General features: G+C 41.3%; 1 protein-coding gene across 4 annotated transcripts; it reads left to right on the forward strand.

Moving 5' to 3' along the window:
- The first annotated feature begins 9847 nt into the window (after positions 1-9847).
- On the forward strand, positions 9848-59088 carry CDC42 (cell division cycle 42). 4 transcript variants are annotated; one of them, XM_044914414.1, is made up of 6 exons: positions 9848-9919; positions 42675-42829; positions 45524-45596; positions 53595-53704; positions 54049-54246; positions 57421-57608. In XM_044914414.1, exons 2-6 carry the CDS (start codon positions 42725-42727, stop codon positions 57508-57510), a joined length of 576 nt encoding a protein of 191 aa, XP_044770349.1. In that variant the 5' UTR covers positions 9848-9919; positions 42675-42724; the 3' UTR covers positions 57511-57608. The 4 variants fall into 4 exon arrangements, with proteins under 4 accessions (XP_044770349.1, XP_044770346.1, XP_044770347.1 ...); XM_044914411.1 differs by lacking the exon at positions 57421-57608 and adding an exon at positions 58899-59088 and having other exon boundaries at positions 9849-9919; XM_044914412.1 differs by lacking the exons at positions 9848-9919; positions 57421-57608 and adding exons at positions 10764-10856; positions 58899-59088.
- Positions 59089-71661: the final 12573 nt, after the last annotated feature.

Below are 71661 nucleotides of genomic sequence, written 5' to 3' on the forward strand. Positions count from 1 at the left end.
CCCAGCACTGTCTCCTGGCAACCCTGTGGTCCCAGCTCTTTCCCATGGAAGTGAATTTACAGATGAAGTTCCTTGCCCCAAACAAACCCGGTAAGAGGCGAGGCTGGAGTCCATCTCCATTTCATCTGGCTCCAGCCCCATGCCCTTGCCCTGAGGTCACACCACCTGGGTATCAAAGAGCAGACCAAGTCCAGAGTTTCAAGGGCTCCGGGAATTTGAGAGGACAGTAATTCCCTATCTCTGTTGACACCTCCCGAGAGGATTCCTGTGCTTTCTCTTTGTAGTCGGCATGACCCAGCTGCCACAAATGTCTGTCATTGTCATTTCTTGAGTCCATCTAGAGCCTAGTTCTAAAGAACCCTAAACGCTTTTAATTCTGTGAGACGGAGGAGGAGGAAAATGCAGAACAGCCCGAGGGAAGTCCTTCTCAACTGTCCCGTGTTGGATTTTCCCTCTGTGATTATTTTGACCCCCAAGTTCTGCAAAAGAATAATTTCATCTAGTTATTGAAAAATGCGCCTGCCAGATGGCTACTGGTGAAAACCAGTGTTGGGACACAAGGTAATACGAGATTCCTAGCAACTGGCTGGGGCCATGGAAAAATCTGTCATCTATTGGGCAGCTACTCCCTGAGCAGTGAGTGGGTGCCAGGGCCTGGCTGCCGGGGAGGAGGCCAGCTCTGCGGGGTGTGGGGGCCATGAGGAGTCCACTGTGATGGCGGTGGTGGTTGGAGCACTCAAATGTAACTGGCCCTTCCAGGAGCATCGTGTGTGGTCACTTTTCACAGGCAGCTCAGGGCAATGCTCTTGACAATGGCTTGACTATTTTGCTAAGCATTTTCCACCCACTGTCAGGCATTTATTGGACTTTTTCCCTTGGCCTGGAATGCCTCTCCCCCATGCCTCCCCCAGTCTTTGCCAGCCTACTCCTCCTCATTCTTTATGACGCAGATAGGCATGGTCACCTTCATGAAGCTGCCTTTGATTTGTGGCTCGAATTGGCATCAGAAGCCCCCCTGTGAGCTCCTCTAACACCTTAGCTTTCGGTACAGTCCCTGTTCATTCAGCAAATGTATGTGGTGTCCCCGATATGCCACGCCCTGTTCTGGGGGTCACTGTGGCACAGCGTCCAGGCTGTGTCCCCAGGCAGATTGTGGGCTCCGTCAAGAGGGAACCTCTATGTGCTCGGCCTCCAACGCAGGGCCTGCCCGTGGTGGATACTCAAGGAACAGTTTGATTTTTGTAGGAGACACCTGATCGCTGCCTGGTTGAAGGCTCTTCCTTCTAGCAAACACAAACAACTAGAATTCATGGGAGACAATGGGAGGGGGCCTGTGGGAGGGCTGAGGATGGAGGTAAACAAAACAAAAAAAAAAAAGGAAAGGCTTCACTTAGGTGGCTGGCTTCCCTCTCTGTTCTGCACCTGACCTTGCAATGAGGTGAAGTTAACTGCCCTTGGCTGGCTCTGCTTGAAAAGTCAAGGGGCCCCCGGGTGCCTAGCAACAACCTGACTGCCCAGAATGGTGATTTAGAAGCTGGGTGTGTCTCCTGGGCAGGAAGCCACCCACACCACCAAAGCGGCCAGGGCCTCCCCTTCGCTTCCTCTGAGCCCAAACTCCGCCTCCAAGTGGGGCCTGTCTTGGCACAAATTGGAGGTTCTGCCAAAGATAACTCCAGCGGTTATGAAGTGTGTGATCTCAGACCAAGTCGTGTCACCTCCCTGAGCTTCAGCTCCCACACCTGTCTTGTTCCTGTCTTATTCCCAGTGAGGGTCACCCTCCCGCAGCACCGGAAGCACAGAAACATCCAGTAGATGCTAATGTAGCTGAATCTGCCCAGTTAGGGGAAGATTCAGTTAGTGATTCTTTCTCAGGTGACCCTTTGATCTTGTTCTTTTCTTCTGAGCCCCTCTCTTGAACTCTCCATCTTCCCATTTCTAATTTCTACACATTAAATCCTGTTCTTAGCTTCTCATTTCTTCCATCCCATTTCTCTGCTTTTTTCTTTTTAAGATCTTATTTTTTTTTCTACACCCAACGTGGGGCTCGAACTCCCAACCCCGAGATCAAGAGTGGCACGTTCCACCGACTGAGCCAGCCAACTGCCCCTCTTTGCTTTTCTTATCCTCAGCCATTAAAGCTCACCATCAAGACTCACAAATACTCTACACCTCTTCAAAAATCACAAGTGTTTTGGTTTTTAGGCTAATACTATTGCTAAGGTGACCTTTAATTTTTAAGTTTAAGTACAACATGCATCTTGGAAATTGTATGAGTGGATGAATTTGTACAAAGTGAACATATCCCCATAACCACAGTCCAGATGAAGGTACAGAGTATAGCCAGCATCCCAGGAGTCTCCCTCAGGCCCTTTCCTAGTCTTCAATCTCCTGAAAGGTAAGCTATTGTGTTTTCTACTACCATAGAGTAGTGTTGCCTGTTTCCGAACCAAATGGAATCACACAGTGTATAACCTCTTCGTGTTTGTTTTCTTGTGTTCAACATTATGTCGATGAGATTCATCTACCTCTTGAGCCTCCTGCTTTTCCATGCCTGCGTACCTGGACATGCCTGTTCTTTCTGCCAGTGGTCAGCACGCCCCAACCTGGCCTGGCCAGCCTGTGCCGGTTCTCTAGATTTAGATCAGACCTCACTCCTTTGGGAAACCGTTCCTTATCGGCTCTGGGTTTGAATTTCAGCTCTTCCACCTGCCAGCTATATGACTTTAGGCAAGTGGTACTAACCTCTTCATGCCTCATTTTTGTTGAAGGTAATAATTTCTATGTTCCAGAATTCTTGTGAATTTCAAGTGAGATGATACATATTAAATACTTAGAACAATGCCTGGAGCATAGGAAGCACTTAGTAAACATTAACTTTTTTTTTTTTTTAAGATTTTATTTATTTATTTGACAGGTAGAGACATAGTGAGAGAGGGAACACAAGTAGGGGGAGTGGGAGAGGGAGAGGCAGCCTTCCCGCCAAGCAGGGAGCCCGATATGGGGCTCGATCCCCGAACTCTGGGACCATGACCTGAGCCAAAGGCAGATGCTTAATGACTGAGCTACCCAGGCGTCCCAAACATTAAGTATAACTCTTATGAACAGTCTGCTTTTCTTTGATTCTCCTAGATACTTGTACAAACCCTTGTCCTAGCACTTGTTTTGATTATTGTTTGTCTCACCATGAGACCTTAGCTCCTTGAGTAGAGATTATGTCTTCATTCATTGTATTTCTTCAACAGGTAATTATTAAGTATATACTACATTCTAGCACTGAGGGTACAGTGGTGAAAGAAGCCCTTGAATTTACTGAGTCTGGGGAGAGACAGTAAGAATACTAAAGGGTGAGATCATTTTGGAGAATGATAAGGCTATGAAAGAAAGAAAACAGCGTGGTATGGTAGTGGGTTGGAACTGCTACTCTAAGCTGGGTGGGGAGGAGATCTTCTTAAAGAGTTGCTATTTGAGCAAAGACGTGCAGGATGAAAAGGAGCAGGCTCACGCAGAGCAGGAGCGCTCAGGGCAGCAAGTGCAAAGGCCCTGAGGCAGGCACAGTAAGCTCAGTTCTGTCTGAGGAATGACAAAGAAGGCAGCATGACTGGAGTCCAGTGAGTGAGTGCATAGTTCTGAGGACGTTGGAGAGGTGGACAAGAGCCAGGAGAAGCCACTGAAGAGGTTAATCAGGAGGATATCAGTATTTTCGCATCCAAGGTGCCTAGCACGTAATACACTCACTAACTGTTGAATATTGGTCACAACACGCCCATGACCAATTGGTTCACATGAACGAGTCTCAGATCATTTTCAAATTAAAAACTTCATCACCATACCATGTGCCTCTGGGTTCTTACCAAAACCTACCAGTGCAGATGGAGTTGCTCAGTCATTTCTAGACTTTCCTCTCCCCTGTCCTATCTCATGCACCCTTCTTCAGTGACCCAGATTGTCTCCACCAGAGATCGTAACAGAGATGAAGGAGGCAAGCCTGGGCCAGTTAGAGAAAAGGCAGGTAGAAAACAGGTTTGGTCAGTTCCTCTCCCTTCTCTGACTCCAAGAAGGGTCCAGGTCCCTGGACAAGCGTAATGATGTGGCACAAAGTGGAAGAGGGAGGCTGAGCAGCAGGAGGGGCTCAGAGGGACGAGGTCCCTGAGTTGGAGCTGATGGAGTAGAGCTGCAGCTGCAGCAGTCCTAGCCCCTCACGGTGTGACAGGCCACATTGGGAGCACATCTGGAGTCCTAGCAGCAGACTGGGGCTACTGGGATGGCCTGAGCCATGACCATGACCAGCCAGTCGAGGGGAAGACCTAGCTGGTAAATCAGGAGGGAAGGGTAGACTTGCCTCTTAGCGATAGGAATTTACACAACAGCAACCCTTTAGTTACAACAGTGAGACTATTTTTGTTTATTTCCAACCTTTATTTTTGTGAAATATTACACATGAGGAAAAGCACATAAAACAAATATATAGTACAACGAATGATTATAAAGCAGACATCCATGTAATCATCACTGAGGTCATGAAATAGACCACTGCCAACACCCCCCACCCCCAATCTCTTCCAGATTACAAACTCCTTTAGAAGCTACCAGCAGTCGGATTTTTATAATAATCACTTCCTTGCTTTTCTTTATAGTTTTATTGCCTATGAATCACACGGAAAGTCTTTTTTTTTTTTTTTCCACATGGAAAGTCTTAAATTGGAACTTTCTCATGTAAATCCTATGACTGAAGACCACAAAGGAGAGCCTCTTTAATGTGGATCCTCATCTTCTTGAGTAAATCTTGGCAGGTCCTGGGGAAATGGTGGTGGATTTGCGGTCTTCGGCATTTGGCAGAGAATGATGTTTTGAGGCTTCTCTCCCTCAAAATGTTTAAGGCACCTGAAGAGCACTGTGAGGGGTGCAAAAATGTACCCCAAGCTGAGCCCGCCCCTGGGAGCTTACAGTAGGGCCGAGAAAGCATGGATAAACATGACAGAACAGGGTGAGGGCCTGAAGAAATCCTCAGGTGAGGGCGCCTGGGTGGCTCAGTCGTTGGGCGTCTGCCTTCGGCTCAGGTCATGATCCCGGGGTCCTGGGATCGAGTCCCGCATCGGGCTCCCTGCTCTACCAGGAAGCCTGCTTCTCCTTCTCCCACTACCCCTGCTTGTGTTCCTGCTCTCGCTATCTCTCTCTCTGTCAAATAAATAAATAAAATCTTTAAAAAAAAAAAAAGAAATCCTCAGGTGGGAGTTTCGAAGAAGCAGAGATTACTTTAGCAGCAAGAAGCAGAGCAGGCTTTGTGGAAAAAGTGGCAATATGCTCATTCATGCATTATTTAGCAAACATTTTTGAGGGCTGGCAATGTGCTAGGAAATTAGGTAAAAGGATACAAAAATGAATATGATAAGATCCCTGCCTGCTCATGGCTTAATGGTTTAGTTAGCACAGATACAAATGATTTCAATATAGTATGCTTTATTTTTTTTTTTTTTTTTTTTTTTTTTTTATTTTTTATTTTTTTTTTAAAGATTTTATTTATTTATTTGAGACAGAGAGAATGAGAGACAGAGAGCATGAGAGGGAGGAGGGTCAGAGGGAGAAGCAGACTCCCCGCCGAGCAGGGAGCCCGATGCGGGACTCGATCCCGAGACTCCAGGATCATGACCCGAGCTGAAGGCAGTCGCCTAACCGACTGAGCCACGCAGGCGCCCTCAATATAGTATGCTTTAAATACACAGTGTAATAGGAATGATGGGTTGCCTGGGGTTGTCAGGCAAGGCTTAGGAGCTGAGGTCCTCACTAATCCTTGAAGGAGAGAAGAATAGGACTTTGGCAGATAGGGAAGGGAACTGCTGGATCTGCAGAAGCACAGAGGTGGGAAAGGACACAAGGTCAGTGTTGGCAAAAGGTACAGTTTATGGTGAGAAGGAGAGTGGGACTTGATAGGTAGCATGGATGAGCGGGAAAGGTGTTCTAGGCAAGGGGAACAGCATGAGCAGGGACATGGAGGCAAGAAATCATGGTACCTACATGCACGATACTAGGTAATTCAGTCTTGCTGCACCATACACATATAAGATGTGTGATGGAAGGTGTGATGGTTAATTTTAAATGTCAACTTGACTGGGCCACAGGGGCCCAGATACTGGGTTGAACATTATTCTGGGTGTGCCTGTCTGTGAGGGTGTTTTGGGATAAGATTAACATTTGAATTGGTAGACCACATAAAGTAGATTGCACTCCCTAATGTGGTGGGCCTCATCCAAGCAGGAGAAGGCCTGACTAGAACAAAAAAGACTGACCTTCTGTCGAGTAACAGAGATCTTTCCTGGCTTTGGACTCAAACATTGGCTCTTCCAGGGTCTTGAGCCTGCTGACTGTTGGACTGCCACTGAAACATCAGTTCTTGTTCTCAGGCCTGAGGACTTGGACTGGACCCATACCATCAGTCTCGGCTTGTTGACTCACCATATGGATCTTCGAACCTATCAACCTCTATAATTGTGTGAGTCAATTCCTTTGAATCAATCTTTTTAGATTTAAAAATATATATTTATTTGTCAGAGAGAGAGAAGGTGCACAAGCAGGGGGAGCAGCAGGAGAGGGAGAAGCAGGCTCCCCACTGAGCAAGGAGCCCAATGTGGGACTCGATCCCAGGACCCTGGGACCATGACCCGAGCTAAAGGCAGACACTTAACTGACCGAGCCGCCTAGGCATCCCAGAATAAATCTTTTTAGATAGATAGATACAAACCAATACAGATCAATCTCTCTCTCCCATTCCTCCTCCCCCTCCCCCTGTTCCTCCTGTTGCCTCTGTTCCTCTGGACAACCCTGACCAATACAGAAGGGACAGGGAAATAACTTTGGAAAGGCAAGCTGGTGCCAGATCACAGAGGACACAGAATGCCTGGCTAAAGGACTTTGAACTTTATTTTGAAGGCAAAGGAAAAAACACTGGGGTTCCTGAGCCGGAAGGTGACTTAATAGGAGCTGAGATCTAGGAAGGCAAAGGTTGTGCTGTCTAAAATGAATTAAAACAGAGATGATCAAAGGAAGCCTCTAGAAATGGGACATTAACTTTGCAGGTGTGGGACCTCTGATGCAGAAAGGTTGGGAGCCCCTGGATGTACAAGGGTGCAGGGGCCCAAAGCAGATAGAGGCACAGCAGAACCCGAAGCAGGGGGGACCTGGAGATGGCATCAGTGGCGCTGATGGGACTTGTGAGTAACTGGAAATTTGGAAATTTGGTGGTGGGAATAGGAGCTGGAGGAAGTAGAGATTTGGGTATCATCTTGAAGGTGGTGTCAAGTACCACACTAGGGTGCACGTGGAGGGGTGGGGTGGCTGAATCTTGCAGTTGCAAGTGACAGGAACCGACTCAACCTGGCTCAGGAAGGAGAGGGAATTTATCAGCTAATGTGACTGAAAACTGAAGTAAGGGGGCGCCTGGGTGGCTCAGTTGGTTAAGCAACTGCCATCGGCTCAGGTCATGATCCTGGAGTCCCTGGATCGAGTCCCACATCGGGCTCCCTGCTCAGCAAGGAGCCTGCTTCTCCCTCTGACCCTCCCCGCCCTCATGCTCTCTCCCTCTATCTCATTCTCTCCCTCAAATAAATAAATAAAATCTTAAAAAAAAAAAAAAGGAAACTGAAGTAAGACTAGATCCAAGGGCTCGAACAATGCCAGTGGGCCTTGGTTTGACTGTTTCTTTCTCTCTGCTCTCTTTTTGCCCTCTGGTGTGGTCTTCTCAGGCAGTTTCTCTCCTTGCAGTGGGAAGATGGCCGCTGGCAGGGCCATGGTGACATCCAGCCCTCCGCAGAGAGATTCATCAACTGGACAGTTCTTACCAAAGTTCCAGAATTGAATCTCACTGGTTCTCATCGCGTCATATGCCCATCGCTGAAATGCTGCTATAATTCTCTGATTGGCTAAGCCTGGGTCACGTGTCTATCCCTGCACCTAGGGATGGAGCCATTTCCTCTAGAGCCACAGGAATTGAGAATTGGGGGCAGGGGTTGCTGCAGGAATGGAAGTGGTGATATCAGAAGGAGGAATGGACGCCGGGCTGGTAACCACAGGGGAAGGGGAGCTGGAGACCCATGGGCTGTTCCTGCCGTTAGTATGAGGCAGCCGCCAACAGAGGGGCAGTGGGGAGGAGACCCTAGGGAGTCTGGGGTCTAGGCTGGCCGCAAGGGAAGGGGTAGACTGGGGTCTAGTAGTAACGCTCCTGTCTTTTGGGGCTGTGAAAAGGTTGGGGAGGACCATTTTGACAAAAACCTGACAAGAGAAAAGACAAATTGCTAAGTGAGTCCTTGTTCTCAGAATAAAGGCAGGAAAAGCCAAGCGGTTGGGTGGTGACACCCATCAAGATATTGCTGCTCATGGAAAGGGCAGGTATTGTCTGGGGACATTCATGGGATTGTGAGAGGGGATGAAAGAAAGGTCACTGCCAACTGGCCTTGCAGAGGGAGAAAACACAACCATTTTTCCTCAAGTTTAAAAAACCAAGCTGATGCATTTTACAATAGTCAAAAAGTTACAGTAGCCGAAAACAGCCTAAATTCCAATAGTAGATTGATTAGATTGTAATGCCCACACGATAGAATATGACCTTTAAAAACGATGTTTCATTTGAGATGGAAAGATATTCACAATGTAGTTTTGAAAGAGAAAAACAGTACAGTTTTTGTGCAATTAATGTGTATACACCTCTCTCCATTTCTATGTATCTGGAAAGATGTACACCAAAATGTTAATATTTTGTATCAGTAGGGATAGGACCACAGCTGAAGCTTGTCTTCTGATTTCTCTATAATCACCTTCTGGGTAGTATGATCAATTAGAGCCAGCCCCTTGAGTCCAAGTCCCAACTCTGCCACTGCCTGGTTTGGCAACTTTGGGCAAGTTCCTTAACACTTCTGAGCCTCAGTTCATTCACCAATAAATGGTAACGGTTCTTAACTGATAGAGTAGTTGTGAGCATACATTAGCTACTATTACATGCAAAGCTGTTAGCAACATGCTTATAGTAAACACTCAAACATGTAGTTATTCTTCTTGTGCAATTGAAAAACTCAGAAGAAAATATATCAGATGTATTGGAAATAGGTGTCTTTCTTGGCCAAATAGCTGTGGTAGTCACCAATAAATGAAGTATTATTAAGATAAGCGATTTTCCTGTAACACTGGGAAACATCTGAGACTAAGATTGAGAGTTCCTATTCTCCCAAAGCCTGCACACTAGCAGGGAAGACAGATGATAAACAGGTGCTGTGAGGATAGGGTGATCAGGAAGGCAGTGACATTTGAGGGCTGAGAGCCAACCAAAGGCTGCTGAAGAAGAGGAAGCCAGGGGAAACAGTGCGAGGCCTTGTAGCAGGGAGTAAGTCCCGGAACCAAAAGACTGCCGAAGTGACTGGAGCGAGGGACAGTGTGGTGTAGGCAGATGAGAAGCGTGGCGCGCCACGAAGGACCCAATGCAGGCCTGGGAGGGGGGTGGTCTCAGGCAAGTCATTGCCCGCAAGCAAGTCAAAGCCTCCGTCTTTTTTTTTTTTTTTAGCCTCCGTCTTTTTTTGCAAAATAGGGATGATAATACTTTGCCTCAGAAGGTTGAAAGGAACAAAAGCATTGTTAGTGGCAGCGCTTTGCAAATGACTGTAGCAAACACAACCGTCGGAGAAAGAGGTGCAAAGCTTAACACCGAACTAGCGAGCCGAGCCGGTCGGCGCGTGCGCAGTAACCGGCCAGAGCCGGGGCGGGGGATGAACTCGGGCCCCGCCTCCAACCGTTCTGCCTGGACTCGCCCCCGGGCCCCGCCCACTTCCACGGGCACCCAACCCTGCGTCTCCTGCGTGCTGACGTCAGGCGCGTGCCCCTGTCCGGCAGCCGAGGAGACCCCGCGCAGCGCTGCCAACGCCCCGGCGGAGAAGCTGAGGTGAGTGCGGGGCCCGAGGCTCCCCGCGGGAGCGGCTCCCCCACGGTCCCGTCCCCTGCGCGCGGTCCCCGGCCTCTCCCCGTCCGTGGGGACACCCCGCCTCTGGGATCCCGGGAACCCTGGGAGTGCGGGGCGCGGGGAAGGGTGTCCGAGTCGCGCGGCGCCGTCCGGGGAGCGCGGGTCCGGGTTCTGTCGGGGAGCGGAGGGGAGAGGGTGGCGGCGGGGCAGGCGGGGGCGCTCGGCCGCCGAGAGGTGCGCGGCCCCAGCGCGGGGTGCAGACCTGAGGGCGCGGGCGGGGCCGGGCTGTCACCGGGAGCGGCGGAAGGAAGGGGTCACACCCATCCCGGCCGCCTGGGGCCCCCTCCCCCCCGGCCCGGCCCCGCGGGCTCCGAGGACGGGTGGCGGGCCGGGGCACGGAGGGCCGGGGCCGCGGAGCCGCTCGCGGGTGGCTTGGGCTCCCGGGCCGGGTCTGTCCCCTGCGCCCCGGCTTGGACTTCCTGCTTCTCCGGGCGCCGCCGCGGACATTTTGCGGCGGGCGGGGGGAGGGGAGCGGAATCGCTAGCGCGACGGGGAAGTGGCGGCCGGGGAGGGGGCGGCTCGCGGACTGCCCCGGGCTGTGCCTGCGACGCGCTTCCCTCCGCAGCCCCGCGGCCCGGCGCGCGGTCTGGCGGGCCGGGTCGCTGTTTCTCCAGGCTCCTTTATTCCGGCCTTAGATTGAGTTCCTAGCACCATTTCCATTTGCTTCTCCAATTCTCCTTGCTTATTCAGCTGAAGCTTCCCTTTCAGGGAGTTACCTAACCACCTCTCGAAACTGTCGTTCTGCCGCTTGCTTAATTCCTCTTATAAGGGTGAAATTTTCTTTGTTCATTTGTTTTTTCCTCCCCTTTAAGTCCAAGAGAAATGCAGTGTGGAGGATTACGTCATCTCAATATAAGGGGTGAGAGTTTTAACTCCTACAAGTCAGGGACTCACCGAATGAAGACAGCGTTTTGCAGCCTCAGTTGGGCACTCAGTGGCACATCCTGCCTGCTTCCCAACGCATCGTGTTCATAGACGATCCTTTGAAATCTTTTGGCTGTCTCAAAGGCATCTAAAAGCCAGGAAGGTTTAAAATCTCAAGATTAGCTTGTGCCAGGGATAAGACAGCATCTACAGCCACTTGTGTAGGCAGTAACTTTAAAGATCCCGTTGCAGTCCAATGAAGTGATTTGTGAGAGCATTTCTTTGCTCAAAATGACTTTTTCAGACTGTTTAACTTCTCCCTTATGACTTAACTGATGCACGGTACAGACCTAAGCTGGCTCACGTGCGCTTTTTGTGGCAAGGGTGTGGTGGAAAGAGAATCAGTTCATTTTAGGCCTTACCTTTGCTTGCTAGGTAATTTAATTTTGTGATTAAAAACGCCTTTCGGATTTTTAACCAAAAACACTTAAGTAACATTTTCAGACTTTTGGGATCACAGTATTTGTTCCCCAGAATATTACATACATCCCCAATTGTATATCCTTCATTGATTACAGGGTTATAGCACAGAAAAATGTTAGCATTGTAAAGCAAATGAGATCCCATTGTGTAATGGCATTGTAATAAGGGTAGTTCATGTTGGAACAAGTACTTTCTTATTGTTTCTCTTGTGTGTAGAGAGAACATTGCTTGTTAAGAAACACTTAAAAGAAGTGGTAGGTTTAAATCAACTTTTTGTGGTGTGTAAGGTGTTGTAGATGATTGGATAGGTATTGAGCTTGGATCTTCTGAAATACATCTGTCATAATGTGGTATTTTGTTTTAAAAACACTCCCTGCTGCCTTATTTCTTGAGACTTCTACATTTAAGAAGTTTAAATATACATACATCAATTTGCATCTTTCCTTTTAAAATATAGCAGAATGGTTTAAATTTACAGTTTTTTTTTAAAGACTATTTATTTATTTGAGAGAGAGAGAGAATGAGAGAGAGAGAGCATGAGGGGGGGGAGGGTCAGAGGGAGAAGCAGACTTCCTGCTGAGCAGGGAGCCTGATGTGGGACTCGATCCCGGGACTCCAGGATCATGACCTGAGCCGAAGGCAGTCGCTTAACCAACTGAGCCACCCAGGCGCCCAAATTTACAGTTTTTAAACTGAGGCAAGGAGATAAGAGATTGATAGTTAACTGAGTATTAAAAATGAGCTGTTTTCTAGTAATTTCTTCAAGACCCGGAAGGTATCACATCCTCTTAAAATGTCTTCTGATACTAACCAAAACCTGTATTCAGTTAAACTTAAGTTTTTTGTGAATCTAAGGCCCATGTTACAGCAGCGGAGGTCAGCGGGCTTAAATCAAACATCTGTAAAATTCTTAAAGCCCAACGAGACCAAATCTTGACATTTTCTGTAATTTCAAGATTGGTTTTCCTTTATTCAGATACTTTTCCTGCTTAGAAAAGCATTTGGTCTATTAGAAAAGCATTTCTAGTTATTTTTAAGATGGTTACACTAATAAAATGTTTTGATTCAAGAGCTGTCACATTTGGAAAACTTTGAAGTACAATTTATTGTGCCTTTCTGGGAGTAGTATTTATAGGCATTTTGGGGAGTAAAAGTCAGATTGTCCTTTTATTTATAGGTACATTTTAGATGCATTTCTTTAGTGTTTTTAGGGTCTTTTTGAGAGGATAAGGAACACAGTGAGAAGCACTTCAGTCTATAAGGGTTAAGGAGGGATTACTATTTTGTTAACTTATGTCCCATGAATAGTTCCATGTATCCTCCTATATTAAAGGGCTTCATTCTAGGCTTTTATGATAATGCCTTATTCATTGTTCTCTTTCAAAACTATTAGTGTCCTCCACCAGAATGTAAGTGATATGAGGGCGGGACTTTGACCTGGCATGGTCACCCCTGTATCCCTAGCACCTAGAATAGTGCCAGATATATAGTAGGTCTCAAGAAATGTTTGTCAAATGAATGAATTTAATGATGTCTGAGGGTTAACGTTTTCTCTTTCTGCATATTCCATAGGCTTGTTTACTGTGTTTCCTGAGACTTGTGCTTGGTCAGCCACATCCGTATTCAGGCTCATTGAAGTGATGATTACTAATCTACTCTTGCTTGATCTTATCCATCTGTTTAGTCCAGTGTCTTCCATAGCTGTACTGTCTGGACTGTTCACCATCGCTTAGAAAGTTTTTTCTGATGACCAGTTCTTATTTAGACTTTAATGTTTGCTTCTTTCCTCTCTTTCTTTTGTTTGCTATAGCAGCTTATTTTTGCCACTTTTTCCACTTTGCTCAACAGTATCAAATTCCTGGTCATGTTATGCTTTGTCCCTTACCAGTTTCTACTTTTAGTTACTCATCCTTTCAGTCCAAAATATTTTTGTTAAAGCAGTTTTCATTACTTATTATTTCAGTTATGTCTGCTACTGCTTCTGTTATAATTCTTGGATGTTAAAACTCTTCTTCCCTAGTTGCCCCTGGGACATTGGTCTCAGAATGCTTATTGCATGAAGTTAAACCAGGTGTTTGTTGTTTTTAATTTTTTTAGGATTTTATTTTTAAGTAATCTCTACACCCAGTGTGGAGCTCGAACTTACAACCCCAAGATCAAGAGTTGCACGCTCTACCGATTGAGCCAGCCAGGCACCCCATGAAACCAGGTGTTTTCCTCCTTTAAAAAAGTATTGTAGGGGCACCTGGGTGGCTCAGTCGGTTAAGCGTCTGATTCTTGATTTTAGCTCAGATCATGATCTCAGGGTGGTGAGATTGAGCCACATGTGGGGCTCCGCGGTCGGTGCTCAGTCTGCTTCAGATTCTCTCTCCCTCTCTCATGCATGCACGCTCTCTCTCTCAGATAAATAAAATAAAACATTACAAAAAATACTGTAGAGAAATATTTATCACATATTTAGCTATTATTAGCTGAAGTCCAAAATAGTTTCTAATATAGGAAGAAACTGTATATTGTTAAGTCCTGGGATTCACCAATAATTGGCCATCGGTCACCTCTGTTGCTCACTCAGCTCTTTAACTCGTGCATCATTTTCTCCGAAAGTAAGCCATTCTGATTTGCCATTTTATTTTATTTATTTATTTTTAAAGATTATTTATTTATTTATTTGACAGAGAAAGACACAGCGAGAGAGGGAATACAGGCAGGGGGAGTGGGAGAGGGAAATGCGGGCTTCCTGCCGAGCAGGGAGCCTGACGCGGGGCTCGCTCCCAGGACCCTGGGATCATGACCTGAGCCGAAGGCAGACGCTTAACGACTGAGCCACTCAGGCGCCCCGTGATTTGCCATTTTAATTCTGCTCTCTTGGGAGCTGTACTAGTAGTATCGTAATTAAAGGTGTAGACTCTGGAACCAGACTGCCTGGGTTCAAATCCTGCATTTACTATCTATGTGCAGTCTAAGTAATGTCTTTGTGACTCAGGTTTACCTTCTGTAAAACAGGGCCTGCAATAGTCCCTACCTCACAGTGTTGTTATGAGAATCAAATCAGTTAATCTATGTGAAGTATTTAAGACAATTCACTGGCACATACTAAGTGCTCTATAGATGTGTGTTCTTTTTTTTTTTTTTTTTTTTAAGATTTTATTTATTTATTTGAGAGAGAGAGAATGAGAGAGAGCACATGAGAGGGGGGAGGGTCTGAGGGAGAAGCAGACTCCCTGCCGAGCAGGGAGCCCGATGCGGGACTCGATCCAGGGACTCCAGGATCATGACCTGAGCCGAAAGCAGTCGTTTAACCAACTGAGCCACCCAGGCGCCCTAGATGTGTGTTCTTGTTATTATTACAACCTCTCTCAGGCCCTCATGTTTGAGAAGCTGGGTTTCCCCCCCAAATCAAAATTAAAACAAATTTTTTTTCAAATCAAAATTTTAATAACCACCCCTCCCCCAGATTAATCTCATGAAACCATAAAAATTATTAAATGAAGTGGAGATTGTTACCTGCTTTAAGTTTTTGTCTACTATCTTAACGAGTGTTACATAAACGAGGGTGTAAAGTCAAATACAGTGTGTGGACTCTGGACCGGCAGCGTAAGATCACCTTGGAGTTCCATCCCAGTCCCACTGAATCAGAATCTGCATTTTAACAAGACACCCACCTGATTTTTATGCACATTAAAGTTTGAAGCATCCTCTTTAGACTGCTAGAGTGATGTCTTAAGGAATTTCAGAAACAGCAGTTGGGTGCTTTATTTTTATTTTTCCTCCTACTTAAGTATGAACTGGTTTCTTTTAGGCACTGTAGCAGTATGTATTGCAAGGATCCTAATCTGAAAGTGGGTGAAACCGGTTTGGCTTTTAAAGAAGTGAGTTATAGTGTCTTGCGTATTGTGTAGAATCGCCTCATGTCTGTGCTCACTATCAGGAATGCAAAGTTGTTAAAGTACTGTTTACCGCTTAGTACTAACTAATCTTAAGTTCTAGTTTAGAATATCAGTTACACTTTTGAACTCAAATGACATTTTATTGAAAACATTGTTATGAAGGATAATTCCTGTAATTGTTGGTTATGAAAACAGGTGAACTACAAAGCTGGCATTTAGCTGGTGAAATATAACAAATCTTTTCTGTTTTCTTTCCTGAAATAAACCATATTTCTAATCTCAAGGGAAAATATTGATAACTAAAATCTAGTCTTACTTAGCTACCATCCTTTTTTTTAAAGGACTAGATTGAATTTTTTTCTAATAACTTTTCTTTTTTTTTTTTTTTTTTTTAAAGATTTTATTTATTTATTTGACAGAGAGAGACACAGCGAGAGAGGGAACAGAAGCAGGCGGAGTGGGAGAGGGAGAAGCAGGCTCCCTGCAGAGCAGGGAGCCCGACGCGGGACTCGATCCCAGGACCCTGGGATCATGACCCGAGCTGAAGGCAGTCGCTTAACCAACTGAGCCACCCAGGCGCCCTCTAATAACTTTTCCTTGAACTGTTTGGTGTAGGAGAAATCCACCGGTACTATCCTTGTGCAGTATATGCTTTAGAGTAGTGTTTCCTAATCCTTTTCAAATCAAGGCAGATGTGGAAAAGTATTCATATGCCACACTAAAGTGAATGGATGAGACTCCTCTTGGCTGGCTAGACATGTTGCAGACCCCAGGAGAGCTGGGGGAGCAGTGTCTCAGGCACTCTTGTGTCCGTCCATTCTGTTTCAGGTGGCAGTATGAAGCCATCTAGTGTTGGATATTAAGGCACAGCCATCCTTTTCAGCTAAAAAGATTATGACTGCTGCTCCTTGTGGGAACAGAAGAGATTGAGAACAGAACAATGAAGAGAAAATGAAACCGGGGGGAGAGATGGAGGTAGAATACAAGGAGGCTGTTAATTCTTTTTTTTTTTTTTAATTATTTACTTATTTATTTATTCATGAAAGTCAGAGAGAGAGAGAGGCAGAGGCAGAGGGAGAGAAGCAGGCTCCCCGCCTAGCGGGGAGCCCGATGCGGGACTCGATCCCAGGACCCTGGGATCATGACCTGAGCCGAAGGCAGACGCTTAACCGTCTGAGCCACCCAGGCGCCCCGAGGCTGTTAATTCTTGTTAAGGAGTATGAGAAGAAGATTCCTTATAGAAGAAAGCGTAAGTGAGGTTTCAGCCACAATCCATTTGTTTTGTTGATAGGCAGTTTAAGAGTATTTGTATATTTTGGTTTGCTTTGAAATCTGTTTAAAAGCCCATGAAGAGCTGGGGCGCCTGGGTGGCTCATTGGTTAAGTGTCTGCCTTTGGCTCAGGTCATGGTCCCAGCGTTCCAGGGAGCCTGCTTCTCCTTCTCCTCCTGCTTGTGCTCTCTCTCTTTCTGTTGCTCTCTAATAAATGAATAAAATCTTAAAATAAATAAAATCTTAAAAATAAAAACAGATGAAGGGGCGCCTGCGTGGCTCAGTTGATAAGCGTCTGCCTTCGGCTCAGGTCATGATCCCACATCGGGCTCTCTGCTCAGCGGGAAGCCTGCTTTTCCCTCTCCCACTCCTCCTGCTTGTGTTCCCTCTCTCACTGTCTCTCTCTCTCTGTCAAATAAATAAATAAAATCTTTATAAAAAAAAAGCAGATGAAGAGGAATGAGAAGTAATTCAATAAAGTTTCTTAGCAAGTAATTGTTGGTATTTGTGGGATTTTCATTATACAACCTGTTTTTGTAACGACTAGTACTTATTTCACTAGCTGAATGCTACTTGAGAGGAGCTTGATTTTAGAATCTTTTGAAGTGGAATTAAACCATCAATATATTGATTCCCAGAAAACCATATTTTTATTATGGAATTTAAGATTAATGGGTTTTAAATAAGCTAGTAGATTTTATTTATTTATTTATTTATTTATTTATTTATTTATTTATTTTTTTAATTTATTTATTTGACAGAGACACAGCGAGAGAGGGAACACAAGCGGGGGGAGTGGGAGAGGGAGAAGCAGGCTCCCTGCAGAGCAGGGAGCCCGATGCGGGACTCGATCCCAGGACCCTGGGATCATGACCTGAGCCGAGGGCAGTCGCTTAACCGACTGAGCCACCCAGGCGCCCAGATTTTATTTATTTTTAAAATATTTTATTTTTAGGGAGAGAGAGTGCAGCTGACCCTGGGGGGAGGGGCAGAGGCAGAGGGAGAGAGGGAATTTCAAGCAGACTCCATGCTGAGCATGGAGCCTGACGCAGGGCTCAGTCTCACCACCCTGAGATCTTGACCTAAACCAAAACCAACAGTCCAACGCTCAACCAACTGAGCCACCCAGGCACCTCAAACTATTAGATTTTAGAATGTAAATTTTCATTTATCAGTTAACTAGAGAAAAAAAATGAATAGTTCTGTGAATATTAGAGTGCTAGGGTTTAAGTCAATATCTAATGCCCGCATTTGTTTCAGAAAGTGTCCAAATAGAAGAAGTAGTACAAAATATAAGCTGTGGAAATGTTTGAATTATTTTAGGTCAAATTATTTATTTGCTCTGGTCACCACGGGGCCAAAGCGAGTGTTAGATCATTCTGAGGGTTCCTAAACCAGTAGAAATGGGGGTAGGGGATAATTTTAATTTTAAGAGTAATGCCTTTGTTTTTCTAGTGTGTTTCAGAATACCTGAGGGATGTTTCCAGGGGGTGTGGCATCAAGTTGGAAACTGTAGTTATTATATATCTCCATCTTGGAAATTCCTAATCTACGTAAGTTTATTAAAGGTTCAGAAAAGTTAGGAGTCTGTTTAATTCAGTGTTTCTTAAACTTGTTTGTTGGAGTCCTCCCTCCCCTTTTTTTTCCTGCTCCTTTAAAGTTTTGGGAAAATGAACTGGGAGGCATGGTGTCTGGTGGTTTATTAATCTCCATTAGATTCAAGGACTGTTGGTGTGGCCAAACAATGCTTGCTATGGATAGAAAAATGGGAACGATTTTCTCAAGTTCCTGAGGCACGTGAATGGTAGAGACAGAGACTTCAGCAGAGGCCATGGATGATCTGTTCTTGGTTTATTAAGCCCCATTCAAGAGGTGTTGCATAGAAATTGCTAATTTGCAATTTCTTGGGATTGAACCGAGTATGTTATTTATAAAACACATCTTTGGGGTCTCTGGGCAAGTAGCTCCATCTCAACTTAAAACTGGGGCAAGACATTGGAAGGGAGAAGCAGACCAATATTAGGAACTGGAGAAGTGATTGTCCAGTGGCTGCAAGTGAATCCTCTGAAATGGAGGTCACGATCTCCAGTTTCTTCTGTTCTTGGATCAGTGATCCTAGTTAGAGTATTTTACTGTTTTCCAATATTCTGAAAAGCTTGCAGTTATTTCAAAGCCAACATTTTAATGTTCTGATAGTCATAGAATTCATAACTGTTTTATTATTATTTTTAAAAAAGATTTTACTTATTTATTTGAGAGAGACAGACCGAGACAGAGAGCAAGAGCAGGGGGAGGGGCAGAGAGAGGGAGAAGCAGACTCCCCGCCGAGCAGTAGCCGGATGTGGGGCTCGATCCCAGAACCCTGAGATCCTGATCCAAGCTGAAGACAGACGCCTAACTGACTGAGCCACCTAGGCACCCCCTGAAAGTCATAGAATTCATAATTGTTTTATTTGTGATTCAAAGAATTTCTATGATGTTTTTAAAAAATAATTGTTCACATATATGAGAAGTTAAGTTTTTTTAGGAGCTGGTACAGTAATCTATGAAGTCTTTGTATTTTACCATTTGACATTTCTTTTGCTTTCTCTTCCTTGTCACACATACTCCTCATCCCTGCCCCCAAGAAAACTCCTACCTCGGATCCTGTCTTTTAGGTGAATGTTTTTTTTTTTCATGTTGCACCTATTACATGGCAGTGAAGGTATATTCTCCTAAAAACTTGTCCGTGGTTCTAGTTAAATCAGAGTCAGGAAAAATCATTTCACTTACACCAGAGATGGGAGAGAGGGGAAAGAGATAACTAGATATAACTTTATATATCCAGGTCAGGTTTAGATACTTAGGTTGGGCTGTGGTATTTCTTTAAAAAAATTACTATTTTTCAGTAATTTGAGTACATTTTCTTCAGGAGCAAGATTAATTCATGTCCTGGATGTGACCTGTGTTAAAGATACGAAAGTTTGTTTTCTGCTGAAACCAGATTCTTTACCTCTGCTACTTTCATTTGGAAAAATTAATATCATTTTTGCTCTTATAAAATATAAATCTGTCTCTCTTGCTTTCAGTCTCTATTTTTAATATGAAAATGAGATGATTTTTTACAAATATTTAAAAAAACACCAAGTAAAAATTTTTCTAAAAAAAGAAACAATACATAGGAGCACCTTTTAAAATGGATTAATTAATGCTAAAGATTTTTATGAAGACCTAAATCCTAGAGATAATTTTTTGGCAGTTTTGTGATTCCTTAAGTTCATTATACACTTTCAGTTAATTTAAATCTAAGTGAATTGTTCCAAAATTAGACTAGATATATTTTCATTATCTAAAACTACTGAGTGTAAGATGTACATTAACTATTTCACTGTGGTACAGTTGCAGTCACAATGTGATACACCTAATTCTTAGGAATGCTGCTTTTTTAGGAGGTTTTTTTTGTTGTTGTTTTTGGTTTGTTTGTTTGTTTGTTTTTTTGCTAGCTTAAAAGTTGGTAGAATTGGGCATTCCCAGAACAGAGGACAGAGTATTCCCCGACAGTAATACTGGGTGGCTTCAAACACTTGGTGTTAGCTACTCCAGCTGGTTCAGGTTGTGGACTTGCCTTATACCTTAGGAATATGAGTTTTCTCTTCAGAAGGGTAACAATTAAATTTTTGTTTGCTTTTGGTTCTTTATCCAGGTAGTAACAGAAGAGGGTTTAGGAGCCTAGAGGACCCGTTAAAGGGGATATTCTGAATACAAAGAACATGTTTTTTGACCTGCTGCATCATTCACCCATACTATCCTATTAATTTATGAATTCAACAACTCTGAGTGCCTGCTCTGTGTCAGTCACTGTTCCAGGGGTTGGGGATAAAGCAGTGGATGAAATAGGTCCAAACAAATCTGTGCCCTCTTGATTTACGTCATAGTTTGGAGAGAAACGAAGGGGTGGATGATCAGGGAGGGCTGGTGGTAGGGTACAGTGGAGTGCTTCGGGGTTTGATAGAACTTGGGCTGCAGTTTAAAATTAGAGGAGGGCTGCCTGGGTGGCTCAGTGGCTTAAGCATCTGATTTTGCCTCAGGTCATGATCCCGGGGTCCTGGGATCAAGCCCCACATGAGGCATGAGCCAGGAGCCTGCTTCTCCCTCTTCCCGAGTTCTCTATCAAGTAAATAAAAATCTTAAAAAAAAAAAAAAAAAAAGGTAGAGGAGTTCTCCACACTGACATTCAAGCAAAGACCTGTGGGGATGACTGAATGAGCTATCCAGGCAAGAGCATTCTAGAGAGAACAAATGTAACTGCTTTTAATCAGCGACAAGTACTGTTACGCTTAAGTTTATAGGAAATCTTTAAAAATGAACATGAAGCAAGTGTATTTCATAATGCATTTGGAGTACCATTTTAGTAGCTTAGTTTCCCGGTGTATTAACCATAGAAACAATTGATGGTCAAAGTAGAAGTTTGTGCTTTGATGGTGTTGCTTTGGTTTGAAAGTGCTCTTGAAAAGGCAGATTTGTTGCCAACACATATTGGTTATTTTTCAGAGTATTTGCAACTCTTTCTTTGTTGTTTTTGTTTCTCTTGCTCTCTGAGAGTGGATAAAATACACTTAATCTGTGCAACCAAACTGAAACGTCTGCCCTCCTTCCAGGTGTCCTGCATTGACATGGACTTTGGTGTCCTGCATTGACACGGACTTTGGTGCCAGTGTTACAGCTGCTCTTATTATTTTTGTCGAACTATGCCTTGAAGTATATGGTTGAATGCTTCTGTCAAAGTTCACCCCATTAACAATAAATTCTGCATCAAAATTGGTAGACTTTTTTGATTTAGAGCCTTGGTAATCTTGTCTTCTTTTAAAATATGGCTTGTGGTTTGTAAGACAGATTCTATGAGAATCTGAATGAAGGTACCTCTGCCTCATCAGATGTAACAAAGGAAGTCATGGTTAGTTTTGTAGTTGGCATGTCGTAGTTGGTAATTTTTGTTGTAGTTGGTAATTTTTCAAAGGAAACTTTCTCAGCTTGTCATTCATTTTACGGTGTATGTTGTTGCCTTGGGAATATAGTGACTTATTTTTTGCTGCAAATGTATGCTTGTATGTGGGATTTCTGATACAGGCTGGCTCGTGATTTCATCCTTGATAAGACTTCAGACCAAATTACTGTGTACTGATTGTGAAAAGGCTGTTGTGTGTTTTCTTAAAAGAGGGCTTTAAGAACTTATAGCCTGACCTTAAGGTTTCTTCTTCTAACTTCTCCATTTGTGGGTACAAACCAGTCCTCTAATTTCCTAAAATAAAAAAATTCCTCTTAATCTGCCATCTTCCTAAACCCATCCTCCACTCCCAACCCCTCAACTGTTTCTACTCTTTTTCCATGCTTCTACCCTAGTGCATATCCTTCATTATTAAAGTAGTTTCTTAGCTGAGTTACTTTACTTTATCTTGTTACCTTTGACAGTCCACCCTGGGATACAGGTACAAGATTGATAGTCTAAAACAAAGCTGTTCTTCATGAGTTTCCTACCCAGGTTAAATGAAAACTCCTCTGCTAAGCTTTCAGAGTCTATATGACTTGGACTTAGCCAGTTTTTTTTGTTTCTTCCACTTTGCAGGTTAGCACTACTTGTACTCTTTCTGCTCATATTCCATTTAACTAGAGATTTATTCTAACATTCTTCTAGATCACTCTCCCATATTTATCATTACTCTTTTGAAAATCTGTGGCACTTGTAGTTTATAGTGTAATTTTTTAGCAAGACTATTATAACTGTGTTCCCCTGTAATGCTTAAAACCAGTAAAATATATGATGTGATATATGATGTATGTAAAGCTGTTTAGCATAGTGTTTGGCACAGAGTAGGCAGGCATTCAGTAAATTATTGAAATGTATTGAAGGTCTTTGAAGGCAGGGTTTCTGTCTTACCCAATGTAGTGCTATAACAGGACTTAAATATCTTGCTGACTTATAGTTAATAGAGTTGGTTTCTTGGAAGAACAGAAGCCTATTGTAACATGCTCTAAGTCCCAACTTGTGTCCTGATGCAGGGAGGATTGGATAAGATCTGTTAGGTGCTTGGGTCTTGTTCTTTAACTGACCCCCACACACATGCCAACATAGCTACTGTTTAACGCCTTTTGCATTTTTTTTTTTTTTACACATGAGAACTCAAAATTTTAACAATTAGTGATAGTGTATGTTTGTTTTTAAATATTTGGGAGAGCGTGAGAGAGAGAGTATGAGTGGAGGGAGGGGGGCAGAGGGAGAAGCAGGCGCCCCACTGAGCAGGGAGCTTGACATGGGGCTCGATCCCACAGCTCTAGGATCTTGACCTGAGCTGAAGGCAGACGCCTGACCGACTGAGTCACCCAGGTGCCCCAATAATATATGTTTTTAATAATATCGTGTTATCGGGCGCCTGGGTGGCTCAGTTGGTTAAGCGACTGCCTTCGGCTCAGGTCATGATCCTGGAGTCCCGGGATCGAGTCCCACGTCAGGCTCCCTGCTCAGCAGGGAGTCTGCCTCTCTCTCTGACCCTCCCCCCTCTCATGCTCTCTATCTCATTCTCTCTCTCAAATAAATAAATAAAATCTTTAAAAAAAAATAATATCGTGTTATCATGTTGGTAGTCTTCACAACTATTTTTAATATGTATAGCATTTCATCTTGTGTATATTGTTACTTAATCACTTGTCTCTTGCATTAACTATTTTACTGTAAATAGCATTCTGTTTTTTCTTGATAAACTATTTTATTCATTTTGGATAAATTTCTAAAGTGGAATTATTTTTTTAAAGGGGAATACAAATGTAAGAGGGACAGATGGAGAGGGAGAGAGAGAATCCCAAGCGGACTCCCCACCGAGTATGGAGCCTGATGTGGGGCTTGATCCCACAACCCTGAGCCAAAATCAAGAGTCGGATGCTTAACTGACTGAGCCACCCAGATGCCCCATGTACTTTGCATTTTAAAAACTTTTTTTTTTTAAAGATTTTATTTATGTATTTGACAGAGTGAGCACAAGTAGGGGGAGCAGCACGCAGAGGGAGAGGGAGAAGCAGGCTCCTCACTGAGCAGGGGAGCCTGATGCAGGGCTTGATCCCAGGACCCTGGGATCAGGACCTGAGCTGAAGGCAGATGCTAAACAACTGAGTCACCCAGGCGCCCCTGCATTTTAAAAACTTAATACATTTTGGGGGTCTTTCATGTTGGCACTGTTTAGTTTGCTAGGGCTGCCATAACAAAGACTAGATGATTTATTTTTTTTATTTTTTATTTTTTTTTATTTTATTTTATTTTTTTTTTTATTTATTTATTTGAGAGAGAGAATGAGAGAGAGAGAGAGCATGAGAGGGGGAGGGTCAGAGGGAGAAGCAGACTCCCTGCTGAGCAGGGAGCCCGACGTGGGACTCGATCCCGGGACTCCAGGATCATGACCTGAGCTGAAGGCAGTCGCCCAACCAACTGAGCCACCCAGGCGCCCCTAGATGATTTAAATAGTAGAAATTTATTTCCTGACAGTCCTGGAGGTTAGAAGCCCAAGATCAAGGTGTTGACAGGTTTAGTTTCTTCTAAAGGCTTCTCTCTTGGCTTATAGGTAGCTGACATTTATTTATTTAATTTATTTATTTAAAAAAATTTTTTTTTAAAGATTTTATTTAATTGACAGAGCGAGACAGCGAGAGAGGGAACACAAGCAGTGGAAGTGGGAGAGGGAGAAGCAGGCTTCCCATGGAGCAGGGAGCCTGATGCTGAGCCACCCAGGTGCCCCTATAGGTAGCTGACTTAGTGTCTTCATCTGATCTTCCCTCTTTGTTTGTGTACTAATCTCCTTATAAGGATACCAGCCATGTTGGGTTAGGGCCCACCAGTATGACTTCATTTTACCTTAATTACTTCTTTAAAGGCTCTATGTCCAAATACTGTCAGATATTCTGAGGTACTGGGGGTTAGGACTTCAACATAAACATTCTGGGGGGGGGGGCACAGTTTTGTCTATAACAGGCACTGTTGTTCATTCTTTTTAATAGTTGTGTAATATTCCTTTGTGTTATAACTTACCAGTCCTCTGTTAGTTCACATGTAGGTAGTCTTCTGTTTTTGTTCCTGTAAGCAAGGCTGTGGTAAATATCCTTATGCTTACCTCTTTGCATACTTGGAGAAATGGAGTTTCTGGGTCAAAGAATGTACATGTTAAATTTGGTTGGTGTTGGCCCAGATAGGGAAGCCTTGTTTCTTATTTTTCTGTTGATTTGAAAGCAGAAATTTGCCTTGTGTATTACATCCTAATCCAAAACCAGATTTTGTTCTGAAGAGTACATGGTTGGCTTTCACTTAGCACTTTGATGGAGTATAAACACAACCCCCTATACAAGATTGTCTAGATAACCAGATTCTAAATTGATTGCTTATCTGGGTTACTTTACAATGATAAAAAAGAGCTCATATTTGAGTGTTAAGTGCTCTACAGAAGAGTAACTCAGTTAATTCTTACAGCCTATGATGTTAATACTATTTCTGTTTTATGGTTGGAGAAACAAAGTCTTTTTTTTTTTAATTTAATTTTATTTATTTGAGAGAGAGAGAGCACGAGAGGGGTGAGGGGCAGAGGGAGAAGCAGACTCCCCGCAGAGCAGAGAGCCCGACATGGGGCTCTATCCCAGAACCCTGAGATCATGACCTAAGCCGAAGGCTGACGCTCAACCGACTGAGCCACCCAGGCGCCCCTGGAGAAACAAAGTCTTAGAGGGGTTGACTAGCTTGCCCAAAGTTGCACAAGAAGGGGGATATGAGTTCAGGGCTGCTTGACTTGAAAGCCTCTGTGCTTGACAACTACTCTGTGCTAGACAACTAGATTGTCTTCCTTGAGCGTATTAGAGACCCGATAAATACTTATTGTAGAATTAACTTAATGTTAATTTATCTCTTCTTAAAATAGAGTCGGATTACAACCCTTTCTGTAACATTCCGAATCCTCTGACTACACACATGACATTTAGTTTAAACTGTTCAAGATCAGAGTATGGGGATTTTAGAAAGGATTAATTTAGCAAATAAGCCTGTCAAGAAGTGAGGATTTTTCTGAGTTTCCTCTTATTTATAGTGTTTCGATGCTTTCATTTAACAGTTGTAGTTCTCATCTTTATCTTAGGGCCATTTTGGTTTTTGCAAGTTTTAGTTGGGGTTGAGAATGCCATATTAGGTGTTTATTCTGTGCCAAGTGATATATTAGTTGCTTTATATACATCATTTCTCTTTTTTATTATTTTTTAAGATTTTATTTATTTATTGACAGAGACACAGCGAGAGAGGGAACACAAGCAGGGGGGAGTGGCGGGCAGAGGGAGAAGCAGGCTCCCCGCTGAGCAAGGAGCCGGATGTGGGGCTCGATCCCAGGACCCTGGGATCAAGACCTGAGCTGAAGGCAGACGCTTAACAACTGATCCACCCAGGTGCCCCTATACATCCTTTCTCTTTATGGCGGTTTTGTAAGTTAGATGTTACTTCGTAGATTCTGTAAGTTAGATAGATGTTACTTCCTAGATGAGAAACTTACCATGTACAAGTGAAGTAACTTGCTAGGATCACACATACTGAAGTGGAGCTAAGATTTGAACCCATATTTGCCTGTCTTTAGAAATCCCATGCTTTTTTCATGTTATTAACTTTAGCAAGATTTTTAAAAGTTTTTTTTTTTTTAATTAAAAAATTTTTTTTCCCCTTAATATAAGGTCAGTACTGCATTAGGTCCCTTGGGAAGTGCAAGCTTAGTTTTTCAGAGAGCTTAAAATCTATTAGAATAAACACGTGAATAAAACCAGCATGATCCAGTACTGAGTTGTGTGATTCATTTGTTTGGTGAGTGCCTGTTTTGTGTTCAGTATTGAACTGTATTCTGGCAACACAGCAGAGTCCCTACCTTTATAGAGATGTCCTTATTTTTTATGTCTCCTTTACTGCAGTATAACAAACAAGATAATTATAGATTATGACCATACTATAAAGGAAATAAACAGGGTAATATGAGAGAAGTAAGGAGGGAGGAAGCTGGATATTACTGGGGATAGTGTGCTCAGGGGAGGCTTTTCTGAGAAGAGGATGATTTGAGCTGAGATCCGCAGGAGAAGTCAGCAGCTTTAAGAGCAGGGGGAACAGTACTGGCAAGTATAAAGATCTGCAGGAAGGACAGGGCATATTGGAGGAATAGAAAGAAGCCTGTGTAGTTAGAGCATGGGAAGCGAAGAGCGAGTATGAAATGAGATCTAAGGACTAAGAAGGGCCTTGCCATGGGGGTTCAGAGAATTGGGGCAGTTTTAATAGTTAGGGAAGGTGTCTCAGATAAGGTACTGGGGGTGAAAACTAGAATAGAAATAGGAGGAGTTGTAAGGCCAGACATCCAGGGTTTAGAGATGATGTGAATAAAGGCTTAGACTTTGAAATAAGTACAAACCGTATAAGGATAATTTATTTTATTGTTTTTTAATTTAATTTTATTATGTTAGTCACCATACAATACATCATTAGTTTTTGATGTAGTGATCCATGATTGATTGTTTTCGTATAACATCCAGTGCTCCATGCAGTACGTGCCCTCCTTAATACCCATCACTGGGCTAACCCATCCCCCCACCCCTCCCCTCTAAAACCCTCAGTTTGTTTCTCAGAGTCCATAGTCTCTCATGGTTCATCTCTCCCTCCGATTTCCCCCCCTTCATTTTTCCCTTTCTTCTTTTTCCCTTTCTTCTCCCAATGTCCTCCATGCTATTCCTTATGTTCCACAAATAAGTGAAACCATATAATTGACTTTCTCTCCTTGACTTATTTCACTTAGCATAATCTCCTCCAGTCCCATCCATGTTGATGTAAAAGTTGGGTATTCATCCTTTCTGATGCCTGAGTAATATTCCATTGTATATATGGACCACATCTTCTTTATCCATTCATCTGTTGAATGTTTGACATCTGTTGAATGTTTGACATCCCCCACAGCAACTTCTTTCAAGATACATCTCCAAAGGCTAGTGAAACAAAAGCAAAAATGAGCTTTTGGGACGTCATCAAGATAAAAAGCTTCTGCACAGCAAAGGAAACAGTCAACAAAACAAAGAGGCAACCCACAGAATGGGAGAAGATATTTGCAAATGACACTACAGATAAAGGGCTGGTATCCATGATCTATAAAGAACTTCTCAAACTCAACACCCAAAAAACAAATAGTCAAGTCAAAAAATGGGCAGAGGACATGAATAGACACTTCTCCAAAGAAGACATACAAATGGCTAACAGACACATGAAAAAATGTTCATCATCATTAGCCATCAGGGAAATTCAAATCAAAACCACACTGAGATACCACCTTATACCAGTTAGAATGGCAAAAATCGACAAGGCTAGAAACAAATGTTGGAGAGGTTGTGGAGAAAGGGGAACCCTCTTACACTGTTGGTGGGAATGCAAGTTGGTACAGCCACTTTGGAAAACAGTGTGGAGGTGCCTCAGAAAATTAAAAATAGAGCTACACTATGACCCAGCAATTGCACTTCTGGGTATTTACCCCACAGACACAGGTGTAGTGAAAAGAAGGCCCATGTGCACCCCAGTGTTCATAGCAGCAATGTCCGCAATAGCGGAACTGTGGAAAGAGCCGAGATGCCCTTCAGCAGATGAATGGATAATTTAAATAGTACCAGGCAATTGGCAATTGATTAGATGGGCAGAATAAGATGCAGGGAAGCTGGTTGAACAATTGTGGTCCTGTTTTTTCCCTGTTTTTTTCTCTGTCTAGACCTCAGAGCTATGACAAACTCAGATTTGAGATTTGGGATAAACAAAATGCCCTTATCTTCAGTTATCCGTTCTTTTGTTGTTGTTGTGTTTTAAAGATTTTGTTTTTAAGTAATCTCTACACCCAATGTGGGGCTTGAACTCACAATCCTGAGATCAAGAGTTTCATGCTCTACCAATTGAGCCAGCCAGGAGCCCATAGTTATCTGTTCTTTTGCATGAAACTGAGGGGAACTTTGAATGTGTTTAATATTTCCTTGCCCTTTCTTAAGAGCATAGAATGATATTGCCCTTAATTAAGAGACCAGAATGGGAAAATTGCATATGAGGGTGTCAGTATTGTTACAAAGGAAGAGTGTGTGTGTTTGGGGGTGGTGGTGGTGGTGTAGGTGTTACTTACTTGTTTATTGTCTGGATACTCCACTTAAGGCCGTTGCCCCAAGAGGACATGAACTTTGTTCCAGGCACAGGGCGGGATATGGCTATGTATAGGACAATAATGGCATGTATTAGGTGTTTTAAGTGGAGAAGTCCCCTTCTATGTGGAAAAGTAGATCAAGACTGTTAACAAAAGTTTGTGTTATTGCACATGACCTTAGGATCCAAAAAAATTCTTTTGTCAAGTTGTGCCTTTCCTCCTGGAATTGTAAGTTGGACACAGTACTACTAGTACCTGTTTACACTGTGAAGTGGCTCTCGTTACAGAGAACAAACCCAGAGGCTTTCTCACTGTTAAGCAAATAATGCCTTGTGATTGTATGATCTATGGAGCAACTTCTGTAGTTTTACCTGCTGATGCTGTCTGTTTTGTTGGAGAACAAATTTTGGATGTCCCCCTCCTCCCTTCCCAAATTTACAAGTCTTGAATATTTTGAGGGAAAATCTTAGTGTAATTTCAGTTCTCTTCTAATTAAATAGTACTCTTATACGTTATTACATACTCTTCAGTTTTACCAAATTCCTTGGAAATGTTAAATTTAAAAATTATGTATCTTATTTAAATATTTGCTAATTGGATTTTTAAACTTTTTTTTGTCACTATAATATAAAATGATCACTCTGGTTAGTATCCCTTTGTTTTTGCCAGTTTGAGGAAGGAAAACTCAGTATAGTAAAAATAAGGACTTATGTTCTTCTTGGATTAGACATTTTGGAATGAAGTCATTTTCATAAATGAAGCTGACACAACAAACTTCTAGCACTGTGGAAATCATCTTTTACCATGTAGACTCGTAATCTTTTACTTTATGCGGGTTGCTCTCAAGCACTTTTTCTCCTTACAGTGGCTTCATTTTTGTCACCCTGAGGACCCATAGAATCCTTCATTTTTGTCAACCCGAGGACCCATAGAACCCTTTTCTCTTACGTAGTTTGTGATTTCACATGTATCAATTTCTTTCACAAGTGGCAGAAAATGGAGGAATTTGAATAATTGCTTTAGAGTGGTTAATATTTGCCATCTGACACTCTGTATTTATTAATGCCTTTTTTTTTTTTTTGAGAGAGAGAGAGTGTGTGCATGTATGGGGAAGGGGTGGTGGGTAGGAGGTGGAGCAGAGAGAAGGGGACAGCGAGTATCCCAAGCAGGCTCCACACACAGTGTGGAGCCCTATGCAGGGCTCAATCTGATCACAACCTGAGCTGAAATCAAGAGTTGGACCCTTAACCGACTGAACCAGCCAGGTGGCCCTATATTAATGCCTTTATTTGGCACCTGGAGATAATAGGAGTTTCGCAGCCATTCTGTGGGTAAGACCTATGCACAAAGAACTCGAGATGCTATTTGTCAAAAACCCAAAGGTACTTTTGTTTTATGCAAGATCTGAAAAGTACATTTAGGGGAGAAGCCCCAGTATCTTATAGAAGTGAAAAGTTGTAGTAGTGCTGTTACCACTTACATTCTGCCTGGGTCTACTTCTCTGATTTTTTTTTGACAGTTTTTTGGTAAAATATCTACCAATTTAGCATATGCACCAGTCTCGGGTCAAAAATCAAGAGAAAAGCAACAGGGCTTTTGGACACTACCATGAAGACCTTGTCCTTTAGATTTGTGAAATTCTAGACTTACTTCTACGGGTGAATAAGTGGAATTTTTGGGGAAAATAATGTTATTCACAGCTTTTCAAGGAGAGAACAAAATAAGGTATTTTTTTTAAAGTTAAAAATTTTATTAGCCTTATTACTTTAAAGCAAAACAAATTAATAATACATCATTTCCCTCATTTTTATATCCTCACTATGAGGAACCACCTTGCTTACCTTACCCCCTTTCTTGATGGTAGGATTCTGGCCTTTACTAATTTCTTCCTGTTAGACACCTAGAAGATGGAACCATAAACAAACTAAAACATCCTATTTCTAGAGAAGATGTGCTAGCTGGCTTGGGACTGTGGAGGAGAAGGTGGAAAAAAAACTTTAAGATCATTTCAGGAGGATTTTCTGTAAAGAAAAAATTTGAGTAATGAATAAAATATAAGACTGTGTATCTAGTAATTAGTGTAAGAAACTAAGCTATATTACTTACATACAAAACTTAAATTCACAACAAAAGGATGATGTCTCACAAAGCTCAATCAAATAAATAGGTCTGGGATTTTATTTTACTCTCCTTAAAGCTAATATGTTAGCCTGATACTGTTTTATGGATGCTGGCTGAAGACATGAGACTCCTGGGTCAGAGACAAAGAATTTAATTACTGAAGGCACAGCCAGCAGCAGATCAGTGTCTGTATTGCTTCTCTTTGCCCCTAAGACTTCGGTTGGGAGATGCAGTGAGTTTGTGTCACAGCTGAGGAGCTCACGTTGAGCTTGGGGAACCCACTGTTTAATAGCAAGCAGGAAGTAAGCCTGCTCTTTGTCCTAGAGGGAGACATTACTGTAGTTTTCAAGGTCGTTTGCTGCAAACATAACCCTACAGTGTGGCCTGGGTGGGGTGGTCAGGACCTTGTATTTCTTAGCATACCCAGCCAGATGTATAGGAGCATAAGGGACCCACAAGGGACTGTCTTTACCAACATAGGATTGTCTACTTTTGAGTAATTGAAAGATATTTTACAGAATTCTAATTTTATTTTTCAAATGGAATGGATACACTTATTATTGAAAACAGGCATACTGCTGATCATATTAAGCTTCTTCTGGATTTTTTTTTTTAAAGATTTTATTTATTTATTTGACAGAGGGCACAAGTAGGCAGAGCAGCAGGCAGAGGGAGAGGGAGAAGCAGGCTCTCCGCTGAGCAGGGAGCCCGATGTAGGCCTTGATGCCAGGACCCTGGGATCATGACCCGAGCCGAAGGCAGACGCTCAACCGACTGAGGCACCCAGGTGCCCCTTCTTTTGGATTTTTTTTTTAAATTTTTTTATTGTTATGTTAATCCCCATACATTACATCATTAGATTTAGATGTAGTGTTCCATGATTCATTGTTTGTGCGTAACACCCAGTGCTCCATGCAGAACGTGCCCTCCTCAATACCCATCACCAGGCTAACCCAACCTCCCACCCCCCTCCCCTCTAGAACCCTCAGTTTGTTTTTCAGAGTCCATCGTCTCTCATGGTTCGTCTACCCCTCTGAGTTCCCCCCCTTCATTCTTCCCCTCCTGCTACCTTCTTCTTTTTTTTTTTCTCTTAACATATATTGCATTATTTGTTTCAGAGGTACAGATCTGGGATTCAACAGTCTTGCACAATTCACAGCGCTTACCAGAGCACATACCCTCCCCAGTGTCTATCACCCAGTCACCCCATCCCTCCCACCCCACCCCCCACTCCAGCAATTCTTTTGGATTTTTATTAGGGCAAATAACTTTGAGCAGTAGCTGTATTGCTTTGGGTTTTTGAATGAATGCCCAAAGTTTTCTAAGATGATTTGCTGTTTACTAAGGACTCTGAAAACAAGTTATAAAGTTCAAAAAGAACAGTCTTTATGTGGTTTGTTCTTTATTTGCTTGAAGTCTGAAGAGTTGGAAAAATATCAGGATCCATGGGTATTAACAATCTGGCTTTAGGGTAAGTCTTTTGCTTTTAGGCCAGAATATCTGCAAAATGATGGCGTTAAGTTCATTTCTAAAAAAAAACTTATTATTAAACTCATATAATTAATCTCTCTTAAATTTTGTTTGAAGCTTAACATTTATTTCAAGGTTTAAAAACATTCCTTTAATAGTGTATTGTTTGTTTTGCGGGAGAAAGGTAATTATGATGGAGTTGTAATAGGAGAACCAAACAAGATGATGAGTTAGAACACCTGCATACATGTGAATGCATGGGATACATCTCTGTAGTTTGAGTATTTTGTTTTGGGTTACTTAACAATCACATGGGCAGATGTTTTAAAAATTACGCTTTGTGTGTGCTGCTATAATTTACAGCAAAAAGTTATATAAAGTACTCTCTGAAGTGACTGGATTAGATTGAGAGACAAGTGGTGCTGATTTTATTTGTTATGTCTAATCCTGCAGCCACACCATTGGATAGGTAAGGAAGGCTTATGAAATTCAGGGTCACTATTTGTCTTGATTTGTGTAGTGCCTCTTCTTTCCTGTATCCTAGGTATGAAAATGGGTTACTTCGGGGAGAAATGTATTTAGAATGAAAACAGTATTATTTTTGGTGTATTTCACATTCGTGTGAAAACTGTCTTTTTTTCTGATACCACTTCTGTCAGTTCAGTTCTGACACTGACTCTAAGAGTGAGTCCAAACCCCACAGTTTATCCCACAAGACTGCTTATCCCACAAGACTGCCTCCGTTTCAGGCACCAGTTGTGAATGGGGTGCTCAGGCTGTCTACCCTTCTGCCTAGCCTGTTCCCCTGACCCCCCTCAGGTTTGACAGTTCAGTAGAATGACTCACAGAACTCAAGAAAATACATTTACTCATTTATTGTTAAGGATACAGCTCAGTAGTCAAATGGAAGAGATGTATAGGACAAGGGGTGGGGTGGGGGTGGGGCTCAAAGCTTCTGTGTCCTTCCTTGTCATGGTACACTCCTTCCTCCACATGCTTGTGTTCACCAACTTGTGTTCACCAACTTGCTCCAGATCTCTTTGTTCAAGAGTTTTCACAGAGCTCAATCTCCAGTGGGCTTCTCAGTGCCCCTTCCTGAGGTTGGTAAACTTCCAGGCCTTTAATCACTTGGTCTTTCTGGTGAGCAGTCCCTTCCCGAAGCTGCCTGGGGGCCCCACCCTAATGTGGCCGTAAGTTACATTAGCATAAACTCTTCTGTGATGGAAGGGGTCATTATGAAAGACAAAAGACATTCCTATCATCTAGGGAATTCCAGGGGTTTTAGGAGCTCTGTACCAGGAACCCAGGAGAAGACCAGAACTTATTTTTACCACAGTGAAATTACCAAAAAATTTACCTGCTTTTCTTTTTCTTTCTTTTTCTTTCTTTCTTTCCTTCTTTCCTTCCTTCCTTCCTTTCCTTTCCTTTTCTTTTTCTTTCTTTCTCTTTTTCTTTCTTTTATCTTTTTCCCTTTCTTTTTTTTTTTTTTTTTAAAGATTTTATTTATTTATTTGAGAGAGAGAGAATGAGAGACAGAGAGCATGAGAGGGAGGAGGGTCAGAGGGAGAAGCAGACTCCCTGCCGAGCAGGGAGCCCGATGCGGGACTCAATCCTGGGACTCCAAGATCATGACCTGAGCCGAAGGCAGTCGCTTAACCAACTGAGCGACCCAGGCGCCCTCTATCTTTTTCCCTTTTTAAACTTGCTTTTCATTCACTTTGTTTACCATTAATATTTGACATAGTTTTATAATCTGAGAATATACATTTTTTACGAAAGATGCTCGTTATTAGCAAAACTTAATCTTCAAATCTTTTCATGCACTGTTTGTGCCTTGTGCCTAGAATGAACCACTGGGCATGGGGCATCTGTAGCTAGGAGCCTCCTTTTCCCCCATACAGATCTTTTCCCTAGGGACTGGATTGTCTAGTGGAGTTTAGTGGGCAGCCAGCCAGTAATAATGATAATGCAGAAAGGGTTCCATGGCTTCTTTAAATTTAGAGCTCAAGGACTCCAGAAAAGTTATAGGGGCTGTAGTTCTGAGATTCTCAACAGGGAATTGGATCTCTAAAGCATTGAAGAACCTAGGAGACAGGTTTTGGTGTCACTGTGTGGTGGAACTGTGGGTACTGGGAAGGCATGTGGAAGATACATCTTATTTCACAATTTATTTTGCTTATGATTGGCAGACTCGCTTTTTATGCTTAAAGTTGCCCAGCCCCAGTTCTAAGTGCTGGTATGATTGAACTTCAGTATTAGAGAGAGTGTTTAGTTATTGATGTAATTTTCTAGCCACTCTGGATAGCAAAACGGTAATTGGTACTACATAGCCTCTTTGCTGCTATAGTGATTTGACATTTTTTTTTTAAAGATTTTATTTATTTATTTGAGAGAGAGAATGAGAGAGAGAGAGAGCATGAGAGGGGGGAGGGTCAGAGGGAGAAGCAGACTCCCTGCCGAGCAGGGAGCCAGATGCGGGACTCGATGCGGGACTCGATCCTGGGAGTCCAGCATCATGACCTGAGCCGAAGGCAGTCGCTTAACCAACTGAGCCACCCAGGCGCCCAAGTGATTTGACATTTTTTAAAAAAGGAAGCTAACATAGGATACAGACATGTCTGGCCTAGTTATTTCCATGTTGCTGAAGCTGGCATTGTATGTATTGCAAAGCCAAAGTCTTTTCCCTGGTTGCCTGCTCCCTCCCCATCTGTGGGTCATCTGCTGACTTTTTTTTTTTCTTTTCAAAGATTTTATTTATTCATTTGAGACACAGAGATACAGAGGGAGCATGAGCAGGGGGGGAGACAGAGGGAGAGGGAGAAGCAGGCTCCCTGCTGAGCCAGGAGCCCGACGTGGGGCTCGATCCCAGGACCCTGGAATCATGACCTGAGCCGAAGGCAGATGCTTAACCATTTGAGCCACCCAGGCGCCCCATCTGCTGACTTTTTAATACATGTCAAATGCTTTGTAGAATAGTCTTAATTAAATTGCAGCTCGACTACCTTTGTAGTTACAGCTAAATTTGACTACATTTGTAGTAAGAACAATGAGTACTATAATTATTTTGGAAATAAAAAAATTTACGTGCTCTTTTCTAAGTGGGTTGGAATCGTTGATGTTTTAAAATTTATATTGACTTAAAAGTGCCTTTAATCATTCAAGAGTTATAGCTAACATTTAGTAAGCATTTACTGTATGCCAGGCACTGTTCTGAATTCCTTACATGTATTAATCAATGTACTCTATGAAGAAGGTCTATTTCATTTTTAGAGAAGGGAAAACAACCACAGAGAAGTTATGTAACTTGCCTAAAGTCACATAGATAGAGTGGTAGACCCAGTCTGACTCTTGAACCAATGCTTTTTTTTTTTTAAATTAACATATAATGTATTATTTGTTCATGGGTACAGGTCTGTGATTCATCAGTCTTACACAGTTCACAGAGCTCACCATGGCACATACCCTCCCCAATGTCCATCGCCCAGCCACCCCATCCCTCCCACCCCGCTCCACTCCAGCAACCCTCAGTTTGTTTCCTGAGATTAAGAGCCTCTTGTGGTTTGTCTCCCTCTCTGGTTTTGTCTTGTTTCATTTTCCCCTTCCTTCCCCTATGATCCTCTGCCTTGTTTCTCAAATTCCACATACCAGTGAGATCATATGATAATTGTCTTTCGCTGTTTGATTTTTTTTGCTTAGCATAATACCCTCCAGTTCCATCCACATCGTTGCAAATGGCAAGATTTCATTTTTTGGTGGCTGCATAATATTCCATTGTGTGTATGTATATATATATATATATATATATATATACATACACACCACATCTTCTTCATCCATTCATCTGTTGGTGGACATCAGGCTCTTTCCATATTGTGGCTATTGTGGACATTGCTGCTATAAACATTGGGGTGCACATGCCCCTTTGGATCACTACATTTGTATCTTTGGGGTAATTGCTGTGTCGTAGGGTAGCTCTGTTTTCAACTTTTTGAGGAACCTCCATACTGTTTTCCAGAGTGGCTGCACCAGCTTACATTCTCACCAACAGTGTAGAAGGGTTCCCCTTTCTCCGCATCCTCGCCAACATCTGTCGGTTCCTGACTTGTTGAACCAATGCTTTTAACAGGGGACCCAAAACCAGTTTCTGACAGATTGCTGAGCTTAGGTCAGGAAGCCTGAGAAATGAAAGATTTATGGGACTATAGAAAGGGGAAGAGCAAACTCTGTCTTACTAATTCTTCTTCCCTTCTCCCAATAAAATCTAGTAGTTGTCTGCAGGGTGAAGAAATAGGAAATGAACTTAGCTCCTGTTTCTTGCTTCCTCCTCTCCCTTCCTCTTTCCAGTGCTGGCAGCTGTCATAGGTACATACTTGCCACTCCATTTGCACTGATCATGTTTGTTTTTAATCACTGTCACTTCTCAGGAGAGGTAGTGAGAGGAGAGGTAGTGACTAGTATAGTGTTTTAGAGCAGGGGCTTGGCAGTCATACCGCTCGGGTTTAAATTCATTAACTGGCTGAGTAATCTTGGCCTGCTTAACTTTAACTGAGCCTCACTTTTCTTACCTGCAAGATAGGGATAATATAGTACATACCTCGTAGGGTTGTTGGGAGGATGAAATGTATAAAAATGTGTAATATGGGGCGCCTGGGTGGCTCAGTTGGTTAAGCGACTGCCTTCGGCTCAGGTCATGATCCCAGGGTCCTGGGATCGAGTCCCACATCGGGCTCCCGGCTCAGCGGGGAGCCTGCTTGTCCCTCTGACCCTCTCCTCTCTCATGCTGTTTCTCTCTCGCTCGCTCTCTAATAAATAAATAAATAAATAAAATCTTTAAAAAATGTGTAATATGTTTAGAACAGTATATAGCACATAGTAAGTGCTATGTAAGTATTTGCTCCTATTCTTATTTGAGAACACTTAGGTTAAACTAGTAATTGAAGCACCTCTGAAGTGTCTTGGTTCATGCTCTTTCAATATCTAACATGAGTTTTTCATTACTAAATACGTAAAATGCCTGGTTGATACAGTTATTTCATGTTGGTAATTTTGATTCTACTTTAAGAAATTCACTTCTAGGTGGTCTAAAATGCCAATAATGTTTATCTTAGCTTAGATTCTTGTGTTAACTGGTATTCCTTGTCTTGCGATCATGTAAGATAGTAGTTCTCAAGCTTCATTTTACATTAGGATTATGTAGAGAGTGTTGAGTTCTGATTTATTAGATTTGGGGTGAGGGTCTGGGAATCTGAATTGTTAACAAACCCATTCCAGGTAATTTTGGGGGTCTGATAATTTTGGAATTGCTGATTTAGAGGCTAAATTCAAACATGTAGGCAGTGATGATTTGTAAACTAAAAACATTTAATTCGTCATTTAACAATAGTGATCGGCTCTGTTCTCGTACTAAATTATTTTGTTAACACCTGTTAGGTTACTTATTTTTAGGAACTATGTAAAATACAGAAATAAGATACAGGAACTATAAAAAGAATACAGAAGTCTTCAGGTGAAGAAATATTTGGGTTTCTTGTTTCATTTATTTTTGTGTGTGTGTCATTAGCTAAATAGCAAACATATTCAGTTAATTTTAACTTAGTTTTTGGCATACCTATTATGTGCAGAGTGTGAAAAGTTTTGATTAGGTAATAATCCACCAGTGTAAGTTTTGACCCAGTTGGATGAAAATAGGTGTGAAGTAGGATCGATTTAACTAGCACACTTGGTAGATGAATTTATGTATATTGAGTATGTGCTGTGAGCTGTGAGGTCCTTTTATGTTATTTAATCTTTATAACAACTGTGCAAGGTTGACATAATTAGTTCTGTTTTACAAATGAGAACATTAAGGCAAAAAGAGGTTAAGAACCTTGCCCAGGTCACTAGTAAGTGCTGAGCAGGATTAAAACCCAGTTTTCCTGACTTCAAAGTTAAGAAAATTACTATTACTTATAAATGAAGTTTATGTATTTTGGATATTCTTTCCAACTTTTTAGGCAGGTCACACAAAGAAGGGCCCAGTTGGCTTGGGGGCTGTTTCTTCTGCTGGTACAGGAGAAGATACAGACTTCTAAAAGTTCTCAAAGTAGTAATGTTTGTTCCGTGATCTAGCCAAACTATATGCAGAGCACATCTCTGTTACACGAATCTATTACCTTCCTTTGGAAAATCTTAAAGATTGCCCTCAGAAAGTTTGTCATTTAGTTTTAATGAATTTGTGCTTAAGAATGCAGAGAGAGGAGACACCTGGGTGATTCAGTTGGTTATGTGTCTGACTCTTGATCTAGGCTTGGGTCTTGATCTCAGGGTCGTGAGTTTAAGCCCTGGATATGCTGGGAGTGGAGCCTACTTAAAAAAAAAGAATGCTGAGAGATTTATGAGCCCATTTGAAATAGTGTTACCTTTTTTCCTAAACTTACATTGTAGATTTTTCTAGTACAAATTGTGTTGTATCCATATGTTTTACTTTACAGTTGGAAGTTTCCTGGTGGCCAGAATGATCTCTCTCTCTCTTTTTTTTAAAGATTTATTTATTTGAGAGAGAGAGAGAAAGACAGGGGGATGAGGCAGAAGGAGAGAATCTTCAAGCAGACTTAGGATCCCAACTTAGGGCTCGATTTCACAATCCATGAGATCATGACCTGAGCGGAAACCAAGAGTTGGGCACTTAACCGACTGAGCCACCCAGGCACCCCAAGAATGATCTCATTAACATTTCCTTATTCTTGCTGGTATCAGAGAGAGGTACTGCATTTAAGGTTTCCACAGAAAGAACCAGGTTCTAAGACTGCTATTTGTGAATGGGCTGCTGAAGACAGCTAATTTTGGTGGAATTTCCAAATATATTTATAATATATAAAAAAGGGAATTTAGTGTGAATCAGATTTAAATTATTCTTTTTAAATACAGTTATTAATGAAAGCTCTTCTTTGGAATGTTTTAGACTAGCTCCAGCCTTGTCCACATCTTGTCATAGTTGTTATTTTGCACATGAGGCAGTCATATTCATAGCTCTGATCATGGGAATTTTTTGTTCTCAGTTTCTTCTTATTCCCTAGGGAATCTTAATGAAAATTTGGAGAAACCGTGGCTCTTCCTCCACTAGAAGTTTCAGGCTTTAAGTGGGCTGTTGATTTTGTATTAGCTTGTTTGTATGGGTTGTAAGTCTTAAAAGTGAGTACCAGATATAGAATGAAGATAAGGAGCTTCATAGTTAGGGATGACAATTAATTTGATTTCAACCACAATTAAAATTTAGAAGGAACCTTTATCTTAGATGTTTCTGAGACAGTCTCAAAAGTGGTCAGCTTTACTTTAAAGTTATTTGATAAATCCAGATATTACTAGAATTTCAATGATTCTAAGACACTTTTCTCCTACATTTAAGACTTCTAAATTTAGGATGTATTTAAAAATCATTGGCCTCCTAGAGTCTATGAAATACAGTAATTAGGATATCAGTTCTACTGCTGTAACAGCGAAATCCAAAATACTAGGGACTTTAATGAAAGAGAAGTTTCTTTCTTGTGTAAGAGTCCTGGAGGCAATCCAGGGCTGGCCCTTCCTATTGTGTTACTCATCCTTAACATGTAATTTGCGTCTTGTGGTTCAGTATGACTGCTTCAGCTCTCATCATCACGTCTGCATTCCAGCCTACAGGTTGGAACAGGGAGACTGTTGCCCTTGCTTTTAAGGCTAGTCCTGAAAGTTGCATCCATCATTTCCACTCCATTAATCACAGTGGTAACAATCCAGCTGCAGAGGACTTTAGGAAATGCAGTCTGTCTTTACTGGGGACCATGTGCTTAAGTGAAAATTCTATTACTAAAGAAGAAAGGAAGAATTGGCAGACCACTAGCAGTCTCTGCCACAGTGGTCAACCATTACTTTCTGCCCAGTATTTATGATTAAACTCTACATAAAATCACCTGGTAATAATAATCAGGAGAAATAGAAGGTGTAAGAACTGAACTTGAAATAGATTTGTAGGCACCTGGAAAATATTCTGTAGAATGATCAGAACTTTCTGCTTACCTTTCTTTTTTTTTTTTTTTAAAGATTTTTTATTTATTTATTTGACAGAGAGAGACACAGCGAGAGAGGGAACACAAGCAGGGGGAGTGGGAGAGGGAGGAGCAGGGAGCCCGATGCAGGGCTCGATGCGGGGCTTGATCCCAGGACCCTGGGATCATGACCTGAGCCGAAGGCAGACGCTTAACGACTGAGCCACCCAGGCGCCCCTCTGCTTACCTTTCTTTTCTTCACTGTGAATTGAAAAGAAATTCTACAGAAGACATTATTTTTTTCCTAGAACATTATGCTTTTTTTCAGCGGTAGATTCAGGAACCCTGAGAAGAAAGCTTTTCCTCTTTCCTCTTCTTTATTATTATGTAAAAGACATTCTTTAGGAGTAATTCTCTATAATTAGTACTCAGTGTGCTTAATTATTTTGATAAATAATTTTGATTTAGTTTAGGGATTAAGATCTTTAACCTTTAATGCTGTATTAGTATGAGTGCTTCTTTAGTGCATTATAAGGAAAAGGGAAGGAACAAGATAAAAGGAGGTTAAATAAAGAGAAATACAATCAGGATGATTTTGATGCGGAATGGGAGAGTGTATATTTCCTAAGTCACTCCTAATATATGTACAGAGATGTTAACAGGCATTTATAACTCATTATGATTAAGAGTTGTGATGGGTACTGTAGGACGAAGTAGGCATGGCATCCAGCCGAGTTAGGTGGTTCTGACATTTTTATGTTTAATAAGGTGGCGGCTCTAGCCAACAAGAAATTGCAACCCCTTCAGGATTCTAATTGAAATAGGACTTTATCTTAAAATGTAGGTATACAGGGCATGATGTTTCTTTTTTATTCTTCCAGAAAAACTTTTCTGGAAAAAGTTTTCATTGATGGCTCAGTTGGTTGGGCTCTGGCTCTTGGTTTCAGCTCAGGTCATGATTTCAGGGTCCTGGGATTGAGCCCTGTGTTGGGCTCCATGCTCAGTGGGGAGTCTGCTTGAGGAATCTCTCCCTCTTCCTCTGCCTCTCCCCTGTGAGCACACTCTCACTCTCTAAGATAAATAAATCTTTTTAAAAAAAGTTTTCATTGATTCTAAGATGCCGTTTATCCTGATTTCTTAGACGTCAAAAGGTGGGGAAAAAATGACTGCTAATGATTTTAAGAATCCTGCGGTAAAGACATGTTCTGATTTTAGAGAAGTTTGTTTATTTATAAAAGATTTTATTTATTGGGGGGGGCACACGTTAGGGAAGATGGGCTGAGGGAGAGGGAGAAGCAGACTCCCGCAGAGCAGGGAGCCCAACGTGGGGCTCCATCCCAGGATCCTGGAATCATGACCTGAGCCAAAGGCAGAGGCTTAACCAACTGAGTCACTTAGGCGTCCTGATTTTAGAGATGTTTAAATGTGAAAGCAAGCATCTCTGAACTGATGAAATATAATAAATCTTTGGTGCGTTTGTAGTCAATAGTTTCTTAGAGTGGAGGACTATAGTAAGAGAAACTAATTATATCTGCTTATAAGGCAGTGTGCTTTAGAGTGATCTCTTTATTATAAAAATGTAGGTTTTGGCCTCTCCATGCCATGAATATTGAGTTAGTAACTAGGCAACCTGGTGTCAGAATAGCTGCTGAGACCAGGGATCACCCTGATCTTTGTCCAATTCCTCATATTGCTCTTTTGTTACAAGGTGTTGGTGGTGGTGCTCTGTAGCTGTAACCAACCTGATTAATTATACCTCTAAGATTGGATAAATGGACATTTCTTTAAATCAGTGACCTCTGTATTGCAGTCTAGGACACATACAACAGGTGTGTACACATGTGTGCACATACAACTGAAGGAGAAGTTTCACACAGTCATACTTGGCACACTACATGGGATTCATTCTGAAATAGCCTCTTCTTTTTTTATTTTTAATTTTTTTTATTAGAGCACATGTGCAGTGGGGGAGGGGCAGAGAGAGAGAGGGAGAGAGCATCCCAAGCAGGCTGCACACCCAGCCCAGAGCCTGACACAGGGCTTGATCTCACAACTTTGAGATCATGACCTGAGCCCAAATCAAGAGTCAGACACATTTTTAACTGACTGAACTACCCAGGTGCCCCCCCCCTCTCATTATAGAAATACACTACTTTGGACTTTTAAAAAAACACGTTGAAAACAGCCAGGGATCAGAAACTTAGAAAATTGACTCTTATTTGTTATTTTGACTTTGAGCTAGTCACTATTTCTCTTTTTAGGTTCTTGCAACCACAGTAGTTATGGTGCTAGTTCTGTTCTTGCTCTGAATGAGTGAATCTCTTGCTAGTAGAAGAAAAAAAAATAAATATATCACTACAAATGAAACAAATATCCTTCATCTTTTTGTAGGTCATCATCGAATTTGAAATATTTAAAGTGGATACAAAACTGTTTCAGCAATGCAGACAATTAAGTGTGTTGTTGTGGGCGATGGTGCCGTTGGTAAAACATGTCTTCTGATATCCTACACAACAAACAAATTTCCATCTGAGTATGTACCGACTGTAAGTATAAAGGCTTCCATCTGTTAGTGAAATGTATTCTATTTGGAAATCTTTTGAAAACTATGTGTGTACTAAAATTTTTCTGTTGTTTGCCTTTGTGTCCTGTTTTTAAAGATCTTCTCATGGGTAAATTATATACACTTTAAAATTAACAGCTGAAGAATCAGTGAAGAGTCAGAAGGGTGATACAAGGGTATGCAAGAAGTGCTGGGAGACCAAACTCCAATAGACAAGATTCTAAAGAGTGGTGGTCTCTGGAGAAGTATGCTCTATGGCTTGGAATGAGGTGACCTTTTTTTTGATAACTTGGCCAATGAGTCATCAGTGCTTGGAGGTCTGGGATGCTTTTTGGGGTCTTGTAACTTTAGAGAAATTAGTATGTGTTTCCACTTACTCTCCTTAGGGGATAGAAGAGGATCTCATAGAGCTGTTGTCTTAGCAGTAATGGAGCTCCAAATTGGTTAAGGGCAGAGACCCGTTTTTGTTACGAGAACATTAGCAGAAGCCTTTGGGTATCCTCTCCCACAAATGCTTTTTATCAGCTCCTTAGAAGAGTAGAGGGAAAATGGGAATAATAAAGATAATGAAGTGAGAGAGAAGAGTTAGAGTAACACTCACTTGTGAAAGAATGTGTTTGGGGATCCACTGTTTGTCCCAAGTTGGGTGATCCAACCCAGTGGTATAATTACGTTAAACACAGATGTTCTTTCAGTGATGCAGGCCGAGCTAGGGTTGGCCTGGCTTGCAGTGACCGCCTCTTTTGAGTTAGTTTAGGAGTTATGAAGAACCTATATATGATTAATATGGGATTAGTATTGTTTGGAAGTAAAAAGGAAGAAAATGTCTGAATACTTTAGGTTAATCTTTTTTTTTTTTTTTAATTTTATTTATTTATTTGACAGAGAGAGACACAGTGAGAGAGGGAACACAAGCAGGGGGAGTGGGAGAGGGAGAAGCAGGCTTCCCGCGGAGCAGGGAGCCTGATGCGGGGCTCGATCCCAGGACCCTGGGATCATGACCTGAGCCGAAGGCAGACACTCAATGACTGAGCCACCCAGGCGCCCCTACTTTAGGTTAATCTTAAGAGACATGAACATTGTTAAGAGGGTGAACACAGGTTAAGGGTTTGGTGATTATGTTTAATTAGAATTGACAATCTGTAATAACCCAAAGCAGACTAAGTGATTGAGGTAGGCCAAGGCTGTAGGAAGCGGGAAGGTTAGGTTTCTTAGAGGGGGAGAATTTGAAGGTATAATTAAATCTGTTGGCCCATTTGGGGACATGGTAAGTGAAAAGCTCTGAGGTTGTGAGGGACTTTTAGGGGACTTTCAGAGATACATGAATCTTGTTTCAGAGGACAGCTATCGGAATTTTGGCATTTCAGTCTTCATTAAAATTATTTTCTTGTAAACATGATTTGAGTCTGTGTTATGACTTTGGTCATGAGGTGTTCTATTTAAGGGGGGCTCGCGGGTGTTTCATATATGTGTTTGTATGTGGGTCTCTGAAAGAGGGTTAGGTATGACTTAAAAAAGTAATCTGTGTGTTTGAGAGCTTAACCACATTCATTATAATTTTCCTTGTTTTTGTTTTTTTTTTTTTAATATTTATTTGAGATAGATAGAGCATGAGCAGGGGGCAGAGGGGGAGAGGGAGACGCAGACTCCCTGCTGAGCAGGGAGCGGGTCTCGATCCCAGAACCCCGGGATCATAACCTGAACCGAAGGCAGATGCTTAACGGACTGAGCCACCCAGGTGTCCCTTCCTTGTTCTTGTTATCAGGAACGGACTTTCCTTTAACAACCCCATGCCCTTGCTTCCACTCTTGTTTACATTTAAACAATCCATTAAGCCTGAGCCAGAAAGTTAGATGAAGCTGGGCTGATCTGAAAATGTAACATTCTTCTAGTTGGAAAGATTGCTTTTCATTTTCAATTCAGAGGAATCCATGAATTAGTGTTGGGTCTTTTTCCATTTAGCGCCATTACCTCCCATTTTCACAAATAATTTAGCACAACCAGTATTAGTATACTGAGTTCGTCATGGGTTTTACAGTATTCGCAAATAAAAGCATCTAGTCACAGAAGATCTCTTCGGTCATGTGATTTGTATCCAGTAACGTAAGTTTTATTCGTGAAATCTCAACAAATAATCTCCCAACCTTGTCTTGGACACCTCCTTGACCTTGAGGGTTCCCTTTATTTCTCTCTAATGGGCTTGTTTGTAACAAGGCGCTTCTTGTCTTGAACCCTGAAAGGAAGAAGATTATCATCGATCTAGGATATTTAAATTCTAGATTAAAATGAAATGGTCTGTGAAGAATTAATTTCTTAGAAATCAGATTGAGCATTAAGGTAAACTATAAACTTAACTGTCTCAAAGTTTTAAACTTGAAGAGGATCGTTTTGTATAGCTCGGGGACTCTGCTTCTGTGACACCTCTAGCTTTTTTGTGGCTTTTAATCCAGGCTGCTGGGGTAGAGCGGACCTCCCAGAATACATCTCCTGTCACTTTTTCTCAAGAATCATTTAGTTCATGCAAGGGTTTAGTTGGCAAGGTTGGTTATATAAGAACCATATGGACTAAGAGAGGATTAAGTTTTAGGGAAGAAATATTACCTTTACTTAAGAGTTGTTGTAGCCCATTTTGACCATCCCCTTGCACACTAACGATGTTGTATTTTTATGTTTTTAGGTTTTTGACAACTATGCAGTCACAGTTATGATTGGTGGAGAGCCATATACTCTTGGACTTTTTGATACTGCAGGTGAAAACTTGACGTCTTTCGGGTTTTAGTCTATAACTATTAAAGTTGCTGGTTGTCTGTCTTTTTTTGTGGACATTTTGGGAAACTAGCATATTAGCAAACCACTTGCCTTTTGTTAATACTTAGTAGGATCGTATATTATGATGGCTGATGCTTGACTCAAGAGGCAGTCCCAGACCTGGAATCGCAATAGGAGTTTGGAGTTCCTTGGGTGGATAGTGTGGAAGGAAATAAAGTAGGGTGAGAGCAGAGTATATTAGGCCAGCTGTATTATCACCCTTTGAAATTTGAAAGCTTATTTAGGATTTGTGTCTATATAATATATGCTTCTTATAGACATAGTTTGTTATTTTATACTACATCTGAAAATGCTTTGAACATGAACCAATACCTAGCTCACACTGACATTTGTGGTCAGCTTTTGAAATTAAAGGAATAAATTGCTTTCTTCCTTAAGTATACCTAATTCCTCAGTGTTATTTCCTCGTTGTTTTAACAGTGGCTGCGCATCTTAATTTCTGACTTCTCTCTCTGCAGTCTCTGTTATTATCAGCTTAACTAGCCAAAGGAAAATTTCAGAAAGGTAACCTTTTCGTATTTAGGAATTTTAAGTGCTTCACTTTTTATGAGTTACTCTCTCCCTGTCTGCCAGCTGACATACTGCTCTTACGGAGTATGTTATACTGCTCATTTTGAGGGACTGTCTAGATTTAGTTGGGAAGGTGAAATGGAGAGACAGTAGGACAGTAGTAAGCAGTTCAGTTTAGAGATCAGTGGCTTTCTAATTGTGGTTTAGGCCTTTAAAATGTTTATGAATTAAGAATTACAAGAGTAATGGTGTATTGGAGGAAACTTGGAAAATAGAAAAAATAATGACCTGTACTTCATGATAGGTGAGGGATTTTTCTGTGTTCATGTGTGCCCTTGGAGGCAATTTATATGCAGAAAAAAGATAATTTATGGCCTTTTTTTTTTTTTTAAAGATTTTATTTATTTATTCATGAGAGATAGAGAGAGAGGCAGAGGCAGAGGGAGAAGCAAGCTCCCCGCTCCGCGGGGAGCCCGACGCGGGACTCGATCCCAGGACCCTGGGATTGTGACCTGAGCTGAAGGCAGACGCTTAACCGACTGAGCCACCCAGGTGTCCCAATTTATGGCCTTTTAGGGTTGAAAATTAATTTTAAATTTTATTTTTAAATTTCAAATCAGTGTTTAATCAGTATTTTGTTTTTTTAGCTTTAGTGAAGTAAAATACAATAGAATTCAGTCATTTTAAGTGTTCAGTTTGATTAATTTTACTGACTAGATAGTCATGTAACTTCCACCATAATCAACGTCTATCACCTAAAAAATGTCCTTGTGCTCTTTAAGAATCCCTTTTTGATTTGGCCCCAGGCAGCCACAGCTTTGCTTTCTATCATTGTGGTTTTGCTTTTTTAGAATTTCATATAAATGGAATCCTATAATATGTAGTCTTTTGTGCTTGATTTCTTTCAGTTAGCATCATGTTTTTGAGATTCATCTATTTGTATGTGTCAGTAGTTTTTTCTAATTGCTGAGTAGTAGTCCCTACTGTGAATCTAGCACAATTTGGTTATCTGTCTACAAGTTGATGGACATTTGGGTTCCAGTTTTAAGCTATTGTGAATAGTGGTGCTGCGCACATTTGTATACAAATCTTTGTATGGACATATTTTATTTCTCTTCAGTATTTAGTTTTGGAGTGGGTAAGCCTTTAAATTTAGTTGTACAACTTAATAAATTTTTTATTAAAATAGTCACTTTTAAGAAATCATTCTCAAGGTGGCCAAGGGTCCTTTGATGAATATTGGTTTATTTAACTTATGTTGATAAGACTTGAATCCCAATCAGCCTCATTTACAACTGTGTTAAATATCTTCTGGCACTTTAAACTGCATTTATAAATTTAATATATTCAGTTTTCTGTTTTAATTCAATTTGTTTGACCTGACAAGTGAAGCATTCCCAGGCTTTTATATACATAGCCTCAGTTAGCCTGATAACTTATGATTTCCTGTATTTATGTTTTAATTTATCATTAACAGTATTATTTATAACCTTTATAAAATTCTTAACATTTTTCAACTAAAAAGCCCCAAGGTTAAGATCAGTTACTCAGTTATACATTTTAAATTGGAATCAGAGAACAAATCTTATATTCTTTAATATGGCAGATTATTTTAAATATTATAGGTACTGGGTGTTAAATAAGGATAGATTATTCCTAAATGTAACTGAAAATTAGCAATAATAGTATTTGATTTATTTCATCTTTATATTAGATTCTGAATCTTTCTGGGGGTTAAAAAACATTCACTAAGGAAATGATTTTAACAGCCCAGGCAAGTTGGGGGTTTTCCATCTTCATTGTTGAGGTCACTATAAGCCAGAGTTTTTTTTCTTTTTTGACAGGCATTGGAGAATTGGGGCAGTAGGCATCCATAGTGAGTCTCTGTTTTTGATACACTTAAGGGGAGACTTGTATCCTTCTGCAGAGGCCTTAATCTCAGAGTCCCTGTCCCTGGTTCAAGTCATGCCATTAACTTAGTTTTCTTTCTGCTAAAGCTTTCATCCCCACTGAGATGGCCTCGGACTGTTTGATTGTGTTTAATCTGCTGACTTTTTGTCATTTTGTTCTGAATTCTCTTTATAGCATTCCTATCTCACCTCTGGCTGCAATTCTCTCTTTTTCTAGTGTGAAACAAAAACTGACAAGGGAGAACTATACTTCTCATACAAAGTCTCTAAACAAAGCTAATGGCTTATGTATAAGAGGTTTGGGAGGTGCTGGCTGAACTCTTACAGATTTATTTAATACCATATAAGATCAGAGATAGGTGGAGACCTGGCTGGCTTAGTCGGTGGAGCATGCGGCTCTTGATCTCAGGGTTGTTTAAGCCTCAAGGTAGTTTAAGCCCCAGGTTGGGGGTAGAGCCTACTTATTTTTTTAATTTTTATTTTATTTTATTTCATTTTTATTTATTTATTTTTAATGATTTTTTTTTTTTTTTTAAGAGAGGGAAAGAGAGAGAGAGAGAGAGAAGCACACTACCTGCTGAGCAGGGAGCCTGTTGTGGGGCTCGATCCCAGGACCTGGAGATTTTGATCTGAGCCGAAGGCAGACGCTTAACTGAGCCATCCAGGGGCCCCCTATATTTTTAAAAAATTTTTTTAAGATTTTATTTATTTATTTGACAGAGAGAAAGAGAGGGAGAGAGAGATTGAGACTGAGCAAGCAGGGGAAGCAGCAGGCCGAGTAGGGAAGCCGCCTGATGCAGGACTCCATCCCAGAACCCTGGGATCATGACCTGAGCCAAAGGCAGACACTTAACCGACTGAGCCACCCAGGTGTCCCTAGAGCCTACTTGAAAAAAAAAAAAAGATCACAGACAGGACTCTGTCTCTGTCTCACAGCTTTTATTTCTGTGGTCACGACACTAAGTTTTTGTTCATGAGTTCCCCCCACAGTTATTTTCTTCTTTTTTTCCTTCACATGTTGTACTATTGTGTATTTCGTTCTGTATTTAGCTTTTTTTTTTTTTACTCAACATGCTTGTCTTGTTAAATTGTTGTATAATTGTTGTATTTTTGTATAATCATCACCCCACTGTCAGTTCCTTTCTTTCTTTCCTTTTTTTTTTTAAAGATTTTATTTATTTATTTGACAGAGACACAGAGAGAGGGAACACAAGCAGGGGGAGTGGGAGAGGGAGAAGCAGGTTTCCTGCAGAGCAGGGAGCCCGATGCGGGGCTCGATCCCAGGACCCTGGGATATGATCCTAGCCGAAGGCAGATGCCCAATGACTGAGCCACCCACGCGCCCCTGAATTTCAGTTTTAAATATGAGATTCTAAACAAGGGAAAGGTCAGCAACCCATGAGATGTATCCCTGCTTTTTTGGCAAATGTTGGAAGTTAAGCAGTGAGCTGGTGTGCTGTTAGAGTAGGTATAATTTAAGACTTGTAGTCAAGACCTGACTTGGACATAGAGTGCAATTTTCTTGATCATGTTGCGTACCTTAAAGGATACTCAGTGATGACATTGACTCTATCAAGTGAATAACAGCTATTTGTGACATAGAGGATAAATTTTAGCTGGATAAATTATGCTTGGATCATGAAGAATTTTACTCATATTAAGGGACTACACTCATTCTTTTTCCGTAAATGGAGATTCCAGGCTGAGGGGAGAGAAGCAGCAAGGGCATTTCGATTTGTGCCACTTAACCACATGCGCAGGGACCTCAAACGATTGCAGTAAAGGCGTACTTTCAAACACACCGAGTGATGTCAAGGTTTGCAGGTGGTGAGGAGGGTAGGGGAAGTCAAGGAAGTTGGGGGCAGGACCTGTGAGCTTTTCAAACTGTCATGCTCAGTTATGCTAAATCCCCTTTGAAGGCTGTGTGCCTCCACCCAGACTCTCCCAGGCAGGCCTTTGCTCCTGCTGACACTGCCATGCCCTGTCCCTCTCCTATATGCAGTGAAAAACTACTACACTATGAATAATACAAGGGGAAATGACACCAAAAAGGGGGGAGGAGGGGGAGTCTAAAAAGGTAGGAAGCCAACAGAATAGTCACAAGAAAGGGAAGCAGAGAGAACCAGTAAAATTCGAAGACTGGGCTTAGGTTCATCCGGAGGCTTCCTAGAGCTTGGTAGCATCCCAGCTCAGTAAGTCTAAAGTAATTCATCATGTCACATATGGCGATAGTTATTTCTAACATATGAAAGGATGGTAAAGGCAGACTGTGGGTGGGTGCTTATTAGGTAGCCATATTGAACAGGTAAGAAAGCACCTGGTTTTAAAAAATTGCAACCATGGAATTTCTGCATTATGAAGAGAAAAAAATTTATTATTTTTTTGAAGACATGCACACTGGATATAAAACGGTGTCCTTTTGAGAAACTGTGTTACAGCTTCAGAGGAACAGAACATCCGAGGGGTGCTGTGGATTTGCCCTTTGTCACATTTCCAGTCTTATTGCTCCTAATTCAGCTTTGACAACAGTGAAATGCTGATGGTTCTCTGAACAAAACACAGTAATTCATAACACCCCTTCAGCCTTGAATTTCTCCCTCTACCCTCACTATCTTCTGAGTCTCCATCCAGGCACTGCCTTCTTGAGGAAGTTAACATTCTTTAAAAAAAAAAAAAAAAAAAAAAAAAGTAGCACTTGAAGCAGAAGTAGAGGTTAGGTAACCTCATTTCTGTTTATTGAACAATTTCATTTCTGATTTTTTTTCTCCTTGGGAAAGGAAAAGAAAGATTTCTAGCTTTGAGGGTTTGTTTATTACAAATAAACGGACTGACCAATACTGCTTTGGACCTAGTATTCAAAAAAGAATGGCTATTTGTTTTCTGTCTTCACCTGAGTAGAAGGTTCATTGCATGTAACACATTGGACACTCATTTAGATGCTCTTAGTGGTGCTCAGGAATATAGAGTTGGATTTGTTTTTGATGTGCACGAACACGGATTGATTGCAGCAGCTGAATGACTAAAAATGAAACCCTTTTCTAGTCTATGTCAGGCTTAATTTTTTTGAAATATATTCATTCCATTTGAATAGAGAATAAAGCTAAGAAAAGGTGTGTGAATGTACTTTTTTTTTTTTTTTAATAAGGCTTGGTTAGTTGCTTTAGTGTAGTATCTGTTCTTACCAGCTTTATCTTATTTTAGAATTTATTTTTTGTTTTGTTTTATTGGAGCTTTGGTATGTAATGTGTCAAAGCTCCAGCCAGTGTTAGAGCTCAGGCTGTTTAGATTGAGAGAGTTAAGGAGTTTGGCTGATTTTATTTTCTTTAAGCCCGTTCTTTTCTTTTTAAATCTCTTCCATGTCTGTAATTATACATTCTACATTATAATTTAAGAAGTGAAAGTTACACTTGTAAGTGCATACCTTTAAAGCCTTTGACTCTGACCCTAGAATATTAAGAGTAAGCATGCAATCAATATTAGAGGTGGTGATGACGATTTTATTTTTTTGTAATCTCCTTCCATTTCCCTTTTCGTTTAACTTTTAATTTCTTTATTGTCCTGAAGATAGATCCTTTATTGTCTAGTCACAATGTATTGCTTATTCAAGTGGCAATAACAGTAATATCTTTAATTATCATGTTTTGATAGCTACCCTAAATTCTTGTATTCTCTCTCAATGCTGGTAAAAAAACATTTTCACTGGCATACAAAATATTTAACTCTCCTTTTCTCCCCTTTAAATATTTTTTATTGTGGTAAAATATATATAATATAGAATTTACCATTTTAACCATTTTTAAGTGTACAGTTCAGTGGCACTTAGTACTTAACCATTCTTTTAAAACATAGGATTGCTGTAGCTCATTTTTGAAATTGGAGTGTTAAACCCTGTTCTGGCAACTCCTCCCCTCCCCTCATGGTTTTGGAAATGTGTATCGATACTTTTTTTTTTTTTTTTTAAGATTCTGTTTGTTTATTTGACAGAGAGAGACACAGCGAGAGAGGGAACACAAGCAGGGGGAGAGGGAGAGGGAGAAGCAGGCTCCCTGCAGAGCAGGGAGCCCCATGTGGGGCTCGATCCCAGGATCCTGGGATCATGACCTAAGCTGAAGGCAGACGCTTAACGACTGAGCCACCCAGGTGCCCCGGAAATGTGTATAGATATTTTAAAAACTTTTTATCTGGAAATAATTTTCAAGCCTACAGAACAGTTGAGAGAATTGTACCAGGAGCTTCCATACATCCTTTAACCAGATTTACCAATTAGCATTTTGCCCTATTTGCTTTATTAATCTCTTTCAATACAATATGCACATGAATTGTTTTTCCCTGAGCTGTTTGAGAGTAAGGTGACAGCGTAGCCATTTAGCCTTGAATAATTATGTATTTCCTAAGAACAGAGACATTCTTGTCTAACAGTAAGCAACTTATGGAAATGTAACATTGATACAGAACTTGAATCCAACATCTCTATTCCAGCTTTGTCAGCTTAGCTGAGTCCAGTGTTTTCTGCTTTCAGTACAGGATCACGTATAGCATTTAGTTGTCATGTCTTTTTAGTCTCTTAATTTGGATCAGTTCTTCAGCCCCCCCTTTTTTCGTTTTGTTTCTCATGACATTATTTTTATAGAATACAGGTGCATCTTCTCCCTTTCCTCCCCTTATAAAACATTCCACACTTTGGATTTGGTCTGTGTTTTCTCATGATTAGGTTCAGATTATGTATGGAATAGTACATTAGGGATGTGTCTTTCTCAGGATATAAATCTAGGGGCAGATGATATTCATCTGCCATTCACTGGTGATAGTAATTTTAATGACTCAGTCAATGTGATGTCCAAATTTCTTGGCAGTATAGTTCCATTCTTCCCCTTGCGGTTTATCAACAGTCTGTAAGACCATACAAATATCCTAATTTTCACTAGGATAATCCTCACATAGATGTGGCATCCATTGATTCTTGCCAAGTTATTTTTTTTCTTAGGCGTTCTCATTTTCATACACTGGTCTTAATGCACACAGTAACTAAGAGCCTATGAATATGCTTTGGTAATCATGATGGGCAGTGGATTTTGTCAACTGGGTTTCACTGAGATTTTTGTTTCCTTAGATGGTTTCACTGTGATTATTTCTTAACCAGATCTGAGTAGGATTGATTTTAACCATTTCTGTAGCAATAGCTCACTGTTTTTATTACGTTGTCGTTGGGTTGCTGATGGACACAAAGATTGAAAACTACAAATTGGTAATAAAAACTAATGTATAATGGATTCATTGCTGTTTTCAGGGATTGAAATACTAAATAGAATTAGCTGGGTAAGAATGTCATCAAGTATTATATTACAAAAGCCATACATTTTATTAGATTAGTAAGTTGTTTTGTCAGTAATGGTCAGCATGCTGTTGGCTGCATGCTTAATCTGTTGACTGACTCATGATTTTGATGCTGTGAGGACACCAAGATTCAGTTGCTGACTTCTCCAATTTTTTTTCCTCCAGGGCAAGAGGATTATGACAGATTACGACCGCTGAGTTATCCACAAACAGATGTATTTCTAGTCTGTTTTTCAGTGGTCTCTCCATCCTCATTTGAAAATGTGAAGGAAAAGGTGAGTTGGTCAGATACTCTTGTCCTGAAAAAGCTGGCCACAGAACTTCTGTTGAGTTGTTGTAAAAAGCTTTAGAGGCTTGGGGCGCCTGAGTGGCTCACTCGTTAAGTGTCTGCCTTCGGCTCAGGTCATGATCCCAGGGTCCTGGGATTAAGCCCCGCATCGGGCTCCCTGCTCGGTGGGAAGCCTGCTTCCCCGTCTCCCACTCCCGCTGCTTGTGTTCCCTCTCTCGCTGTCTCTCTCTCTCTGTCAAATAAATAAATAAATAAAATCTTAAAAAAAGTAAAAGCTTTAGAGGCTTGTGGATTAATGCAGATGTATTTTTTAAAATACTTTTTCTCTAGTGGGTGCCTGAAATAACTCACCATTGTCCAAAGACTCCTTTCTTGCTTGTTGGGACCCAAATTGATCTCCGAGATGACCCCTCTACGATTGAGAAACTTGCCAAGAACAAACAGAAGCCTATCACTCCAGAGACTGCTGAAAAGCTGGCCCGTGACCTGAAGGCTGTCAAGTATGTGGAGTGTTCTGCACTCACACAGGTGAGGACTGTGTAGCCCCTTATTTATTTACAGTTGGGTAGTTTCTTAAGAGTATCAGGATTTGGGGGTTATTTTTAACCGTGGTCTGCGGTGCTCAAGAAAGCTGCCCAGGAAGACTAGGACCAGCTTCATAGTATATATTCTTTTGCTAGACGTTCTGTGTTTATGGAGAAAATTATTAAGCTCTGAGTAAAACTCTTGTGTTGGTGAGCTCCCATATTGTACTGACTCATTTGTAGTAGTCAGGGATTGTGTTAAATTTTATGGGAGGGTTCCAGATTAGCACTAACTTACAAGAGAGTATGTGAATGGTTCCCCCTCCCCCCCAGACACTTAAATTTTTATCTAAATATCTGATCTTTTCTTACCAATTCTCACCACTGATGCTACAGTTTCTGGGGTAATTCAAATGACATAGGGAATTAGTCATAGTAATTGAGACTTTAATTTTAGAGAAAGCTGCCTTGGCTGTTTCTCAAGCATGCTTTATAAAAGCATCAGTTCTTGTGTTTTTAGAGACATTCCTTCCTCCTGTGGTCCTCTCTATCCTTCTGTCCCTTTCTGAATAATTTAATTGGAGTTCTTCTCCTAGTTTGATGGGAAACATCAGATTCTGAGGATAGGGAACAGTGTTAGAATTTATTAAGAGTGGGAGCTATAACTGATCTGTGTGGTTTCATCTTTTCCACCCTCATGGTATTATTGACTGATTCTCCCCTTTGAGTACTGTTCTGGGGGCAAAGGAAAAAATTATGGAAATAGCACAGAAATATTTTATTCTCTTGGTACTGGTGCTTTGAGGTTTGAACACTGAGTAAACATGTCTAATTAGAATAGGGTAGGGCTAAAGAGGTTTCTTATAATTACATTAAATCCATGTATATGTATCATGCTTACTTGTTTAGGTAATTGCTCTTTTTATTAAGTTTTTTTAAACACTATTGGATTCTTGATTATATGTATACTAAGGCAAATGGCATATATAATTAACCTTTTATGCATGTACTACGTGTTAGTGTGTATGGCCTAGACATAATTTAATAATCTCCAATTCAGTGCTAGGTTGGATATTTAAAGATAACATTTTTATGCTTAGCTGGGTATTCCGCAGGTTAACTTCCAGGTCTAAAATCATTCTCCCACCCCCGGTTTTCCTTGGCAGTTCAGTTCTGTTGCAAAAGCAGATATTTTCAAGTTCAGAAGATCTTATATCCTCTCACACACAGCACTGACTGAGATTTAAAAAAAAAAAAGCCTGATGCTTGTGTTTTGACACCATCATGAGAAAAGTGAGAGGGTGTGTGTGTGTGTGTGTGTGTGTGTGTTGGAGAAGGATATATGTTGAACACATGTGTCAGATTATAACTGACTCTGTATGCATCCTTCGCATACCCCTCTCCTCCAAGTATGGGTTGCCTTTGGGGGAAATGGAGGCAAATAGACCATGTGGATCCAATTCTAGGTCACTGGTGAAGTTTAAAGAATTGGATGCTTCCATTTAAGATTTTTTACAATATGAACAGGTTTATACAGTAAGTCACTCACTTTGCAGACAGTAGGAATTTGAAAAGGTCTTAGCAACTACATTTTTCTTACCAGATTTTGACGTTTGGAAAAGTCAAAAGAGAAGATAGAAAATGGGGTGTCTGGTTGTGTTTGGGAGATAGAACTTTTAGGACTCTAGATTCTGTTTGTTGGTTCCTCTAAAACTGAACTCTTTATATCAGATAGTATGGGTAAAGCAAATATTTGTTTTGTTTTTTAGGGGATTAGTTATCTTTGTCAGTAAGCAAGAAAGGATTTGCTTTTTATGAAGGGGTGCCCTAGTTTCTCATGGTCCTCTTTTTTTCCTTTATAAAATGCTTTTCCCTTTCCACCCTTCCCTTTTCCTTTTATATTTGACTACCAGAGTTTGCTCTGAGATAGTGTAGAAAGAATTTCATAGGAACGTTACTTTTGTTTAACATTTCTACTTTGTAAAAGACATAGAAGAAAACTTTTTAACTTCTTTGCTTCTTTTTAAGTACTTAATGTTATTTCTCATTTATTTTGTACCTCATGGGATGTGTGGGTGCCAGTCTTCTGGGATGCCTAGGGTTGGGGTGGGAATACCTGGGGTAGTCTGGGCCTGGTACTTGTTACTGGAGCTGTGTTCTGGGACTTACGGGAGATTTTTACTTGGAATCAAACTGACTTAAAGAACGCGTGAAACCTCTTTGGGTGGTAAACCTGTGGCTTCAGATTTAGGTGAGTTTAGGTGAGTCTGTAGACCTGGGCCCAAGGCACCAGTGCTGCTGAGTCACCCTGTCACATTGGAGTTCTGCCTGAGGTGTAAGTGTGTTTCTGCATCTTAATCCCTGTAGATCTGAGAATATTCTTTGTTTTCACTCCATGCTTTATGCTCTGATATCCATGAAGACATCTTAAAGCATTGGACTGCTTGCTAAAACTCATTCAAGGACCCCATTCTTTGTTTTCCTATGACTTGGGTGGTGGTTACTTGCTCTAATAACATTACTGAATAACTGAAGTGTATGCTGTTTCTAGAGTCTGTTCCTTAAACTTCTCCCATGTGGTACTGTTGAACAGTTAACATTCTTTCTAAATGTCTGAACCATTTTGTTCTGGGAAACTGATACACTCTAAATCCTGATTAATCCCATCCAGATATGTCATTGAATCTAGAAACATGTAGCATGCCTGTAAGTCTGTTTGTGTCCTTCAGTTATTCAGGGGCTGAATTCACAGAAGCCTGAAATTGTAATCGATTTAGTTCCAGAATGTGTGTGCCATTCTTCTCATTGGAAATACTCGGGAGTTCTACAAGGCTTATCCAAGCCATCTGTGTTTTGTTTACATATCCATTTTTTTCTCCAGGCATTATTTTCATTAAAATGTTGTTTTTTCAAAGTGTGATTGTTTTAGAAGTCAACGTACAGCATTTCCATAAAAATTGCTTTCTTGCTCAGTTAACCCTTTTTATGTAAGAAGTTTCTGTTCAATTATCTACTGTCCTGATAATGGGCTTAAGATCTAGCTTTCTGGCACTTAATTTTCTGAAGGCACGTTGCTTCTGTGAATTCAGCCCATTTAATCCAGACTGCTATTGTATCTGCTAGTCTTTCTAATCCTCTAACCTGGCTGCTATTCTCTCTCCTCCCCTCTGTCTTGTAGAGAGGTCTGAAGAATGTGTTTGATGAGGCTATCCTAGCTGCCCTCGAGCCTCCGGAAACTCAACCCAAAAGGAAGTGCTGTATATTCTAAACTGTTTTCTCCTTCCCCTCTTTGCTGCTGCTTCCTGTCCCACTACTGTAGAAAGAGCATTTAAAAACAAAGGAATAAAACCATCCTGTTTGAAAGCCTCTGCGTCTTTTTACTCACCACCTAAGAGCAACCTCTGTATTAGTTTTTGATTAAGAATGCAATATCTTATAGAATATTTTTTGTGATCAGTAGTCAAGTTGGACTTGTTTAATTTTCTGCTTCTTGAGTTGCCTGATACTCAGAGCTTTTTGGTTTGGATTACTATTGCAAAAGGGAACTTGGTGTGGCATTAAGAATGTTCTCTTGGAAAAAATAAGAGTTTTAACACTTCTTAGCTCTAGATGGAGAAAATAACACAAACATCATTTTACTCTTATGATCAATTGTAATTGTAATTGCATGACAAACTTTATGGAAAAAGGGTGACCTACTAGTAGAGTGTAACGGGGAAGGGAGGATTCTTCTCTGGTTTTCTTTTGTGCAGTGAAACTTTGTGTTGCTATTGCTTTGGCTGTCTGTGCTGTAGTGGAGTATTTGTCAGTCTGGGGTGGGAAAGGTATTAATGTATCTGCTACTGCTTTATGAAATCATTTGTTACACTATCTTTTAAGAATAGCATCCATTTTAACAGTTGACTTAAGGTTTGTTAATGTCGAGATGTAAAGCTGCCACCTTTATATTTTCCTGCTTCTGATTTTATTGTTGTGAGGGAAACATACAATTGTGGTTACCTTCAAATTTTGAAATTAAAAATATGCACTTGTTTGTATAAATGCCTGATGAAGCTTTATTCCTGTTGCACTGACTGGCTCTAGTTTTACATATGTATCAGGTGCCCACATTTTGCTTCCTTGAGCCCCCTGGCTCTGATCGGTGGGATGCAGGGAGTTCAGAGTGAAGGTCTTTGACGCAGCCTTGGTAGCTGCGCTCTCCATCCTTGCCTGCGCCTTCCATGTAACAAGGATGCCGCTGCTGGCTGCTCGCCCTTCGGTCCTGTTCCATACTCCGCTGTTTCATTGGAATGCAGAGCTGCTTCACTTGTTTTTATGTAAAATGTTTCAGCGGCATATTACACAACTCATTGAATGAGCAAATGACACATGTGGCTTGTTCGCTTCTTGTGACATACATTGGTCTGCAAAAAGCTTTCTCAGAGGACCACTGTCTCATTCATGAATATCCATTCCTCTGCTCCTGAATTGCTGGATCCTTCCAGTGTCCTTCCCGGACAGAACTTGGTGAAGTGGGATGATTGTGTTGAGATTCAGAGTTGTTTTAACGTTTCGTTCTTTGCCGACTCTTGGGGGTTTGAATGTTTTTAATTTGATCTTCGGCTTTTTTATACTGAAAATCAGACTGCCCATTTTTTTCTTTCTACCCCTTTTCAGAAAGGCCTAAAGAATGTATTTGACGAAGCAATACTGGCTGCCCTGGAGCCTCCCGAACCGAAGAAGAGCCGCAGGTGTGTGCTGCTATGAACATCTCTCCAGAGCCCTTTCCGCACAGCTGGTGTCAGCATCGTACTAAAAGCAATGTTAAATCAAACTAAAGATTAAAGATTAAAATTCGTTTTTGCAATAATGACAAATGCCCTGCACCTACCCACATGCACTCGTGTGAGACAAGGCCCGTAGGTATGGTCCCCTTCCCCCTCTCATTACTAGTTAATTTGAGTAATTGTGTATTGTCAGAAAAGTGATTAGTACTAGTTTTTGTTTTGTTGTTTCAATTTTTTTTTGTTTTTTTTTTGTTTTTTTTTTTGTTTAAAAGCAAGGCATGCTTGTGATGACTCTGTAACAGACTAATTTGGGTTGTTGAAGCTGCTCCTGGGCTCCATCCACTCTGGAGAATGATCTGGGACATTTAGGTTTTGTTTTGTTTTTCTTTTTTCTTTTTTCTTTTTTTTTTTCGGGGGAGGGAGGTGGGGTGCGGGGAGTGTGTGTGGGGTTGGTTTTTATTTAGTCATGTTTTTTAAATTCATTAACCATTGGACAGCCCTTAAGGGGAGGAGGACGGATTGATTCCACATTCCACTTCCTAGATCTAGTTTAGAAAACTTGTTCCCCACCTGGTGCTCTTAGGAAGGAGTATAGTAAATGCCTCATTTAATAACATACTCCTTTTTGAAAGTTGCCTTTTCTCTCCACCCTTGAGTAGGCCCAGTATTTGATGAAACTCATGAAAGTGGGTGGAACCTGTCTTGCCCCTCCTCTTTTCTAGGATGCACTATATATGTGACTGTGACTTTCAAGGAAATTTGTTTGCCATTTGCTGATTTTTTTTTTTTTTGAAGTTAATTTCTAACTTCTTCCACTGATAAATGAAGAAAAGTATTGCACCTTTTGAAATACACCAAATGGATTGAGTACGTAATTAAAAAACATTTTTTTTCCCTGTCAGTCATTGTCTTATATGCTTAGCATAGATTCCAGCTTAATAGTGTATGATACGGTGTTCCTAGAACACAGCTAAAGACCTGGTAAATCGAGGAAATGTGAGGGGTGGCGCTAGGAGACAGATGTCTATGGAATGATGCACATCCTCTTTCAAGTTGGGAGGATGGAGACCTGCTTCATGAAGAAGCTGGGGGTGTGGGTGGGGGTGGGGAGAACATTTAACAACATGGGGACCAGTCAGGGGAATCCCCTTATTTCTGTTTTACATATGAGGAACCCTAGAGTAGCTAGTTAAGGCTCTCTAGTTTAATAAAAAAAATCATGGAGTCTTATGAAGACTCTTCATAAGTGTTCATAGGGATTTTATCCACTTATTTTGGTTGCAGTTTCCAGTTTTTAAAAATGTTTAGGTAATCTCCACCTTCCCCAAATCCTAATTCTTGTAGATTCATTAGTGTTGAACCAATGCTTTCTCATGTCTCAATTCTTTGTATATGCATTTTTTTCAGATGTATTAAACAAAAAACCCTTCACAAGCCAGCCTGGGGGTTGTTCTTTTCCCTCCGCCTCTTTTTAGATACCTAGGAGTGGGAACTTGACTCTTAGTAACGTCAATTTCTAACAAACGTTGGGATAAGATTTTAAAGCTTTATTATTATTATTATTATTTTTTATGTACTTTATTGCCTTTCTGGTCTTCAGTTTGAGGTGGTGGTTTCCCCTCAGTATGTTCAGGTTTGTGCCTTCTCCCAAGTTTGGCAAGTGGGTTCATAGCAGTCCTTAGTGAAGGTGATGCTCAGGAAGCTCACTGCTCATGTTGTTGGGAGGGAATGGCAGCACACCTCTCTCATCCATTGGTTAGTTAGAAAGCGGCCAGTTTTTTTCTCAAGTTTTCTGTATCAGTGCTTTTCAGACTTTGTTGCTTACTGGAGTACAGCTTGAGCAGTGGGTTTTTCAAAAGCTTTCCGTGTATTTCCAGAACATGGCCAAGTTGGAGAACCATTGCTCCTAGATTGTTATCCAGACTGCTTCCATCAGATTCCAGATTCTGTGCTGTGAATCTGAGTATGGGACACATTTTCTTTAGGCGACAGGAATGATTCATTTACCTTAAGGGCATTATACTGATCTGTAGGAGAGTCTTAGAAGCTAAGAGCTGTTGGTACAGCGTAACCTCATTTTGGTGGTTTTCTAAGTGGAATCATGTTTGGCTTGATTCCATGCTGTGCTGGAGCTAAGCTGGGTGGCTTGGTTGGGAAGGGGTTAAGAAGAGGCAGATCTAAGCTTTACTGTTTTAACCAATGTTTCTTACTCCTTGTTGACCCTGCTAGGGAGAGGTACCGGGATTGTGCTCTGAGAGCCTAGAGATCAGGGACCGTATATCCCTAGTTCTTAGTACAGTGGCACATAGGTCCATCCTGATTATTGCTGTGTCCCTGGCCTAGCGTAGTGTTTGACACATGAGAGATAGCTCTAAAAATAGTCATTGGGGGCACCTGGGTGGTTCAGTCATTAGGCGTCTGCCTTCGGCTCGGGTCATGATCCCAGGGTCCTGGGATTGAGCCCTGCATCGGGCTCCCTGCTCTGCGGGAAGCCTGCTTCTCCCTCTCCCACTCCCCCTACTTGTGTTCTCTCTTTCACTATGTCTCTCTCTGTCAAATAAATAAAATCTTTAAAAAAAGAAAAATAAAAATAGTCATTGGATGGTACATGATTTCAAGAATGAATGAGTGAAATAAAGGTCACATGGTTGTGTCAATGAAATATCCATGTATCAGAAGAACAACAAAGGCAAGGGGATTGATTTAAGCTAACAGTTTTCTAACTAAATATTTTCTTATACAGATTTTATTTATTTATTTAGAGAGCATGAGCTGGTGGGGAGAGGGAGAGAGAGAATCTCAAGCGGATGCCCTGCTGAGCGTGGAGCCCTGACATGGGGCTCGATCTCATGACCCTGAGATCAGGACCTGAGCTGAAATCAAGAGTCAGATGTTTAACCCACTGAGCTACCCAGGCATCCCTAATTAAACATTTTTAATATGACTTCCACATATCAGAAGAACATGGGTGGCAAATGGATGAAGTTAACATTGTTTTCTATTTAAATTCTGTTTTCTGTTTGACTTAACAGACTTGTCCGTCATCTTGGCTTAGTGACTAATACTACTCAGGGAGTGTGACGTAGAGGTTGGAAAAGGATTATCTAAAACAGTCCTTAGCAGGCTTAGCTTGTGGCAAAATGTACAACATTTAGGCTAATATGACACTAATAACATCACTGGTTTTCTAAAATATCAAATGTTTTACTGAAGGTCTTAAAAATAGGTTTTGTGGTTTGTTAAAGTTGTACCCTTAGAGCTGGATTTTGTGCCAGTAGGGGAGCATATTCCAAGGGGAAAGGGAGGATGATGGTATGAAAGCACCAATTGCAGTTATTTCCTTCATTCTAAGGTGTATTTGTCCTCAGTCTTCGTGTTGTAGTCAGAATACCTCTTAAAATTTGTACTGTTAATGTAGTAGTTTTTTTTTTGGTTTTGAAAAGCTGTCATTAAACCTGCTGGTATCATAATTGCTGTCTTTATAGAATGGATAAAAATAATGGTATTTCTTTTTCTTTGTTGTTAGGTTTGGACTATTTAATTTTTTTCTCCTCCCATTTTGATATTATTAGTAGTTTTTGAGTACTCCGTGCTAAGAAACTCTGGTACACAAGGACCTTGCTTCTTGAGGAGGATTGGAACTTAGTCCCCCTGGGTACCGCTAACCTACTGTTGGAGATTTGGTGTATAACCTGTGGGGAAGGGACAGCATTTCACCAGGAAGTGGAGACTTCATTATCTTTTGGGAGGGCCTGAGCTCTTCCTGGTTAGGGTAACTCTGAATGACTTCTGAGGGAAGTAGCTTGAAATCATATTCCTAATTCAGATCTCCTTGTTGCCTGTAAGCCTTACTCCGAGTTCCCCCAACTTCAGAGCGTGATCCTTTAAACATAGAACAACAGAAGACCTTGCCTTACTATTTTCTTTCTGGGACTGTTTAAATACTTTTAAGTTTATACAGTATATTACTTTGAGTTTTTTCCAAAGTGCCTTCCCTTTTTCTTAAGCCTCATTTCATTAGCTTTTGCTTGATGCTGCCTTATAAAGCACCCTAACCCTCTGGCTTACCACAAGCTTATTTTTCTCTCACTAATGGGTCAGTTGGACCTTTCCTCCAGGTTTCAGCTTTGGCTCAGGTTGGCTCCAAGCTTCTCGTGCTGGAGCCTGGTTCCAGAGAGCAGTAGTTATCTAAGAGTGGACTTCTCATGGTGAGCCTGGTGAGCCAAAGGGGGTGCAAGTCAAGCACATTTAATTTCTCGTATTTCATTGTGCAGAAGATTCCATATAGCCAAGCCTGAAGTCTGTACCACTTATTCATTCATTCATTCATTCATATATAGTAAATTCAAAAATAGTTTTTTTTAAAGTACTTAATAAGGCCCTGAAGATATAGCAGAGAATAAAATAGATGTGGGATCCTGACTTCTACTTGGAATTTTCCTTGCAAATTTGATAGCTTTTTTTGAATAACCATTTGGTCTCTTTGCCCTTGGAATGGCTATCAAGAAAGTAAAAGTCTTGTCTGTGTGTGCCTGCCCATGGCACACATCATCAGATGGCTTGTTCCGTACTGGGCACTGGAGATAGTGGGGCAGGACAGCCCTAACCCAGCGTGCCCTTCGGCAGGTAGCTTTGACTCTCCCAGGCTCTTTATCTGTAAAATAATTAGGCATTTAATCATCATTGGGGTCTCAGATACAAGTCCGTTGCCTGCTTGGTCAACAATTAATGGGAAACTTAAAAAAAAAATTCCTCTGAGATTCTGATGTATAGGTATGGGGTGGGGCCTGGGAATCAATTTAATTTTTAAAAGCTTCCCAGGTAGAACCTTGGTTAGATATGTTTGGGGACCAGTGCACACCTCAGTGGTTTTCATTTCCTTTTCTTTCTTTTTTTAAGATTTATTTATTTATTTATTTTAGAGAACATGCAGTGGGGGAGGTGGAGGAAGAGCAGAGGGAGAGGGAGAATCTCAAGCAGACTGCCTGCTGAGTACAGAGCTGAAGCGGGGCTCCATCCCAGGACCCAGAGATCATGACCTGAGCAGAAATCAAGAGTTGTTTGCTCAACCGTCTGAGCCACCCAGGTGCCCCACCTCAGTGGTTCTTAACTCTGGTTGTGTGAATGTTACTTAGGGAGCTAATTTTTTAAAAAAAGGAAAATAATGCCTGGGGCCATTTTAGGCAATCTCTGGAGATAGGGTCACTTAAATTTATCACTTAATTTTTTTTTTTTTTTCAAATTATGTTTTGAGGGGCATCATTTCTTTAAATCTCATCGGATTATTTTAGTGTTCCTCCAGGTTTGAGAACGATGTCACTAAATGATTTCTTAAGGTTTCATTTATATCTGACGTGAATTTTAGAGTAATTTTGGGTCATAAGTCTTCAGTTTAACTGTTCTTTGAGGAAAGAGATTTTCCAAACTTGTGGTTCCAACCAGCATTCAGTTCTTGACTCCTTAACCAGAAAAGAACGTGTAGAGAGTTCATTGTCATATAATTTATTGGTGAACTGGCACTGAGATAGTTTGGGCAGATGCCTAAGTAATTAAATCTTAGGCAGCAGTGTGAGAGAGAGCAGTTACTTGAGTTATGGAGATCAGCTAAGGTTTTCTAACTCAAAGCTAGAATGTAGGGAGCTATATTTCCCTGATAATTTCAAGACAAGTATAATTTCACTGGAGATGGATATCTTTTTCATTCCCCTCACGAATATTCCAGTTCACCTGCAGAGAGTACACCAAACCGTATTCCAAATAGTGTAAAGTTAGTACTAGAAGTGAGTATGAAATTGAAGTTATTCCAACAGAGTAAATTGGACTTCTAGGAGATGAAGTCTCTTGCTAACTTAAAAAACAAGGTCAAGGTCACTTTGTTCCTCTGATGTAGATGTCCTCCGTTGTGTGTCATCATCCCCCCCCCCCAGCACACATATGCACACTTCTGTCAAACCTTTTTTGGCAGGGTGTGGGCCAGTGTTACGTGGCTTTATTCCCCGCTTTTGTCAGTGAATATTTAGTCCTGGGTGGATTGAACTAAGTCTGAGTGATTAAACAGGTAGCGGCTCCCTTTGTGTTCTGGCCTGATACCGATGAATTAACATTTGATTGGATAGGGTCTTAGTTTGTGGTTGAGCTGTAAATTGGTATGGAGTCACATGGCCAGTCTCAGAGGCAGGAATTAGAGGGGTTTGCAGATATTCAGTGCTTTTGAGCCATAAGCAGAATTCTTTCTTAACTCCGTGATCATGGGCTATTGGGGCATAACCTCAAAAAGGTGGGCAAGCTTGTCCCAGTACCATGCCATCTATATCTTGCTTTTAAACAATTTATTGAGCTACATTTTACCCTGGCCCCTTCTGCTCTTTGCCAGTGAGCTAACCCATGAGCTTCTTGGATTGTTGAGATTAGCTCCACCTAGTGGTAAATTTAAGTTAAAACTGGCAGTTGAATCTAGGGTACATTGTTATTATCTGGACACCACTCCTTATGGGGTTTTGATAGATGGCAGAAGGGTGGGGAGAAAGTGGTGAGGTAGAAAGGAGTAGAAGCTGAGTCAGTACACTGATGGACTGGGGAGACTGAATTATCTAGGAGAGGCTCTTAAGGGTCAGCCTGAGGCTTTATAGTCAGTCAGAATTTAAAATTCAGGATGGTGTCTCCTGTGGCGAAATAATTGCCCTGAGTCTTGACTCTGGCCTTACTAGCCACGTGATCTTGGGTAAGTTAGTGAATGTCCCTAAGCTCCATTTGCTTCATCTGTAAATGAGGAATAATGGTAATACCTACATCAGGGGTGAATGTGAGGACTAAATGGGATCATATAGGTGAACATACTTTATAAATGCAAAAGTGCTATGAAAATATTAACAGCTACCAGATTTGCACTGCAATGGGAAGAATTTAGAGCAGGGAGCCCAAAGCGGGACTTGATCCCAGGACCCTAGGATCATGACCTGAGCCGAAGGCAGACGCTTAACCGACTGAGCCACCCAGGCGCTCCTCAGGAAGGATGACAAATCCGTGTTGAGTCTTGTAGAAAGAGAAAAGTTCAATTGTTCAACTGCCCCTTCTTTTTTTCATTATAGCAGCTCTGTGAGTTGGCAGAGCAGGGTTTGTTGATGAGAAAGCTGGACCTTAGTGAGTACCCAAGGCCAAGGGGATGATCGGAATGCCAATTCTGAAACCTGGCACCCTTTCCCTTTTCTCCTTACCATCCCACAGGATGGCCTTTAGAATAGCACCATTGTTTTCCGTATATTTAATATGGGCCTGATGAGTAGGAGAAAGGAACCTCATTATTAGCTCACAAAATCTCATTAGCTTGACCCAAATAAAGTGAGGTGATTGGGATTCTGGATCTCCATCTTCTCTCCACAAAGGTCAGGGGTCTTCACACTGGAGTTTAGGTGGTAGAAACCTCAGATCATGTTTGTATTAGTGATTTCACTTGATCCTTAATACAACCCTGTAAGGGAGGTGGGATAGATGGTACCATTTGTCAGATGGTAAGACTGAGGTTAAACAACTTGGCATTGTGTGATAGAAAATACATAACTGGCTTTGGATTTGAGTTTTGGTTCTGTCACTAATTTGATCCTTTGACCTTAGGCAAGTAACTTAAACCTTCTGAGCCTTGCATTCTCCTCTGTGAAATGGAAATAGCTATACTTAACTTTACCTGTGAGTTGTGAGGGTTACATGAAATGCTGTATGTAAAGCACTTAGCACAGTGCTTGCAAGTAGGAGGAATGGATTGAAGGTATCATCACCATTGTCATCCTCATCCTCATTAGCTCTCTTCATACTGGGGCCAGAGAACCCTGCTGGCTTTTGGGTCTCAGGCTGCTATACGAATGAGGGGCCCTCGGCACCCCCTGCTAGGAATAGGAAAACACTTCCAGGGAGTGTGAGAGTATTATTTTACTCTCCCATCTTTAATCAACTCTGTGATTGGGCTGGCCCTTTGTTTGGAGCTCCAGACCCACAACGGAGCCTCATTTCCAGCTTTCTGAACCTCCTTTGTAAAGCTTTGGAAGGTCTGCATTGGTCTGATGGGAGAGAGGTTTTGGGCTTGATTCTGAATCTCTTACTCCCTGAAGAGCTGCCCCCTTTCCTCCATAACTTGAGGACTTCACAACTGTTTTGGTGTTAGGGAGTTCGGTGCATCCCTTGGCAGCTTGTGACGGGTGGGTAGGCACTGTGAATTCTTCACTTGCCTCATGTGAGAATGACTTCACCCCAGGGCGCTGAGTTTGCAGAAATTTCCCTGTCTTAGATGCCAGTGTGCTCTAAGACCAGTCTTTCCTTAGCCCACAGGGATCTTGGCCCCTGGTAAATGTAGCGTGACTAAATGGAGTCCTGTTTTTGCATTTAGCTTGCATTACGGTGTTTGATGTTCTCTCCGTTTCTCCCTGATAGTAATATAATTCTCTGGATTGGGAGTTGGAAACTCAGGTTCTAGTTGGGGCAACAGTTTCCTTGGATAAGTTGCTATACCTCTTTGGGCCTCAGTTTCCCCATGTATAGATAAAACTGAATTTCTGTTCCTTTTTGGTTTGTGTCTTTTTAGCAGTAAACCTCTTTTCTTTCAAATAAAATCTTACAGAGGGCCCCATGAGGGGAATAGAAAAGGTGTCCTATGGAACAAAGATGCTGGGGTTGAAGCCAGGCAAGCAGTTTTGCTCTCCCACTGCTTCCTTGTCTCCAATGCAGATGTACATGCTTTGTGCCCCACTGTGGGACTTCTAGGGCTCTACCAAGAGATGTGAACATCACTGGTACAGGATCATCTCTACAGCTCTAAGAATTTTTTTGCTCTTGACAGGTAGTTAATAAAAATCTGTAAAATGTATATATGAAATGTACAGGTAGACTATTGAGTCTTTAAGAAGAATTAGATTTTCATTGATATATTTGAGAGATTCTAAAGTTTGGTTCAGTCTGTAATGCTTTTTTTTTTTTTTTAAAGATTTTTTATTTCTTTATCTGAGAGAGAATGGGAGACAGAGAGCATGAGAGGGGGAGGGTCAGAGGGAGAAGCAGACTCCCCGCCGAGCAGGGAGCCCGATGCGGGACTCGATCCCGGGACTCCAGGATCATGACCTGAGCCGAAGGCAGTTGCTTAACCAACTGAGCCACCCAGGTGCCCCTGTAATGCTTTAATATATTGCAATGTGCAGTGAAGACTGACTTAGTTTTTGCTTGTAGGATAAATAATGGTTCTTAAGAGTGGCAGATACCATATTTCCCTCTCTTAGGTATCACTTCCTTCTGGGAATACCAGTATGATCCAAGCATTAATATAATTCAGTAGTGAAACTAGATGCTTTTACAGATACCTCTCTTACAAGTATCCTGGCATTCTCCACTATTTATATAGAGCATATAGAACATTTGCTGTTGTTTGTGTTTTGAGAATCATTCTAGTGCCAGTTTCATATTAAGGGATTTAGGAATACTGAATAGTAAGACAAGTATATATACTTTGGAGTAGAGGGATGTAAATTTGAATTAGATTCTGTCACTAACTAGCTGTGTTTGAACAAACTGCTTTAACTTTTCAGTCTTGATTTACACATCTTTAAATTGAGCCAGTAATACCTGCTAACCTTTTGCAGATTTGTCGTAAGGATTAGGGGATAACGTATCTTCAACCTCCAGTGAACATACAGTCAGACAGAAGGACAAAGATTGGGTCTGTTAGGGAATTCTCATAGAAAAGCATCCAGTTTTATGTTAGTGGGTTCAAAATGATAAGTCACCTAGTGTGATTTACTCGGTGTTTGCTCACTTCAGGGAACATTTGTTTATATCTTGTCCATTTGCAAGAGGCAGTATAGAGGAATAATTAGGAACAGGGACTCTAAAGCCAGACTGCCTATGTTTAAATCTTAGCTCCACTGTTTACCTGTTGTGTGATCTTGGCTGAGTTACTTAATTTTGATATTTCTTGTGGGGATAATAGTAACACCTGCTCAGGAGGTTTTTTTTTTTTAAGATTTATTTGACAGAGAGAGGCAGCGAGAGAGGGAACACAAGCAGGGGGAGTGGGAGAGGGAGAAGCAGGCTTCCCGCTGAGCAGCATGGGATCATGACCTGAGCCGAAGGTCAGGTTGCTTAACAACCGAGCCACCTAGGCGTCCCAGGAGTTTATTTTATTATTATTATTTTTGATTTTTTAAAAAAGATTTTATTTATTTGAGAGAGAGAGATCACAAGCAGGGGGAGGTGGGTAGAGGGAGAAGCAGACTCCCCGCTGAGCAGGGAGCCTGAAGTGGGACTTGATTCCAGGACCCTGGGATCATGACCTGAGCCAAAGGCAGATGCTTAACCTACTAAGTCACCCAGGGCGCCCTTCAGGAGTTTATTAAAAATAGGATGACAAATCTGTGTTGAGTCTTGTAGAAAGGGAAAATTTAGAGCGCAGAGAGTGGGGTCTGGTAGTATGGTACCAATGATACGGCTAAAAATTTAGCAAGTTGCTAGTCTAACCCTGACAGCATTTTTCTCGTTATAGACATCTTTTCTACCTTACTTACATGAATTGTTTGATTGATGTTAGCGATCACAGGTTTTCAGGGCAGGTCTTATATACCTAGAAGAGATCTAAGATTATAGAGGGTGCTTACTCAAAGTCACATAAAGCACATTTAGTGGCAGAACCAACCTAGATCAGTTTATACAGTCCAGGACTTTGTTCTTATTTCACAACAGAGGATACTCACTTTTTTTAATTTTGAGAGGGAGAAAGAGAGTGAGAGCGGTGATGTGGGGATAAGAGGGAGAGAGAGAATCTTAGGCATGCTCCATACCCAGAGTAAGCCCGTCACAGGGCTTGATCTCACAACCCCGAGATCATGACCTGAGCTGAAATCAAGAGTTGGACGCTTAACCGACTGAGCCACCCAAGTGCCCCAGAGTATACTCACTTTTTTAAATGACTGGATGAGCAGTTCTTGTTAATGAAGAGTAGCAAAACTTAGTATTTAATACGTTATAGGAAAACAGGAAGTCTACAGACACGAGGGAGTTTTTCCCCACAGGTTATGGGCCATCACACTCTCTACCCAAGTGCTTGGAAGACTGTAAGTGAGGGGAATAATCAGGGGGTGCTTTCCAGTAGGTTGTTTCAAAAGAATTTCCAGTTACTGAGCTGGGGCTCACAGGAGAAGGGTGTATTCCTGATGTCTTGGACAGTGGGTCTGACTTGTGATAATAATATCCCCAAATGATACACATGCTGTTTCCATAATGGTAATGAGAGCTTTATTCATAACCATTTTTCAGGAAATTTAGGCTCAGAGGAACTTGCTCAAGTCAGAGCTTCAAAATGATGAAATCATGATTCAGCTCCAGATCTGATTCCAAGGCCAGTGTGTTTCTCACCATATGTGCTGCCCCCTCACCCCCCAATGTGAATGAATATTCTTAGAAAGGTTGAGCTCAGGCTGGATCCACACTAAATTTAGGAAGACCTCTGTAAAAAGAGAAAAGACCAGAACTGGAGGCAGGCTGCATCTGCCCTGTTTTTCTTTGCTAGAGTCAGTGGGTGTGTAGATGCCGGTGGTTTGGGTTCCTTAATGTAGGAAGACAGGGTAGCCACCTCTTGGAGGCAGAGGCTGCCCAGGGGCTTGGGAGGAGGGCATGGAGCAAAGTTACTCAGGTGGCCTTTGATGGGACGAGTCTTAATACCAGTTTGGGTTGGTTCAGGCCAAGTCACCAGTGCTGGGACTGACAACGATAGATGGCTCCATCTGTTGAAAAGCCAACTGGGAAGGACCTTTAGAGGTTATTTAGCCCAACCCTTTCACTTTTTTGGGGGTGGGGTGGGGTGCAACAGTTTTGTTTAGATATAATCCACGTACCATATAATTCACTTATTTAAAGTGTATAATTCAGTGTTTTTTATATATTCACTGTCTGGCGCAACTATGACCACGATATATTTTGGAACATCATCTTTACCTCAGAAAGAAACCCACCCCATACCCTTTAGCTGTCACCTCCTAAACCCTCCTCCCCCTGCCCCTCGTCCCTCCATCCTTAAGCAACTACTAGCCTACTTTCTCTTGCTGTAGATTTGCCTCTCTTGAAAATTTCATATAAATGGAATCATACAGTGTGTGGTCTTTTGTGATTGGCTTCTTTCATTTAACATAATGTTTTTAAAGTTTCTCCATATTTTAGCATATATCAGAACTTCATTCCTTTTTATGGCTGAATGTTCCATTGTATGGATATACAGTTCATTTTGTCTAATTCATTTATCAGCTGATTGATTCTTGAGTTGTTTCCACCTTTTGGCTGTTAGCCTAGTGCTCCTGCAAACAGTTGCGTACATGTTTTTTGTTTGGCCTTCCAATATTCAGATGGAGAAATTGAGTGGAATGATTTGCCCAGTTCTCACTGCTGTGCCCAGTGTATCCTGGGGCTGGAGGAGGCTGTGGTGTCATCTGGTTTGGCCAGGGTGGTAGCTAACTGTGAGGAGTTTGATGCATGTAGAGATTTATGGAGAAGCTGAGATTATTTTTAGTTTTGGGGCCTTCGGTTCCTCCAGGACAAGTGATAACAATGCAAGGACATGAGGATGGACTTAGGTATCACATTTTCCACTGACCTTCAGTGCAACCCTGGATCGGTGACTTTACTTC

Source organism: Neomonachus schauinslandi, chromosome 4, assembly GCF_002201575.2.
Source record: "Neomonachus schauinslandi chromosome 4, ASM220157v2, whole genome shotgun sequence".
NCBI lineage: Eukaryota > Metazoa > Chordata > Mammalia > Carnivora > Phocidae > Neomonachus > Neomonachus schauinslandi.

What these genes read in the sequence shown, in the direction of transcription:
- CDC42 (XM_044914414.1), top strand. Translation starts at nt 42,725, where the DNA reads ATGCAGACAATTAAGTGTGTTGTTGTGGGCGATGGTGCCGTTGGTAAA. An exon ending in CATCTGAGTATGTACCGACT is followed by an intron (nt 42,830 to 45,523) that starts GTAAGTATAAAG and finishes TTATGTTTTTAG; the next exon opens with GTTTTTGACAACTATGCAGT. An exon ending in AGTGTTCTGCACTCACACAG is followed by an intron (nt 54,247 to 57,420) that starts GTGAGGACTGTG and finishes TCTGTCTTGTAG; the next exon opens with AGAGGTCTGAAGAATGTGTT.